This window comes from Pleurodeles waltl, chromosome 3_1, assembly GCF_031143425.1.
Source record: "Pleurodeles waltl isolate 20211129_DDA chromosome 3_1, aPleWal1.hap1.20221129, whole genome shotgun sequence".
In the NCBI taxonomy this organism is placed as follows: Eukaryota; Metazoa; Chordata; class Amphibia; order Caudata; family Salamandridae; genus Pleurodeles; species Pleurodeles waltl.
The window spans coordinates 1080804661-1080876749 of record NC_090440.1 but is presented as its reverse complement, the minus strand read 5'-3'; positions in this window follow the sequence as shown (position 1 = coordinate 1080876749).

The window sequence follows — 72089 nt, the reverse complement described above, 5'->3', positions numbered from 1 at the left end:
AGGTTTAAGTTTAGTTAACATTTGTATAACTTAAAAAGCATTTATTATAAAATTATATATGATGCAGTTTATATACACATCAATTTATTAACTTAAAAACATATAATTGATAGGAATATTTATAAGTTTAACTTAAAAAAATATATTTATATATATATATCCATTAAACAAATAAACAGGGCGGTAATTATAATAATAATAATAATAATAGTAATAATAATAAAACAATAATACCAATAATAATAATAATAATAATAATAACAACAACAACACTAATAATAATAATAATAATAATAATAATACTGACAAAAATAATAATAATATTGGGAATAATAATACTAATTAATATAATAATTGGTTTTGTATAATATTGCATCATATACAAATTGTAGTTGCTGTTATTTAAAAAAAAAAACTAGCTAATTATTCAACCATTTAAAAGCAATTATAAAAATAACTTTCTAAAACTAATATTTGTCAAAGCCTGGAACACACAAACCAAATGTACAATAATCCCTACAACCCAAAAATAATAAAAAATAAACAATGAGAATTATTTTAATCAACAACCGTAAATACAAACTTACAAATTGGGGAAAAACATATATTGCTTTGGGGGATCAAATTTACTATTCTAAGTCCAATCCAAAAGACATTGGAGAAAATGAATACATTGGGAAGTAGAATCTATTATTTTCATACCAGTCCAACAAAGAATGGGAAAAATGGATATATTAGATGGAAGTCAGATTTACAATTCTAACTGTAGCATAAGACATGTCGGGGAAAGTACATACAAATCCATGACATAATATTATGGAAACTAACATCAAGTCACTAAAACATCATCAAAACTACAGTGCTTGCACAAATATCACCATCCAATACTCAGGCCCTCATTATGAGGCTGGGGGTCATGAGACCCCTGGCCTCGCCGTGGCAGACTTACCGCCGCAGAGCCAGCAGTAAGGACTGCCACATTAAGAGTTGTGAGGCTTGGCAGACACCAAGCCTCCACAACCCTGCTTGTCCCGCCGGTGCGGTTGCACCACTGCGGCTGGCAGGGAGCACCTCCAACCTGGCAGCAAGCCTCAGCCTGCCGTCTGAATTACGAGGCTGCAAATCGGCAGGCTTTCCGTGGTGGTCAACCCGCTATGAAAACCCTGGCGGTCATGCACCGGGCGACAGGAATATCCATTGCTGTTGCCGGCACACGCATGCACACATATCCCCACACATGTACACATCCCCCCACCTGTCCACACTCACAAACACCCCTGACCCCTTCACCCACACAAGCATGCATTCACATACACACCCATTCAGCATACACATACATGCACTCAGACACCCCCACTCACTCACATTCATCCACACAGACACCCCCATACATGCGCACATAAACACACACACATTCACATTCACTCGCATACACGCTCACATTTACCACCCCCCTCCAGAGACATGAACACACGCACCCATACACACACAGGCACCCTCCCCCCTTTCGGGCGCCCACTTACCTTCTCCATCGAGGAGGATGTCCGGGAGGGGATGGGTCTTGGTGGTCTCGCATCACCAGCACCACCACGCCAGCAGGACTCCTCCAAGCCGTACTCTGGTTTGCAATACGGCGGGCGGAGTCCTGCTGTTGTAGCGGTGCTGGCGATGCACCCGCCTCTGCACCGCCAACCACCAGTATGAGTGCTGGTGGCTTTCCATCACAAACATGGCGGACGGCTGCCAGCGCCCACAGTATTGCGGTCTACAGACCACCAGCACTGGCTGTCGAGTGGCAGGTTTGGCGGTCAGGGAAATTGACAGCCAAAGTCATAATGAGGGCCTTAATTACCAAAAACAGAAATATCAATCACAAAAATATTGCCATTCAACAATATTGAAAACACTAATATGGAACATAAAAATATTTTCGAAGGTAAATAATTATGTAGAATAATAAGAAACATTGTAACACATAATATCCATTATAATATTATTACTAAAAATAAGCACAAAATAACAAATTAACCCACTAATTTTTAGTTAAACAGTAGAATAAATATAAATAAAGGTAAAAATAAATACAGATATTTATTTAACAAAACCTATTGTTATTTTTATATCAGTACATCAAAACTAACACTTAACACATTCAAACATATTTTCATTTAAACAAATATTCATTTAAATAACTAGAAACATAATGAATTTAATAGTATAAAAATGAGAACTTCAAAATGTGAAAGTCAAAATTAAAAAATAAATGTATAAAAAATAAAACAATGCACATTTCATAATAAGAAACACTGATTAGCGTCCACCAAAAAAGGTACTAACTGAAAAAAAACTTCCAGCTCAACACAAACTAACCAATACAAATATTCAGTTAATTAACAAAACATTATAACAAAAAAACTCACTACCTCTCACAGAAAAAAACAAAACCTGCATGTGAAAGGCACTCCTGGATGGCCAAAACAACAGCAAAGAGAAAAATTTAAAAAATACCAACTACCTTAAGAAGTAAGTTAAATAATTTAATAAAATAACTCAATGTAACCCAAATTTATTTAAATACGTAAATGGATAATAAATTAAGCATAGTCTCTGGTTTTATTTCTCTATCACTCTTTCCATACTAGTCTACAACTGATGCAAAATCAAAGCTCTGCACAACGATTAATTAAGGTCCACACTCTCTGGACAAAGACACATTAAAAGTAAGCAACATTTAGAAATGCATAAACATAAAGTAACTCTTATACGTAAAAAGTCAAAATAAAACCTCACAACCCCTACAAAAGATGCAAACCCAAGTGTCTAAAATGTTACTAATGCAAACTCCCCCCAACAGAAAACAAGACAACAGACCTACATCTCAACAGCTTCAACCAAAAACTAAAAAAAGACCTGCAATTTCAATCTGAAACACATTTATGAGTATAGAATGTAAATTGATTGAAATTATGTTCATACCACATTATTTAAGTATACTAATAAACTATTTTTACAGAAAATTGCAGAAAAAGCAAGATATATAACATCACAGAAAGGCAAATAATTGTTCTCCCAAAATAGGATACAATTAGGGCCTGATTATGAGTTTGATAGTCCGTTGACTTTACGTTTACAGTCTCGCCAACACCACCAGCAATCAGCCAGCCCCCTTGATGGCGGGTGGGGAAAAGCAGCTGTCACAGGGCAGTATGGACAAGGGTACTGTGCTGTAACACTGAGCTGACTGTGGGGAGAGAGACCGCCTGCTTTGAGCTGGCGGAATCAAAGGAAATGGAGTGCCAGCTCCTTCTTTTCCCTTCAGTCTCCAATGCGGGCCCCTTCATCCAGGACTCTTGGACTTGGTCCCCTTCCTGTGCAGATCCTCAGGTCCAGGAATCCGTCTTCAGTGCTTTGCAGTCAGTTGTTGCCATGGCAGAATCCCCTATCTCGACTTTACTGTCTTTCTGGGGTAGTGGGGCGGGGTATCTTGGACACCCTTAGTGTTTTCTTACACTTCCATTGACCCTCTACACACTACATTAGGCCTGGGGTCCATTTGTGGTTCACATTCCACTTTTGGAGTATATGGTTTGTGTTTCCCCTAGGCCTATTGTTTCCTATTGCATCCTATTGTATTCTACAGTGTTTGCACTACTTTTCTAACTGTTTACTTACCTGATTTTGGTTTGTGTGTATATTTTGTGTATTTTACTTACCTCCTAAGGGGGTATATCCTCTGAGATACTTGTAACATATTGTCACTAAAATAAAGTACTTTTATTTTAGTAACTCTGAGTATTGTGTTTCTTATGATATAGTGCTATATGATATAAGTGGTATAGTAGCTGCTCTGCTATTGCTACCTCTATCAGCCTAAGCTGCTAGAACACTACTAATCTAATAATAAGGGATAGCTGGACCTAGCACAAGGTGTAAGTACCATTAGGTACCCACTATAAGCCAGGCCAGCCTCCTACACTCCATGACTCCCTTAGGACAAGTTACACATGGTGAAGTGTGCATGTATGATATGTTTCCAGTGTGACATGAGAAATTCCATGTCACCTTCTTCAGGCCATTGTACGTCTGCCAGCAACATGCCAGGATTTTGGAGCATCATTTCTCATTGTTGTGTTATTGTGAATGTGACAAATAGATGTCAGCATGACCTTGTGTGGGATCTGTGGAATTGAACTTGGCATTGGCCTACTACTGAATGCAACAGGTAACTGAGGTGTGCTCCAGCTCCATGATGCAAAGCCTTGAAGGTGGTGTGGTCTTCTACTTGTTCAATGGTTACTATGATTGACATGCAATTGTAGTTGTCTGAGATCCTGATTTTCCTGTAGACAACTGTTGACAGTTCAGATTGTATGCATGCATATGGTGTGGTACATGTAGGAGGCACTTTGATGTAGTTTGTTGCTGCGGCCTACTTGATGTCATGGTAATGTTTGTTGATCAAAGCTGTTGTTCAACTGTGATAAACAAACATGTGGTGACCCTTTTCCTCTTTGACTTTGCAGCATCAGCCCAGGCAAGCAAGAGAGACAGGGCAAAATCAAGTGGGAAGCATCTGGCCTCGGTACCTCCAGTCATGACACCACCAACACGGAGGTACTCAGTGGCATGGAAGGTGAAGGAGTGCCATGGAGGAGACAGGATCCACATCATCATCATCAGATTCTACCTCCAATGGGTACTGCCTAGTGGTGGCAGACTCATCAGGACCTGCTCCTGCACTATCTTTGCTGCCACCCTCAGTTCTATCACCAACCTCCCTGTTGCTCCCCACCCACTTGGCCATGCCCACTCACTCAAGAGGGTCTGCATCTCCTTTCCTGCAGGGGTTACCCCTGCAGCCCTGAGTGAAGAGGCTATTGACCTCACCTGAGAACCCACCACCCCCACCGACCCATATGCCACATCCAGCATACCCACAGACACCACAACAGCCAGTGACACTTCCACCACACCCAGCATACACCCAGACAAGACCTCGCAGCCCACAGACCTGAACACCTCAGACACCATACCCCAGACACCAGCACAGCACTCACAGACACATCGACCACATCAGCCATTCCCGCAAACACCACCCTAACACACACAGACACACCCACCAAATCAGCCATCCCCGCAGACACCACCCCACCACACACAGACATATTCACTACATCTACCATACCCACACACACCACCTCAACACACACAAACACATCCACAACATCCAGCATACCCACAGTCACCATCCCAACAGACACACACATATCCACCACTCCCACATCAGCCACACAAACAGATGCATACATCACACTCGCACACACCCAAGGCATCTACACCCTAACACAAGATGACCACTCCCTCATCCTCCAAATCCCCAACTCTTTCCGATGACCCTACAAATTTTCTGAGAGTTTTCTTTTCAAGTTTGCCCTTTACCTTGTTGCTTCCAAACCCTCTCCCAAACCCAAGAGGTCCCCACCCATATCCCAATCCATCCCTTCCACATCCTAGTCCTCCCTGTCACCCCTGACCCCCACAAGCACCCATACTGCTCCCTACAAAGAAGAAGCCCATTCCTCCAAACACCTCTCAAACCCAAACCCACCCATACCAAATCTGACCCCACCCCACCCAAGGATGATCCCAGCTGTATCTGCCTGACCACTTGATGCCCCTTCCTGTGGAGGTTCTTTGGCAGTAATAGGAGTCAAGTGTGGAAGATTACTTCATACTTTAAAGACTTATGGACCGGTCAACAGCCTAGAACATTTTCCATTTTAAATAAAATAAATCCAAGCAGTTGGCTGAACATTTGTCCTCCAATTCCTTTTTTATCTTTATGTTGTTCCTGAGTAACTTGTGTTGTGTATGCCAACAGTTGTGTGTGTTTCACCCTGAATGCAGATCCATTTGCTGTTGTTTGCAATAGCTGACTTTGTGGACAGTGCTGGTGTCACCCAAGACAAAGGTAGATGTTTACTTTATGGATATGTGTGTAGTTATCCAATTGGGATATCACTGCATTGTGTTATGTTTGGTATGGTAAGTATTTCATCTTGTGGTGTGCAATGTCAGCATGTATGGTGTTAGACTTGTCCCCCTGATATGGATTGTACATTCACATGAAGTGTGAAAGCTCAAGTTTTGTTTGTCCACACTTGAAGGGTTTTCAATTGTGCTAGCTTCCTTTGTATATCACTGAGAATGATTACATTTTGATATGTATAACTTCAGGCTACTTCAGCTAGATGTATAGCTCATGCTGTTGCTGTTCTATGTGCTTTCTTGACATCCACTTACCCATTATGCAGATAGGCATGTCACTTGGCTCCACTATTGTTTTTCCCTGGGATACATAAAGTACCAGTTCCTGTGCAAATATTGTTTTAGGACCATGTGCAAAGTGTAATGTGTCCCAGGGCAGCATCCTTCTAGGAGTGCTCCTGATGCCCCTATCCCTATTGTGCAGGTATTGTTTGCATTGTGAGCTTTAGATATTTGTCTCTCAAACTACAGAGCATCCAATTGACCTTCCATCAATGTGGGTGATGTGTGGGACCATTGCAAGGCTGTTTGATTAAAGGGGTGTTTGTGTTAAATGACATGTCCTTACATATGTGTCTTCCATCTGATGACACAATGTTCTGTACACTTCACTGTCCCTGTGCCTGAGATGGGCAGACTATTGTTAGTGTAGTGTGGTGGCACAGTGTCAGTGACCTGCCAACAGGGGGGTGTTTGATGGCTGTGAATGTGTCATTCTTTGTGAATGACTCATGACACGTGTACTTGGTGCCTGTAGTGTGAACCCCATATCATGTGGATGACGGTATAACAATCTGTTATTGAGCTTAATGACACAGGTAGGCGTGTGTTCTCACTGTTGGTTGTGCCCAGAGCGGTGTGGATTTCAGGCACCTTCGATGAGCAGCTGCAGTAGCAGGACATGTTTGATGGGCTACAGGGTAGCACAGGATGTTTAAAGCTGCCTGAGGGTAAGTTGCTCCCTTTATACTCTCCCTTTCTGCCTGCTGGAACATGGTCGCATTGGCAGTGTGCAACATCTTAATGTGTCCAGTGGAAGCATTGGCTCCGTAGTCCTGTTCGTTCTGCCTCGTCACTGCAGCGGTCTGCGCTGCCTCCCGGTGCCGGTGGGACTGTGTCAGTTTTTGCTCCATGGGACCACCAACATTTTAATACAGTGATCCGACTACCAAGCCAATGGCGGTTTGACCGCTGGGTCACCATGGCAGTGCACAGACTGCCAAACTCTTAATCAGGCCCTTAGTCTATTTGGGACAGTAATACATGTTTTTTATGTGGTTAACATCATTCAAAGGGCAAATTCACACACTAAATTAGACACAAAGGAACCTGAAAGGCCCTGGAAATCAGAAATAGAGGACACAACAAGGTTTCTCATGGCATACTACTAGAATATTGTGACCTTACTACAGATATATTGTAGCAAGAACATTACTTTCCACAGTAGCTTGAAGATAGGTGTATTTAGGTAATATTAGATTTCCTATCCCACACTCCATATACTTGTAGTTTGGTGATATTTAAATCACCATGCAACGTAGACATGGAGAAAACACATATCTATATATATATTCACCTATTTGACATTATTGGAGTTTATATTGTGGCTATGATAACTTTTATGTAGAGATACAGTTGTGCTCGAGATCCTGACATACACCCATTCCTCGTTCCTGTTTTCATCACACGGTGTATTTGTTTTAAAAGCAATGTGTACAACAAAGACATTCTCCTTGCCCTTGACCTGGTTCTTGATTTAATTTTAAAAAGTGTCCTACATTTGAAATCAGCATTTAAACCAAAGTGGTGGATAAATATCATTCACAAAGGTTAAATGATGTTCCAGTTGGCACATGCATAACCAACACATGAAACAAATGGTTGATAACCAAGTTATATCATACACTAATCAAACCAATATAATCCGCAAAACAGGCTTGAGGTTGTTCTTTGGAGACCACCAAAATAAGCCTTCCCAAATGGTGAATAATAATCCTAGAGAGCCATTTCTGCATCCTATGACCCAAAAATGTGATAACTCATTATAGCCAGTGTGGATGATGTCAGATTTTCATAAGTCTCTAGTCTTATCAGTATAAGTCTCGAGAACATCTAGTGCAGCTCTGCATTACCTAGCGTCAAAACGGTGCCCTGTGGGTGGTACATGGGCATCCCATGCAACCGCCCATGGTCTTTGGCACAAACCTCTATGTTGCATCAAAAAATAACGCGTTTTCACACTGCAATTATCAAGGAGAAATGCTTTTATTTCTCCAATCTTTTCCAGCCTTGTAACTACGCTTAACTGTACAGCACACATACAAAATAATACAACTTTAACATTTAGTCTAGGCATAGTATTTTGAACAAGAAAGGAATCCATCCAGTCAAAAACATATGCTATTATGGTGTAAATATGTGTTCATGGTGCTGGCAGCTGTGGTCCAGCACTGGAAGAGAGCCGGACAACGCCATATCGCAGTAAATATAGAAATATAGCGCTCTGCTGCTGTCTCAGGCAATGCAGAGCAACTCTGGCTGCTGCGCTGCGTTTGGACACATTTTAGTAAGCATACTGCCTGATGTCTCTGGGTCTGCAATAATTATATCCGGAGATTTCGGTCCCGATAATTCCAGGCCCTGAAACATTCGTAATTGCGAATGTCGTTATTTTATCCAGAGATACCACGCCAGGTGACATAACGAAACGCATAATGAGGACCTAAGTATGCCTCAGAAACCAGACTTTATTTCTCAAGATACATTTTATTTTCCTGGTAGTGAAAAGGCCCCTGTCCAGATAAATGCAAAAGCAGTTATTATTTTTCCATTTGACTGTGCCAGAACGAGAAAGACGTTGTTGCGCAGTAGTAAATTTAATTTCCCGTAGGAAGTAAATAAATGTCACGTGCGCTTTCAGTTTAAAATGACCTTTTCAATGCCATACTTACTGTAAGTTGTTGATTTTGAATGCTAAATGGCTTCCATCCGGTTCATACCCCCCTTGAAGCCTTCTGACATCATAAATAGGATGCTTCTCATGTCCTGCTGCTCCTACAATCCTTGCAGGAGCAATCTCAGAGCCATTTAGAGCCGGAAAAGACATTAAACTGCGAGGGTTTGCTTCGAAAACTGAACAAAATCATTGAAAAGCCTTCATTTGAAAAGTTGTTTTTGAAATGTATTTATTATATATACTATTGACATGAGCACAAAGAACTGGTAAGAGGTTGAACGTAACTGTTTGTACCCAGCAAGTGTACAGCGCAGTGGAATGTAAGTGGGAATGTTTCATAGCTCTAGGTAGCCACAAGACCAGAGAAAACTTAAGGATTTTGGAGCCCCTGAGCCATCTGTCTTTGTGGATCCCTATTTGAAACGCCTTTAAATGTATGAGCCAATTTCAACACTTTCATGCCCACCTTAGCCAGATCACTAACAGTGCCCAATAACTCTCGTCCAGGTTCTAAATGTGTTCGTCAGGGACAGTGACGTGTTTTCAATATTGTAACATGGCATCAGTTTACTAATACAGCAAATAATCTTCGTGACGCCCTCACCTTTCTCACACTCCTGTTTTGATCCAAAATAAACGTTTTTATGGATTCCTCATGAGACAGAAACACAGTTCTCTGCAAAATGTCTGTAATACACTCTCTCACCTACATTTAACATAAATTAAAGGAAATCAGTGTTTATTACAATGTGTTTCAGAATTATTCAAGATCATCAGGGAAAAATTCTCTACAGAAAAGAGATGGCTCTATCGGGGCCCCTGCAAGGTTGCGGTCCTGGGCTAGAGCCCCCTTTGCCTGTGTCTTAAAATGTATCTGCACAAGACCAATATATATTTGTTGTTCATAGCCAAGTCAGAAAACCGAAGGTGAGTTAAGTCAAGTTTTATAGGAAAGAGTTAAGTTAGTCAGTGAGTTGTTTCAATAAGGTGAACAGTGGGATTTTAGTGTTTTCTTGAACTTTTGGAGGAGTCAGAGTTTACTAAATGAAACTGTTCACTTTAGAGTCTCAAGTATACGTAGGGTAGATTTTTTTCCTGATCTTCAGTATCATAAGACTTGTGGGGTAGAATTTGCAAGATGTGCGTATAGTCAGAGATATGGAGCCTACCTGCGAAATAGTCTCTTTTCTCTGGTTGGCTTTTACTTTTAGATTTTAAATTGAGATGACAGGAATTGTTTTTCTTTTGTTTAGTGATCAGACCGGCTAAGCTTGCGGTACACCCTGAGGCAATAGAAAGAAAGGCCTATTCAAAGTGGAAAAGGAGAGGGGTCTTAATGGTGAAGCTGAACTATTTTTGGGGTGGATATGAAGAGTTTGATTCCGAGTTTGATTCCGGGTATTAGGCACACTTACTACTAAGGTTTTAAAGCAGAAGATGAACTTTAGACCAAAACACGTTGATTTTAATGTCGAATACTTGTGAATTAATCTTTCTTCCTGTCCGACAAACTCGTTATCAGATCCTAAATATATGAAAACCATGCACACAAACAGAGAGCACTGTTGAAAATAGTAAAGAAAACGCATCAAACCTTCCTGTCCATACTACCCCAAAATTGAATATAAAATTTCAACCACATCGTACACAATATCACAGACAAGATATTATCATCAGGAAAAATGTAGAACTGGAACCGAGAAGCTCAGAACCAACATATCTAGTCACACCTGGTCTCGTTTTTCACAAATAACAGAGGTTGAATTGAAAATAAAATGTATTCACTGATGCGTACTACTTATTTCGAGTTGAGAAAGAGGATTGAGGAGCAAATCATCCTTCCTACTTGAAATTAAGTAATTCAAATCATATTCAGCCTTCTATACACCCTTTGAAGGTGTAGCACCTACTCTTGGGGATTCTCTATGGGCCAGATGTATCAAGAATGCATTTTGCGAATCGGAAATAGCGATTTTTAAGAAATCGCTATTTCTGATTCGCAAAATGCAATGTATCACATTTGCGATACGGTAATAGCGATTTCTTAAAAATCGCAAATGCTATTACCGAATCGCAAATTGCAATACAGCCCCCATTCGCATCAATGGGCTTGTCGGCCCATATTTGCGCATAATTTGCTTGTCCCAAATTGCATATTCCTAACTGGAATTCTCAATTTTGGGAAATGCAAAGACCAGGGTGCTGGGGGCCTAAGGCCCCGTCTGCTGCACCCCAAAACATTTTTTTACAACATGTAAGGTGCACACATGCCAAAAGGGCATGTGTGCTTTACATGTAAATTTTAAAAATGCATTTTAAATGCATTTTAAAAATTTGCACATGGTTACCACCAAGTTCAACTTGGTGGTAATAGCGATTCCTTAATGCCCAATTCGCATTAAGGAATTGCTTCTTAGATGTGCTTTAGAAATCGCAAATAAGGAATCCTTATTTGCGATTTCTTATTTAGAGAGTCGCAATTTGCGACTCTCTAAACAGGGTCGCAATTTTAAGGAATCGCTATTTTAGCAATTCCTTAAAATTGCATTCAGAATGCCTTTGATACATTCTGAAATGACTTTTTGCATTCACAAACGGGCACAACACATTTAACCAATTTATTACCCCCAACATTTAAGAAATATTGCTGTAAATGGTGGCACTCTTTCTTCTGACAGAATATTAACCAGAAAAAAATTGTACAACAACATAGCTGAAACAAATATTGAGATTCAAAATATCAACTTTACATGCATGTAATATAAATAACATTGATATTATTCGGAGTAGTATAGAGGTTTAAGTTTAGTTAACATTTGTATAACTTAAAAAGCATTTATTATAAAATTATATATGATGCAGTTTATATACACATCAATTTATTAACTTAAAAACATATAATTGATAGGAATATTTATAAGTTTAACTTAAAAAAATATATTTATATATATATATCCATTAAACAAATAAACAGGGCGGTAATTATAATAATAATAATAATAATAGTAATAATAATAAAACAATAATACCAATAATAATAATAATAATAATAATAACAACAACAACACTAATAATAATAATAATAATAATAATAATACTGACAAAAATAATAATAATATTGGGAATAATAATACTAATTAATATAATAATTGGTTTTGTATAATATTGCATCATATACAAATTGTAGTTGCTGTTATTTAAAAAAAAAAACTAGCTAATTATTCAACCATTTAAAAGCAATTATAAAAATAACTTTCTAAAACTAATATTTGTCAAAGCCTGGAACACACAAACCAAATGTACAATAATCCCTACAACCCAAAAATAATAAAAAATAAACAATGAGAATTATTTTAATCAACAACCGTAAATACAAACTTACAAATTGGGGAAAAACATATATTGCTTTGGGGGATCAAATTTACTATTCTAAGTCCAATCCAAAAGACATTGGAGAAAATGAATACATTGGGAAGTAGAATCTATTATTTTCATACCAGTCCAACAAAGAATGGGAAAAATGGATATATTAGATGGAAGTCAGATTTACAATTCTAACTGTAGCATAAGACATGTCGGGGAAAGTACATACAAATCCATGACATAATATTATGGAAACTAACATCAAGTCACTAAAACATCATCAAAACTACAGTGCTTGCACAAATATCACCATCCAATACTCAGGCCCTCATTATGAGGCTGGCGGTCATGAGACCCCTGGCCTCGCCGTGGCAGACTTACCGCCGCAGAGCCAGCAGTAAGGACTGCCACATTAAGAGTTGTGAGGCTTGGCAGACACCAAGCCTCCACAACCCTGCTTGTCCCGCCGGTGCGGTCGCACCACTGCGGCTGGCAGGGAGCACCTCCAACCTGGCAGCAAGCCTCAGCCTGCCGTCTGAATTACGAGGCTGCAAATCGGCAGGCTTTTCGTGGTGGTCAACCCGCTACGAAAACCCTGGCGGTCATGCACCGGGCGACAGGAATATCCATTGCTGTTGCCGGCACACGCATGCACACATATCCCCACACATGTACACATCCCCCCACCTGTCCACACTCACAAACACCCCTGACCCCTTCACCCACACAAGCATGCATTCACATACACACCCATTCAGCATACACATACATGCACTCAGACACCCCCACTCACTCACATTCATCCACACAGACACCCCCATACACGCGCACATAAACACACACACATTCACATTCACTCGCATACACGCTCACATTTACCACCCCCCTCCAGAGACATGAACACATGCACCCATACACACACAGGCACCCTCCCCCCTTTCGGGTGCCCACTTACCTTCTCCATCGAGGAGGATGTCCGGGAGGGGATGGGTCTTGGTGGTCTCGCATCGCCAGCACCACCACGCCAGCAGGACTCCTCCAAGCCGTACTCTGGTTTGCAATATGGCGGGCGGAGTCCTGCTGTTGTAGCGGTGCTGGCGATGCACCCGCCTCTGCACCGCCAACCACCAGTATGAGTGCAGGTGGCTTTCCATCACAAACATGGCGGACGGCTGCCAGCGCCCACAGTATTGCGGTCTACAGACCACCAGCACTGGCTGTCGAGTGGCAGGTTTGGCGGTCAGGGAAATTGACAGCCAAAGTCATAATGAGGGCCTTAATTACCAAAAACAGAAATATCAATCACAAAAATATTGCCATTCAACAATATTGAAAACACTAATATGGAACATAAAAATATTTTCGAAGGTAAATAATTATGTAGAATAATAAGAAACATTGTAACACATAATATCCATTATAATATTATTACTAAAAATAAGCAAAAAATAACTAATTAACCCACAAATTTTTTGTTAAACAGTAGAATAAATATAAATAAAGGTAAAAATAAATACAGATATTTATTTAACAAAACCTATTGTTATTTTTATATCAGTACATCAAAACTAACACTTAACACATTCAAACATATTTTCATTTAACAAATATTCATTTAAATAACTAGAAACATAATGAATTTAATAGTATAAAAATGAGAACTTCAAAATGTGAAAGTCAAAATTAAAAAATAAATGTATAAAAAATAAAACAATGCACATTTCATAATAAGAAACACTGATTAGCGTCCACCAAAAAAGGTACTAACTGAAAAAAAACTTCCAGCTCAACACAAACTAACCAATACAAATATTCAGTTAATTAACAAAACATTATAACAAAAAAACTCACTACCTCTCACAGAAAAAAACAAAACCTGCATCTGAAAGGCACTCCTGGATGGCCAAAACAACAGCAAAGAGAAAAATTCAAAAAATACCAACTACCTTAAGAAGTAAGTTAAATAATTTAATAAAATAACTCAATGTAACCTAAATTTATTTAAATACGTAAATGGATAATAAATTAAGCATAGTCTCTGGTTTTATTTCTCTATCACTCTTTCCATACTAGTCTACAACTGATGCAAAATCAAAGCTCTGCACAACGATTAATTAAGGTCCACACTCTCTGGACAAAGACACATTAAAAGTAAGCAACATTTAGAAATGCATAAACATAAAGTAACTCTTATACGTAAAAAGTCAAAATAAAACCTCACAACCCCTACAAAAGATGCAAACCCAAGTGTCTAAAATGTTACTAATGCAAACTCCCCCCAACAGAAAACAAGACAACAGACCTACATCTCAACAGCTTCAACCAAAAACTGAAAAAAGACCTGCAATTTCAATCTGAAACACATTTATGAGTATAGAATGTAAATTGATTGAAATTATGTTCATACCACATTATTTAAGTATATTAATAAACTATTTTTTACAGAAAATTGCAGAAAAAGCAAGATATATAACATCACAGAAAGGCAAATAATTGTTCTCCCAAAATAGGATACAATTAGGGCCTGATTATGAGTTTGACAGTCCGTTGACTTTACGTTTACAGTCTCGCCAACACCACCAGCAATCAGCCAACCCCCTTGATGGCGGGTGGGGAAAAGCAGCTGTCACAGGGCAGTATGGACAAGGGTACTGTGCTGTAACACTGAGCTGACTGTGGGGAGAGAAACCGCCTGCTTTGAGCTGGCGGAATCAAAGGAAATGGAGTGCCAGCTCCTTCTTTTCCCTTCAGTCTCCAATGAGGGCCCCTTCATCCAGGGCCCCCACTTCACGGCAGCAACTTCACCCCTGAAAGAACATAATTATACAGGTAAGCACAATCTGCATTTGTCTGCCATTGAATGGACTGAGCATATGGCCCAGTCTCCAGCAATTGAATGGTACATGCACAAAGTATTTTTACACATGTGTCATGAATATGTGTACCTTTTGGTCAAAATGTACACACCTTTATTCGCTGACTGCGTCCCCCTGTGGTTCACTGCCGTCAAGGACACCACCGCTGGGCTAGAGGTATTATTTTATTATGACGGGCAGGAGACCGTTGAATCTGTGGTCTTTTGGGGACCACCATCTTGGCAGTCTGGTGGTCTGACCGGTAAACTCGTAATCAGGCCCTTTCTGCCAGGAAAGCACAAGCATTGAGAATGTAAAAACTAAAAATGTACAAAATACTATTCTAATGAGTCTTACGGGAGGCTACAACAAAACCCATGGTGTGTTAGTGTGAGAGATCACAACAACCCCTTAAATGTAATCAAAATAGAAGAAAGGCATGTACATTAAAATTACTACTGAGATACTGAAAGATGTAATACATAAAGTATATGAACACACCACATGTCAGCTACCAGTGATGCCCACTTTAAAATACCTAATAGCACATGTTAAGAAAGCCACCAGTGAAACTGCTGCTGCCCCTAGAAGATGCAAATACATTGACATTCCTAAACACTTTACCACTACACATAAAGATGAACCTTTTCGCCTACACAACAAATACACTAATGACAAACAAATAGTCATATCTGCTATTGCATATAGGCCCTCATTACAACATTGGCCATAAATGCCGCCTACCGCCACGCTGCCGGACGCCAACATACCCTGACCGCGGCGGTATACCGCTACAGGTATTATAATCCACACAGAGAAATCCGTCATTATACAGACACCCACACAAGTCTGCCAGAGCAAAGGTCAGAGATAAACTGGTGGTACCAAAACCCACACCATTATGCCAACAGGAATACGCTCACAGTATCAGGACCCATGAATCACAGTGGCGGTCTTTTATTCGCGGTAAACCACTGGCGGTACACACCACCGCGCTCTTAATACACACATATTTAGAAAACTCCACCACATTGGACAATTCAAACTATACACACCTGACACACATACACCCACCACAACCACACACCCACACCACTATAAAACACACACCCACATTACCCACAACCCTTTCAATGAAAAAAGAACAGCTAAGAGAGAGACAAGCCAGGAGCACCCACTCAATCTGAGCCACAGAACACCATCACCCATTCACCATCCACGCACCTCACAGCACACACCCCAACACATCACCCCACACATCCTCATACATACCACTCACACTATATCCATGACACCCCAAAGACACCCCAGGTTTTCAGAGGAGGAGCTAAGGGTCATGGTGGAGGATATCATCCGGGTAGAGCTACAGCTATTCGGATCACAGGTGCAGCAGATGTCCATTGCAAGGAAGATGGAGCTATGGCGGAGAATCGTGGACAAGGTCAACGCCGTGGGACAGCACCCCAGAACAAGGGATAGCATCAGGAAGAGGTGAAACGACGTATGGGGTAAGGTGCGATCTGTGGTTGCAAGAAACCAGGTAGCCGTATAGAGGACTGGCAGGGGACCCCCACCTCCTCCCCCACAACTAACAAGATGGGAGGAGCAAGTCTTGGCAATAATGCATTCTGAGGGCCTCGCAGGAGTAGCAGGAGGACTGGACTCTGGTAAGTCAAATCTTTACTACTATATCCCCCACCCTACCTGCATGCCATCACAAACGCTACCCTCACCCCCATCACTCCACCACCTCACATATACCCCACTATCACAACCCACCCATCCCAATACCAAGCCCTGCATGCAACACCTATGCATGGACACCCATCACAGACCTGCATGGACACCCATCACAAAAGCATGCCCATTAGAGAGAATTACCTAGCCCACAAAATCACCACGCAAAGGGCTATCACAACCATACACAAGATGGCACACTCAGATACGATAACACTGCATTTACAACCCACAGGACCCCCACTCAACGTCACCGGAGAGGAGGTGCCACTAACATCCAGTCCCCCCACAGAAGAGGCCCACAGTAATGACAGCAGCTCTGCACGCCTGGATCACAATGACCAACCTGGCCCATCAGAGACCTCTGGACAGTCGGGTACCCAGGCACAGTCCCATACCACCACAGACCCTCCCCCCTCAGTAAATACCAGCACAGCAGTGGGCCCATACCACTGTCCCCAGGACACATCAATCAGCAGTGTGTCCACCACTACAGGGACCACAGGCAACCCCACAAACCCAAGACAATCAGGGACCTGGAGTCAGTGGGCAAATGGTTCTGGGGACAGAGGCACAGGACAATAGGGAAGCTGGGAGGACTGCTGTGCGACAGGGGGAGGACAGGCCCAGGGAACCCACTCTCCACGAGGCACTTGCAGGGATCCTGGAAGCATACCAACATTCCCAGGAGACCTTGGGCCATATTCTGGCCAAGTTGCAGGAGACTCAGAGGCTGCAGGACGGACAGTACCCCTGACACTATTCACACCGAAGAACAGCCCTCCACCTCTGCCGGTGCTAGTGGACAGGAGGCCCTTTTACTAGAACAACAGGCCACCAGCACCCCCCCCTGCAGAAGGAGAACCACCCTGCAAATGGTCCCTGCGATCCAGGCAGAAGCCAGAGAACATTGCCAAGACCCCCGCGAGGAAATAGCACTCTCCTGATTGTCACCCTTGTGTCCTACTCTGTTACCCTGTCCACCTTGCACTGCCATTGCCCCCCTTCCTATGCCCCATTGGGCAATGCACCTGTGATACAAGGAGACTGGACTCTAACTGGACATTCCTCCACCATCACCCAAGCCCATTGCACATCCCCCTCAACCTCTTAGCACTTAAATAAACACCCTTGGAACAAATACAAGTCTGGAGGCTGTCAATGGATTGAAATATGTATTAGTTCAACAATCTGTAAACATTGCAATTCATATGTACAGTTATTTATACATTGGTATGACCTGTAGTGGGCAGCAGTAAACACATAAGGAGCCAGGGTGGGGCACAGAGATCTGAAAATAGAGATGCCAAAGGGTACATTAAGTGGCCATCGACATAGGGAAATCATGCAGCCTTGTCCAATGTCCAACACAAAACTGCAATGTAAAGTGAAGTTACATTGTCTTACATGTGTGTCACTGGAAGTACTGCTGTGTGAGAGAATGTCTGTTGTCCACATCTTCATCCTCTGCCTCCCCTTCCTCACTGTCCACAGGCTCCACCGCTGCCACAAGACCATCTCCAGGCTCATCCTCCTGCAGAAAAGGCACCTGGTGTCTCAAGGCCAGGTTGTGCAACATGCACCATGCTACGATGTCTGGTACACTTTCTTGGGTGAGTAGTACAGGGATCCACCAGTCAGGTGGAGGCACCTGAATCTCGCCTTCAGGAGGCCGAAGGTTCTTTCAATTATCTGCCTTGTTTGCCCATGTGCCTCATTGTAACATTCCTCTGCCCTTGTACTGGCATTCCTCACTGGGGTCAGTAGCCATGAGAGGTTGGGGTAACTAGAGTCACCTGCAAATATCGAGGTAAACCTGTTAGCCACACACTCACCCTTAGGGACCCCATACCCGTACACCAATATATACTTGGTGGGGACCTTGGGCTCACCTATTAGCCACACCCGGTGCCTCTTGAGTTGAGCCATCACATTTGGGATGTTGCTATTCCTCAAGCTAAAGGCGTCATGCACAGAGCTAGGATACTTGGCATTCACATGGGAGATGTACTGGTCCGCCAAACACACCATCTGCACATTCAGAGAGTGATAGCTTTTTCTATCGCTAAACACTTCTTCATTTCTCCGGGAGGGGGGGACAAATGCTCCATGTGTATCATCAATGGCACCAATGATGTTGGAGATATGTCCCAGGGCATAAAAGTCAGCCTTCACTGTGACCCAATCCTCCACCTGGGGGAATACGATATAGCTGCACATGCACATGTGTTTCAGCAGGGCAGATAACACTCTGGTCAACACGTTGTAGAACATTGGCTGAGACATCCCTGATGCCATGGCCACTGTTGTTTAGAAGGAACCACTTGCCAGGAAATGGAGCACTGACAGGACCTGCACTAGAGGGGGGATACCTGTGGGCTGGCGGATAGCTGAAATTAGGTCTGGCTCCGATTGGGCACATAGGGGGTCATTCTGACCCCGGCGGTCATGGACCGCCGGGGCCAGGGTTGGAGGGAGCACCGCCAACAGGCTGGCGGTGCTCCACAGGGTATTCTGACCGCGGCGGTTCAGCCGCGGCCAGAAAGGGAAAACCGGCGGTCTCCCGACGGTTTTCCGCTGCCCTGTAGAATCCTCCATGGCAGCGCAGCTCGCTGCGCCGCCATGGGGATTCTGACACCCCATACCGCCATCCTGTTCCTGGCGACTCTGCCGCCAGGAACAGGATGGCGGTATGGGGTGTTGTGGGGCCCCTGGGGGCCCCTGCAGTGCCCATGCCAATGGCATGGGCACTGCAGGGGCCCCCGTAAGAGGGCCCCACTTTGTATTTCAGTGTCTGCTTTGCAGACACTGAAATACGCGACGGGTGCCACTGCACCCGTCGCACCTTCCCACTCCGCCGGCTCAATTCTGAGCCGGCGTCCTCGTGGGAAGGCTGTTTTGCACTGGGCTGGCGGGCGGCCTTTTGGCGGTCGCCCGCCAGCCCAGTGCAAAACCCAAAATACCCTCAGCGGTCTTTCGACCGCGGAGCGGTATTTTGGAGGGGGGAACTCTGGCGGGCGGCCTCCGCCGCCCGCCAGGGTGAGAATCACCCCCATAGTTCTTGGATTGTGGCCCGATCAAGTCTGTAAGTTAGTACAATGTGTCTGTACTCCATTATCACCAGGTCCACCAGGGGTCTGTACACTGGAGGATGTCTCCATCTCATATTCATCCTCAGTGGTTGAAGTCTAGGGAGGAAAACGGTGAGCAGAGGGTCATATTCACACATCTATTGTAATAATGATGCATATCCTCATTTACAGAACCAGTATGTGAATCTGAGAGTCAGTTGATGTGCCAATGTGTGCTGTGACACAGTTAGGTGTCATGGCCTGTGCCCCCCTGAAATGGCGGCTGCCTGACCTGTGAGGAGGGACAAGTGGAAATCAGGTCATTCCGCTGGCATTGTGCGTAGTTGCATTTGGCGGTCGATGACCGCTGCGCAACTTCGCATTGGTTAACATTAGGCCCGATGGGTTCCAGGAGAAAATGGCGATGTACGCTTGCAGTGACAGTACGCACCGCCGCGGATGTGACCGCCATTTTCTATCTGTTCACTCACTTGCTACCTGACCTTCAAAAGGAGAGGACCTACACTGCAAGGGCTGCTGTAACCTGGGTCTGGAAGCGACAATGGCTCATGTGTCTGAGGAAAGGGCCCCTGCCTTTACTTCAGAGGACTTGGAGAGACTGGTGGATGGGGTCCTACCCCAGTACACTTTACTCTATGGTACTTCAGACAAACAGGTGAGTACACTGTGAGCATGATGAGCGGGCCATGAATGTATGGAGTGCTGTGTGTGTAAGCCACATGTATGGTGGTCAATGTATGTGCGGAAGGGGATGGGGGGATATGGTGGGCCAAAAGTATAACAGTCCGGACGGTATGACTAATCCCTTTTCTGGTGTCTTTTTCCTGCAGGTCAGCGCCCATCAGAAAAAGGGCATTTGGCGTCCCATCGCCAAGGAGGCACGGACCCAGGGCGTCTTTGACTGGCAGAGCACCCATTGCTGCAAACAGTGAGAGGACCAGCGCCACTGGGCAAGGAAGACGGGTGAGGCCCAGCTGGGGCTGGTCTCCCAACGAGGAAGGGGTGCCCCTTGTACCCTGTCCCCCCTGATGTTCTGCATCCTGGCGGTGGCCTATCCGGAGTTGGATGGGCGCTTGAGGGCATCACAAGGGGGGTGAGTACAAATTCAGAATCATGACTTTGCGAGTGTTAAGGTATTACCTGGGTGGGGATAGGCCAGGGCAAACATGGCATGGTAGGTCCCTTTTTGGGTAGGCTCTGAAGAACTCCAACCCCAATGGTGTTAGTGGGCATCTCCTAATGGTCAGGATCCTGTTTGTTTCAGGTGTGCAGCTGATGGCGTTATGCTAGGTTCCCCATGGGCTGGTCACTATCTTTGTAACTGGTAGTGCATGGCCTAGTGCATAGGGCTGCTCCCTGTGTTTTGTGTACGCCAATTGTAGTGTTGTTGCTGGCATTGACCAAGTGTATCCTCTGTCTTCCCCCCCTTTTTGTTTTGTCACCCTGTCTTTGTGTGCATTAGCATCATCTGGTGGAGGATCAGAGGCACCGGTGACGGAGTGAGCTACATCACACATGGGCCTGGAGGCTGAATCCACCGAGGGTGAGGGCACCAGTGGGACGGAGGGCGAGGGGAGCAACATGACGGAGACAGGAGGGGAAACTACAGACAGCGACTCCTCCTCCTATGGAAGATCCCTGGTGGTGGCGGACACCTCTGTGCCCACCCCAACAACAGTTACAGCCGCCACTCCCTACCAGCAGCCCCTCAGCATCTTTCCCGTGCCCGCTCACCCAGGAGGGTGGGCATCTCCTTCACCCCAGGCACCTCAGGCCCTGCCCCAGTCAGCCCGGCTGCCCTCAGTGAGGAGGCTATTGACCTCCTGAGATCCCTCACTGTTGGCAGTCAACCATACTGAATGCCATCCAGGGTGTCGAGATGCATTTGCAACAAACAAATACATACCTGGAGAGCATTCACTCTGGCGGCCCAACAGAGAGCATTTCAGGCTCTAGCCTCCGCACTGATGGCAGCCATTGTCCCTGTATCCAGCCTCATCCCTCCAGCTTCCTCTACCCAGTCCCAATCCCCTCAACCCCAGCCTATCCCAAGCACACCTTCAGACCAGCATTCACCCAAATCAACACACAGAAGTGGCTCAGGCAAACACAAGCACCACACTTCGTCTCACAGGCACTCACACAAGCACCATCCCCATGCAGACAAACCAACATCCACTGCCTCCACTGTGTCCCCCTCCTCCACCTCTTCCACCTCCCTCCCATTAGCATCTCCACTCACATCTGCATGCACTACATCCCAATCCACTACCTTCATCACCAGCACGCCCATCTCTACACACCCCTCACTGGCAGTCACCACCCCCACATCCATGCACACGTCCCCTGTGTCCTCTCCAACTGTGTCTGTGACCCCTCCTTCCAAAGTTCACAAACGCAAGCACCCACCCACCCAACAGCCATCCACCTCACAACAGCATCCAGCTCCTAAACCTGCACCCAAACACAACAGACTGACACCTCCTACAAACACTCCCTCTTCCTCCACTCCCAAACCTTCACCCTCTTCCCGCCCCAATGTCCCTAAGAAGCTCTTCCTAGCAAACATTGACCTCTTCCCTACCTCTCCCCCCGTCCTTCACCTTCGGGCCAGGGTGGCCAAAACCCGGCCCATCACCTCAGCCACCAAATCCACATCCGCTGTGGTGTCTGCAGCTGTCAGAGGCTCAAAGGGGGCACCTGTCAGCCCAGCCAGTGTGCCACCAACCCCTGCCAAGAGCAAAAACATTCTTCCACCTGGCAAGGTGAAGAAGGGGACAGCATCCAGCAAGGGTAAGGAGCCACAACCACCCAGCAAGGCCACCTCAAAGACTCAAGCTGCCAGACCCAAGGTGACACCACCCTCTGACAAGGGCAGGAAGGGGCACAAAACACCAGCCAAGCCACGTCAGCTGTCCGAGCCTGCAGCTGAAGGCCTGGTGGCTACCAGCAAAACCGCCAGCACCGGCACCTGCAACGCGACCAGCACCGCCACCTGCACCACGGCAAGCACCGCCACCTGCACCACACTTTCAGCAGCCGCAGCCCCAGTGGGCACCCACCCAATGCTGCAGGAGAAGGGCTGGAGCCTCCCCCCACCACTGGCAGCACCGGCAACTGCACCACGGCCAGCCCCGCCACCTGCACCCTGGCAGCACCGGCACCTGCACCACGGCCAGCACCACCACAAATTATTCTGTTAAAATGCAAACCAGACTGCAAACATCCATCCGGCGTGGGACATCTTCTGCACCAACCTGAACCCGCATCTGTCTTCTTGGGTGCATAACTGACTTTTTGCCTTTTAACCAGTGGTTCTTCTTTTGTTTTGGACCTTCATTCAGGTTAGCAGGGGCTTCTATTCTCCCTGGACTCTTCAGTGCTTCTTGGACTTGGTCCCCTTCTTCCACAGGTCTTCAGGTCTAGGAATCCATTGTAGGCGTCTTGCTGTCTCTTCTAGTTCTTGTATAATCTTCTATCACATCTTCTTGTATGTTTCAAGAAACTTACTGTGATTTACTGTTTTCCTGGGCTCTGGGGTTGGGTCTATTACTTACTTTTGGTGTGTTCTTACACTCCCAGTGCCCCTCTCCACCCTTCACTTGCCTAGGTGGGAAACCGACTTTCGCATTCCACTATTTTAGTATGTGGTTTGTGTTCCCCCTAGGCCCATTGCAATCAATTGTGATTTTCACTATTTGCACTGGTTTCTAACTTTTTACTTACCTGTTTTTGGATACTAGTGTATATATTCTGTATATATATATATATATATACACTGAGTATTTTCTTTCATGTGTGTGAGTACTGTGTGATTACAGTGGTATCGCAAGAGCTTTGCATGTCTCCTAGTTCAGCCTTGGCTGCTCAGCTAAAGCTACCCCTAAACAGCCTGGCTTCTAGACACTGACTACATTTCACTAATAAGGGATAACTGGACATGGTATAACCTTTGGTAACTACGACAAACCAGGCCATCCTCCTACAACATGCTACTGCAGGCATATTGGAATTAACTCTAGGCATACAGAAGGGCACTAGTGGCAAAGTGCAGGCCATGATATTTTTAGAGTCCCCTGTGGAAAATGCAGGCACTTGCATACTGGAAGAAATTCTTAGCTTAGGGGCACGCATGCAAATTGTTGGTGCAGGGAAGTTGCAAGTAAGTCTTGGGATAATGGACAGCATCCAAAGCGCGACCCTGAAATACTGGAAATATTACTTGACACAAGGCGACTCCGAAGGCAAAATGCTAGTGCTAGCTTTTTTGCCTCAGAGAGGGAGAATATGCCATATTGGGGTTGAGGGGATGGGTTGGGTGAAGCAAACCATGATAAAATGCTGGCTTTGAAATACTAGAATTAATTTTTGACATACAGGCCACCCATGGTATATGGACTGTTTCACTGGCAAAAATGTGGTAATGGAATATTGTATGTAATTCTTGTCATAAAGGAGTACCGATGACAAAATGATGATGTTGGCACAACAAAGGTAATTAGGGGACTCTCAAGGCAAATGTTGTTAAAAAAAAGGGGTGAACTCCTCGCTTGTATTACAGTCCACCACTTTCAAAAATCACCAACCAATACTGGTCATTACATTCCGGGGCATAAGTATTACATGTCATGGAAAACAACAACGCTCTGTATGCTGCTCACACAGAGCATGAACTAAGTATGCTACCTTCAGGGGCACAGAGTATAGAAACGTGAACTGGAAAAATGCATACCCTTCCACCATGCTATCTACACACCACATGCTATGGCATAAGACTCATCATGCATAATTAGGGGGATACTTATACTCTGTGTGCACCGCATTAGCATCATTTTATTTTACTCTAATTCAGTGCAAAACTAACTCCATATTTATACTTTGGTGTTAGACCCGTCTAGCGCCAAATTTATGGAGTTATAGTCATTTTTTGGAAGTGGAAACCTACCCATGCAAAAAATGACTCTATGGCCTTAACGCCATATATATACTCCGGTGCAAAAATGGTGCACGGGAGGTAGAAGGGGTAAAAAATGGTGCAAAGCTTTCTTTGCCCCGTCTTTTCACTCCTGGGTCAGGGCAGGCGTTAGGGGACCTGTGGGCTTATTTCCATGGTGGAACACCATGGAATAAGCTCACAGGTGCCCTCCCCAGGCCCCAGGGCACCCCCACCCACACCAGAGGAACTGCAGAGGGTGTGGGACCCCATCCCAGGTAAGTACAGGTATGTACAGGTAAGTATTGCATTTTATTTTTTTAAGTGTCATGGCGGCCCTGAAATGGGCCCCATAAATGGCACAGGGTGCAATGGCCATGTCCAGGGGACCCTTGTCCCCTGTGCTGGCCATTGGGGTGGTGGGCATGACTCCTTCCTTTTCTAAGGCAGGAGTCATGTGGCATGGTAGGTTTAGCACCATAAAATCTAGTTAGTGTCATTTTTGGTGCTAAACCCCCTTCTTCTGTACCGCCAGCCCCTCCGACTAAAGTGATTTGTTTTACTCTAGCCTACCCTTGCTTGCACCATTCCATAAATATGGTGCGTAGCTGGTGCACAGAAATGGTGCAAGCCGGTACTAAACCTTTTGGTGCAAAACTGCCATAGTGCAGTTTTGCACCAAAAAATATAAATAAGGGCCTGATTATGACCCTGGCGGACGGCGGAGGCCGTCCGCCAAGGTACCGCCGTTGAATGACCGCACCGCGGTCAAAAGACCGCGGCGGCCATTTAAACATTTCCTCTGGGCCGGCGGGCGCTCTCCAAAAGAGCGCCCGCCGGCCCAGAGGAAATGCCCCTGCAACGAGGACGCCGGCTCAGAATTGAGCCGGCGGAGTTGCAGGGGTGCGACGGGTGCAGTTGCACCCGTCGCGTATTTCAGTGTCTGCTTAGCAGACACTGAAATACTTTGCGGGGCCCTCTTACGGGGGCCCCTGCCGTGCCCATGCCATTGGCATGGGCACGGCAGGGGCCGCCAGGGGCCCCGCGGCACCCCCTACCGCCATCCTGTTCCTGGCGGGCGAACCGCCAGGAACAGGATGGCGGTAGGGGGTGTCAGAATCCCCCATGGTGGCGCAGCAAGCTGTGCCGCCATGGGGGATTCTAAGGGCAGCGGTAAACCGGCGGGAGACCGCCGGTTTGCCTCTTCTGACGGCGGCCGAACCGCCGCGGTCAGAATGCCCTGCGGGGCACCGCCGGCCTGTCGGCGGTGCTCCCGCCGACCCTGGCCCCGGCGGTCTTAGACCGCCGGGGTCAGAATGACCCCCTTAGTGTTGTGGATAATATGCTCTGCAATGCCAAATTGGCCCACTGTTTCAAACCTTGTTGAGACTATAGCTAAATAAACCTTTACATAAACAATGAGACTTTCATGTCAGTTAGATATGCAAATTATGCTGTTAAAATGCAGTATGAAACATTTAATGAAATGAAACTATAAATGAATATCATTGCTTTAGCCGGAGCCTGTCATGTGGAAAATCCACAAAATCAATCAACTCACGCATTTTTTTTTATAAGTGAAAGAGAAGCAGTTTAATCAGTTCCTCCAGAGTCCAATATCCTGGGGAAATGAATAAAGTGTTCAAGTGCATCAGCCCTCGCGTGTTGGTAATATATCTGGCACATTTCAAAGCATATTTAGCTTAGTACCACTATCCCATGGTTATTCCTTTTACTGTTTGTAGATTCTTAACGACTGATCATGGACAGCATTCAAAATAAACTAAGGCACACAATAGGTCTTTAGACTGGACTGTATAGGCCTTTTATTCCAAAAGGCACTTCCTCAGATGACTGGAACCCATTGAGCCGGTTTTGAAAGTCCAGAGCCGTTCCTCGCGTCTCTGTCACTTTCTCCAGCTCCCCGAGGTTAATTGCCAGTACTTCTTTTGGTTCTCCTGTCCGTTTTTGCCTTTAAACCAATGTAGGGAGATTCAGAATCAAACAGCTTTATGTGATCACCTTGTGATCTCAACTGGAATGTGAACCACGATGTTAGGTGAGCGGCCTGCACTACTGTATTGTACAGTTTTCACCTCAGGTGTGCTCCCTAATCTCTATTGGAGCTGACACAAGGCCCCCATTTTTCCTTCAAAGTAAGATTCCAATGTGTGGACTGCTTTTGCTATAGCAAGGCCTGCAATTTGCAAAACCACAGGTTTTGCAGTAGCAAAATCACAAGTAACAATTTACTGAAGGTATTCTCCTGCTAGCAAAATGTATTTTCTGACTAGCTTTTTTTGCATGTTTAGGTATTGTCAGTTTATAGATATAAGGTATACGATTTGCAGTATACAATAATAATATTCTCATTCTAAGGCATAACTTCAATGAGAACAAATGTAAACAATGTTACCATCATCCACAGGTATTAATGCAAGAGACATCAAGGAAGCTTGAGTATATTGTGATCTCTTCCTAGGCCATACAATTGAAATGGAACCAAGGGCTTAAAGTGCTTTGTGCAAAGGATTATAAGCTAAATAAAGTGTATTTTCAACTTGAAGAAAGCGCTCTTAAAAGGTGATGTTAGAAATGGGGTCTCTGGTTGGCAGTCAATTTGCACTCTGTCCAAACAGGAACTCTCACTTTAGTCAGGGTAAAGGAGATACCAAGCTCAGAAAACCTCTGCTCGCCCCCTTGGTAGCTTGGCACATGCAGTCAGGCTCATCTCAAAGGCAATGTGTAAAGTATTTGTCCCAGAACAATGAAATCACTACAAACGGAACACAATCCTAGTGTAGAAAAATAACCAATATTTATCTGATTAAAACAAGACCAAAATGATAAAAATCCAAAATACACAAGCATAGTTATGAATTTTTAAATTAAAAGAGTCTTAATACGTAGTGATCAATGGATGCATTGTTTTTACACAAAGTACGTGGTTTGCGTAAAAAATAAAGCCGCACAGACGATGGTGCATCCGAAAAGTCTGCGCTGCATCAATTCCTTACTCGCAAGTGAGGCCATGCGTTGTTTCTTCTCCAGTCGGGTAGATGATGCGTCAGTTTTCTTGCCCGCAGAAGAGCGGAGTGCCCATATCCGGATGGCCAAACTCAGGTCTGCGCAGATTCACTGTGGTTTTGACACCCAGCGATAATGCATGTGAAATTCCGGTGGTGAAGTGTCGCACTGCGTCGGTGATGCGTCAATTTTGGCAGTCATACACAGCTGTTGCGTCGATTTCCCAGCTGTGATGAATGCTGCAAAGTAGGTGCTGCGTTGATTTTTCTCTTGCAGGCTCATGTGCATGGATTTCAGTCTTGGTCCCACCAGCTTCTCCTTTCAAGGGCCCAGGGACTGGGTTGGGAACCACTTGTCAGGGCAGGAGTCTCAGCAAGAGAGTCCAGGTGCTGGCAAAGGAAGTCTTTTATGGCCATGAGACTTCAAAACAGGGGGAAAGCTCAGTCCAAGCCCTTGGACACACATCACAAACTGGTAAACACAGCAAAGTCCAATTTTTCCCCTCGCAAAGGCCGAAGCAGCAACTGCAGGCCCACCCAGCAAGCACACTCACAGGCAAAGGGAAAGTACTCCTCTTCCAGATCTTCAGCTCTTCCCTTGACAGAGGTTCCCCTTGAAGTAGTCCAAAAGTGCGGGGTTTTGGGTCTACTACTTATACTCATTCCTGCCTTTGAAGTAGGCAAACTTCAAAGGAAAGTCTATTGTTGACAGGATCCTGCCTTGCCCAGAGACCCCAAACTCCACATCTCTTTCTCCTACCAATGGGAAACTGCACTTAAACCATATTTAAAGGCAGTCCCGTGTTAACCTACGAAAGAGATAGGCCTTGCAATAGTGAAAAACGAATTTTGCAGTATTTCACTATCAGGACATGTAAACACACCAGTACATGTCCTACCTTTATCATACACTGCACCCTGCCCAGGGGGCTACCTAGCGCCTACCTTAGGGGTGTCTTACATGTACAAAAGGGGAAGGTTTGTGCCTAGCAGGTTTGTACACTTGCCTCGTTGAATTGGCAATTTAAAACAGCACACACAGACAATGCAGTGGCATGTCTGACCCAGTTTTACAGCGCTACTCATGTGGGTGGCACAATCATTGCTGCAGACCCACCAGTAGCATTTGATTTACAGGCCCTGGGTATCTCTAGTGCACTTTACTAAATACTTACCAGTTAATCAAATATGCCAATCATGGAAAAGCCAATTACACATACAGTTTACACAGAGAGCACTTGCACTTTAGCACTTGTCAGCAATAGTAAAGTGCCCAGAGTATCAAGACCAGCAGATACAAAGTCCAGCACACAGTAAAAAACAAATGAAGCAGAAGCAAAAAGACAGAAGAAACCACGGCAAGGATGCCAGGTCTAACAAGTGATATGACAACATTGTTACTCACAATTTAAGACACTTTGGGCCACATTTACTAGGAAATGGTGCAGCTCAGTGCCGCAAGCAATTTTGCTGCACTGAGCTGCATCATTTCCAGAACACAGAGATGCGCTGTATTTACAAGAATACGATGCATCCCTGGTATCTCCCCTGTGTCAACACTAAATTAGCTGCCTAGCGCCAATGCAGGCACCCTATAGTGCCAGGGTGCGTGTTTTGCAGGGAATATTTGTTTATGTGTTGGAAGATGTCCCTTCTGCACATAAACATTAGTGGTGTTTTGTTCTTCCAATATGTGTACAGAATGCAGCGCACATAGAAAAAGTAAAAACGAGAATACATTTTAAAAACATTCTCGCTGCGCCACTCTAACGCCACCCCTGTGTGGCATAAGATTTTAGCATTGCCTTAGATTTACAATTTCTCGTAAATCTGGTGCAGTGTCAAAAGTAATAGGCGTTGCATGGAAACACCCACAGCAACACCCATTGCATGCCCCTCTGTCGCAGAAAACTGCGTCGGGACCCATATTTATAAGGCAGAGTTAAGCCTTGCAAAGTGGCTTAGCGCTACCATGTAAATGTGGAAGAGGGCACAGCACCACCGGAAAGTTTCTGAAAGTGACTCTCGGGTGGTGCTAGGGGCCTGTAAATAAGCCCCTTCAGGACTCAAGGGTTGAACTAACTAGTACAGTAGTTCAATAAGAATAAAATAGACAATAAGTTGATTTTATACATAAATACAAGAAACAACGATGCAGCTTAAGAATAATGTCAGCTCTTCCTAGGCCATCCAATTAAAATAATATCTGTGGGACCAGGTAAAGTGCTTTGGGCAAGAGATTGCAAGTTAGTTAAAGTGCATTTTCAACTTGAAGACAGCACAATCAAAAGTGATGTGACAATCAATTGCTAACAAGATACTTCAGAACACAAAAATTGTATTGGTTAGTATACTGCATCAATACATGTAGGCTTGGGTTCAAAATAGAAATGGGGTCCACTCTCAAACATAAGAGCATGGTGGTATTACAATGTCTGATAATGTACCATTAAAAAAGAGGTCGAATAAATCTACTCCTTGCTGGCAAAGATGAGAAGCATAGCAGCATTAAGTGCCCGAGTGTCACATTGACATCTTGCAAGCGGGGACAGGTGGATCCACCACTTGAGACCGACCAGTGTAGTGTAAAAGATTTAGCAAAGAGACATCCTAGCCTGAATTTTCTAAATAGTGCTTTCTTTATCATTAAAAGGTTATGGTCTGTATAGTTCTCAAAACCAAATTCAGGTTTGATTCCCTGCAGGGTAAGCAACAATATTCCATGGGTCTGATCACAGATCCACAACAGAGAGGACACTTTTAGTCTAGCTGTAGTTAAAGGATTTATTGACTCGAGATTAGCCCAATATTCAAAGCAGCAATTATTTTTCAAACTGTTTGCAATGTGTTTAAGCCATGGTAATGTGTAAAAATGATTACTATTACAAAGTTCAGGGATTGGTTAAAGGTAGGTTTGTAAGTTCAGTTTAGACTAGATTTGGTGCCAAAACAACAGTCGTTTTAGAGCTACAATAACTTTGATATTATTCACGCCCAACTCATCTCTAAGTGCCGAAGTCTGTCCCACATCAAATACCTTTAAGGTATAAGTACTGCACCCCAAACTCCTGCAAATCAGATCTCTGTTGGAACCAAGTACACTCTGTCAGGTAGGACTGCTGTTCTGCCAGGAGGGACTACCACTCAGCAACTGCATTGCTCAGTTGACCAACTGCTGCTGTGTGCTGTGCTGTAGGAGGGACTGCTACGTTGCTGATTGCTTGCTGTGTTTGCCTGCTGCCTGCTGCTTCTGTCCTGCAGTGAAATGGATTGGACTTGTTCTCTACATCCTTGCACCCAATAATCTCCAATGGCTTGCTGACTTGCCCCCTGTTCTCTCCCGTCTCAGGGACATGAAAGACTGTTTGCAATTCTCCTGATGCTGTTGGACTCTGTCCTTTGAGCCCTACCCTTGCCTATGGTGCTCCTCCCCTGAGCTGGGCCTCTGAAATGGGTTTACAGCTGCACACTTCAAAAAGTTATGCATTTCCCGATGCAGAAGAAAAAAGATGCCTCATATCTCCGACAGCGATGCAGCAGCTGCCCATGACAACGGGTCACAGACTGAGTTAACTGATGAAGATGCTGTGTGTGGCTCGTCATGACGCATCACATCCACTTACATGGACCCCGATGATAATGCATCGTGTCCTAGCCATCAACACATTGCTCCATTAAAGGGACTGTTTCAGCGGACGATGCATGGGTTTTGAAGCCTTCCTACCCTCCATCACAGTAAGCCTGGATATTGACTTTTTACCAGGCCCTCACAAACACAAATAACCTTTTGACTGCTAGTGACTTCTAAGCACTGTTTTCACATTTAATCTTGAAAAATTCATATCTCGACTTACTGGAATTTTGTCATTTTTGTCTTGTTGAGTCTTTTTTTTAAAGTTTTTCACTTCCCTACTGTAATTAAGTGTTGCACAAATACTTTACACCTTGCCTCTTAAGTTAAGCCTGCCTGCTCTGTACCAAGCTACCATGGGTTGAGCACAGGTTAATTTAGGGTGTGTAACTGACTTATCCTGACTACGATTGTGGTCCCTACTTGGATAGGTTACATAGCTCTGCCAACTAGAGACCCAATTTCAACATCATGAAATTATCAAGTTTAAAAGGATCACTTTGGTCTCGCTGCATTTGGAGGTCATCATTTTCGCTTCCAATGATTAATTATGGCATAGTTTGTTGGATTATTGAGAGAGTGACTGGCTTGCCGTATGATATCTTTCCTACTTGTCTTCATTATTAAGATAGTGGAACTGTAGATTTTGGCCTCTTCTGGCCCCTGCTTGCGCTTCAGGCACAAATTTAAAGTAGTCAGTAAGGAGTCATGATCACTTTCTAGCCACCTAATGATGGTCATGTCAGTAATAATGTGCCAGGATTCCATGCCCATTTCTATGTAATTGAAGAAGCTGGCTCATTTGCTTTCTCTGAACGACTACTGTCTAGGACAGTCCGGTGTAGTGCGCCCATTCAGGGACCGTAGTTTAGCCCTTTTCAGGAAGTCGCTTAGAATTCTGCCTCACTTAAAAGATCTTATTTTGAGGACGCCTAATTGGGGAAGTCCCCATATGTACTCTGCCTGCTCATCTCCTCATCTATCATTATTAAGTCCGGGTTGGTGTTGAGGTCTCCATCTGCAATTAAGGTCTAATATCTGATGCTTTTCCTGCAAGGGGACTTAGCACTGAGAAGCTAATTTTTTAAGTTAGTAATGTACACCGCCAGATTGTTGATGTTAGCAAGCTAGTTCTTGATTGCTCCATAGATGGTGATAATTTCAATTGTACACAGATCATTGTCAATCCTTACATGCAGGATGTTTGAATTAACTTCTTGTTGCTCTAATCTGTTTCTACAGGTGTTTGTTGAAACCCAGATTTCCAGGCCACCCTTCGGTCTACATTTACCTTTTTCTGTGGTAACTGTACAAAAAGTTTAATATCCATCGACGACCAAGTCACTCAGAAGCATATTTATGAGCCCCATGCACCACTACAGCATTACTTTTTTGACACTCTGGCAGCACAAACTAAAAAATCATATGTACGAGGCCACGTAAAGCCACTTTGCGTGGCTTGGAATGGCATCATAGAAATGGAACAAGGCAAGGCAGCGCAAATTGCTGCTTTGCCTTACTCTGCGCTTAGGAGGCATTCCATGGACATTGCGGTGGGTGTTCACATGCAGTACCCATGGATTATGACTCTTCCCCAGATTTACAAAACCATGTAAACCTGGGGGTTGCATCAAAACCTTTCACCTCCGAGATAAGGTGCAACAAGCAGAATTAACTTAATTTCTCCTTGTTTCTTTCCTCTTACCATGTGTGCTGCATTCTGCAACATAGAAAGAGGAAAATGCTTCTCAGGTTTGTGTTGTGTTGGAAGGTGCGCCTTCCTGCTACCCTTGCTCCATGGTGTTGGCACTCAGCTGCTGAAAGTAGCCCTCTGCCAAAAGAAAAGGGCAGCAATGCACAGATTTATGCAGTACTCTGCATTCCTGTCCTTTCCCCCTGGCCTGTCACCTTTTCAGCATCCTAGCACCAATGCAGGCACCCTTTCACCATTATGTGTTGTCTGAAGGATTGTTTTTGTGCAGGAAGGAGCACCTTAATGCACAAAAACAGTCCTGTGGGGCCTTTATTCTATTCCCATATGTGCTGCAGAATGCAGCTCACATGGAAAGAGGAAAAAATAAGGAGAGATAAAGTTAACTCTCCTCATTACACCTCACCTCAGGAGGCATGAGGTTTTGCTGCACCCCCAAGTTTCCTGAAAACAACAAATGTGGCGTGCTTGAATAAAAGAGAACCAGCCCATATCTTCCAGTTTCGACCTTAGCCCTGCGATGTTCTAGCTGAGTATGTGACCTTGCTACCTCGGCTTCTGAGGAGAACTTAACTCCTATGCTTTTAGTGGTTGTATTTGTATTTGTGCATATAGTTGTAATTGTAGTAGTGGTTGAGGTCCAAGTCCATGAAAATATTGAAGTAGAGAGGCATGGGACCTTGATTGGCCATGTGTGAATGCAGAGGACGCAAGTTGATTTGTGACTGGCTCTAAACTGCAAGGAAAAGGAGAGGATGTGAAATTGGGCACATGTTACTACATTGCAAGCTGCAATTAAATGTCCTAATGCTTTGAGTTGGCTACTGTAGATGAAAAATATTGACAGGTTTTCAAAAACCTGCTTGGGTTGGTAACCAACTTACAAAGTGGAATGTGTCTGTTTGAGGCATCTGTTTCTTGCAAATTGTGTGGAAGGCAGACTCAGTGGAGCAGACAGTGTTCCAGCTGATGGCTTCAGCCTCTCTTGATGTTATTCCTTGCTTAATACATTTTTGTGATTAGCAACGTCTACCCCTTAAAGGGGTAGGAGCTGTATTTTCTAAAAAATATTCTGTTGACAAGCAGGTGAGTAGAGATTTTAGGCATTTTGTTCATCAGGGGCTTCCATTCCTGCAGTTGCAGTTATTAACAGCAGGTTGCAAAATGCCTCCCGCCTCACACATACAGATGAAGAAGTAAGCAGGAGGTTTTTGCTCTTCAGTGAATGTGCTTTTTGTGAAGTGACTTTAGTAGATTGGTTGCATCACAAAATGAAGAGCAGCTTGCAAACAGGTGCACTGAAAGCATCAACTGGCTTGTTATCTCCCCTTTGTACATTGGGCTGTAGATTCGCAAACCTCAATCCATAAGTGCAATTGTTAAAGTGACACGCGGACCAACATGTTCAATTCTGCTTGCGGATGGCTATCTCCTATTCAAACTTCAGTTCACAACACAGCTCCAAGTTCAAAACTGCTGCCAGATTCACACCAGATAAAACCGATATTTTGGGATGGACAAGCTGTGGCCTTCTGGTACATTTTTGTTGTCAATCTATTTGGCATCTATTGCTGCTCGCCTGAGACAAAATTCCCCACAGTTTATGAGTGGGTAATCCAAGTTACCCCCAAATACAATTTTCTCTTCTTGGCCACTCTATATGAAACTTTTCAGGGTAAAATCTGTGGATACGAGTATGTCTTGGGAAGTTGTCATATAGATTCCTCAAGCCTGGACAGTTACATAGCATAGAAGGACGTATCTGCTGACACCAAGACCATCCACTACGAGTAGCCCATGTAGGATGTGTAAATTATAACTTTTTTTGTAAAATTAGACACCACAAGGAATCAAAATGTAAAAAGTACTATAAGTATCTCCTATTACACGTTTTACTGATTAAACTGAGGTTTATCATGCAAGTATTTATATTTTGAGTACCAGTGCTTGTACCAGTATTTACTGAGTCGTTTCTCCTTGTAAAATTCAGCAGGTTTTACTTACTGAAATTTACCTCAAGAAATTGAAGGAAAATAGTGATTCAGTGTGGGTACTGGCATGGACTTCAGGAATGTTTTCAAACTTGCAATGATAGTAATAACATCTTAATACAGAATGTAAAGCCACACGTGTGTCGTTAATAAGCACTTTGCGTAGCAGTTGTTATCATGAAACAAATGAAGGGTACATAGTCAAAGTATTGACATAGGAAGTGATAAGGACTGAGTTGGCCTCTTCGGACAGAATCTCATTACCTGATAACCTCCTGGATATGTTACCAGTGGATGTTTAATCCAATGAGCAACCTTGAATTCAGTATACTGTTATAGAATAAAACAGAGTGTACTGACAATAAAAAAACTGTGTGGTCACAGTACTAAGGGGCATATTTATACTCCGTTTGCGCCGAAATTGCGTCGTTTTTTTTGACGCAATTTCGACGCAAAACTAACTCCATATTTATACTTTGGCGTTAGACCCGTCTAGCGCCAAAGTCCATGGAGTTAGCGTAATTTTTTTGCGTGGACACCTACTTTGCGTTAATTATATGCAAGGTAGGCGTTCCCGTCTAAAAAATCGACTCCGAGGCATGTGCGTCGAATTTATACTCCCGGGCAAAAATCACGCCCGGGAGTGGGCGGGTCAAAAAAAATGACATACGGCTGCTTTTGCACCGTTTTTTAGCGCCTGCAAAAGGCAGGCGTTAAGGGACCTGTGGGCTCTGAAGGAGCCCAGAGGTGCCCTCCCATGCCCCCAGGGACACCCCCTGTCACCCTTGCCCACCCCAGGAGGACACCCAAGGCTGGAGGGACCCATCCCAGAGACATTTAGGTAAGTTCAGGTAAGTGATTTATTTAAAAAAAAATTGTGGCATAGGGGGGCCTGATTTGTGCCCCCCTACATGCCACTATGCCCAATGACCATGCCCAGGGGACAGAAGTCCCCTGGGCATGGCCATTGGGCAAGGGGGCATGACTCCTGTCTTTGCTAAGACAGGAGTCATTTCTATGGGGGTTGGGAGTGAAAAAAAATGGCGCAAATCGGGTTGAGGCGAATAAATTCCCTCAACCTGACTTGCCCCATTTCTTGATGCCCAAGCCCCATATCCCCCTACGCCGGCGCTGCCTGGTGTACGTCGTTTTTTTTAACGCACACCAGACGGCGCTGGCGGCTAACGCCGGCTAACGTCATTCAATAAATACGGCGCCCGCATGGCGCTTCAGAATGGCGTTAGCCGGCGCTAATTGTTTTGACGCAAAACTGCGTTGGCGCAGTTTTGCGTCAAAAAGTATAAATATGGGCCTAAATGCTAACAAATTAATTTTGATACGCTTGTCTAAAATTACATTGATGGTTCTAGTCGATTAGAAATAAAGTCAAAATCATGTTTTTCATACAGTAGGCGGCAGTAATGTTCTTTACTGAACAGATTTTAGTGTCAGATCACACAGGTGTATTCGCTTCAATCTAAACGGAGGAATGGAAAATATCTAAAGCTGAAAATCATGAATAAAATATCACAACCTCTACTGCAGATCTTGCAGACAATTTTGCTGTCACTGTTAAAAACAGCTTGTTGGCAAAAGACACTTCTTCATTCATTACCTCGCAATGCTGTCACTTTAAAAGCCACGTGCAGGCTCTGGAGGAGGTGAAAAGTTGCTTTAAATGTTTTCCTCAGCAAACTTCCACACGATTGAAACATTGTCTAAGGAGCGAATGAGAACACAAACTTTGTTTCAGAATACTTTTCAGGGGAATTAAAGGGAAGAAACCGCTCACAAGTAAAGAAAACATTTTTACCTACTACAGATTTTTTTTTTCAGAGGATGAGCAAATAATTTCTTTAATAATTTTCAAGTCTTTTTCGCTGTGCATGGTGGCTGGCAAAGCCAAACAGTGGCTACAGCATTCGTGGCTTGAAGTTCCTTGAATGGAGTTTGAAGTGCGAGGGTGTGCTAAGTGAGGAAAAGCTGAGATAAGATTTACTAAAGTGCCAGGCACATCAGCGTAGCAGCCAAAAATGCTGCACTGCGCTGTGTGACAGCGAGGGAGCAGGAGAGCGCCATGTCTACAGAGATATGGCTCTCTCCTCTTCCTAGCGCCAGTGCAGAGTTTTGCTCCCATGTGCGCTGCACACCTTTACACCATAGTAGATGGGTGTATGCCTGAGTCAAGCATAGGTTTTGTCCTGGAAGGATTCCCTTCCAGTCCAAAATACTATGCCTAGACAAGATTTACAACTTTTCCAACTTTGTATGTGGGCTGCAAAGTGCAGCACGGAAGGAAAAGAAAGGAGAAATGACAACATTTTTTAAAAATGTTAACACATTTTTTTATGGAAATCCTTGTCTCTCATTTTTGTAGATAGTGTTTTTCGTCAAAAAGGATGGGTACTTGCATGGAAATGACCATGTAACACCCCCTTGGCGCTAAGTAATGCAAAGCACTGCTTTGCGCTGATTTACGTTACTTTTAGTGAATTTCCAGCACAAAACAAGTTTTCCGCTAGAAATTAAATAATAAAAAACATTATGCACTGGTTTGCATCACTTTTACGATGCAAAGCAAGTGCAAATTGTTAGTTAATCACCCACTTTATGTTTTTGCTCTAAAAGATTGTACTATTGAATAGCAACACTAACAGCATCATGAACAGGCATATTGAGGACAGAATATTGAGATGCAGAGTAACGAAATGTAAGTATGTAGGGAATTTGCTATTAATACTTCACATATATGTACCAAGGAGATATATGTAAAGTAGAGGTACATATATATGTGCAGTTTAGTATCAAAAATAGACTTACTTCCCTGTTGATATGTTATTCTCGATAGTCTGTCCTCTATATTGTAACCCATCGACACTTTTTTTATTTTTACGATGCACATCATTCTCCAGTGACCGCAAGGACAGGAGGACTAAGTGGCAGTTTCAGAGACATTTTTAGCAGAGAAATGAATTCCAGAAGGAGTGAATTCCAGAGAGAAGAGCGTGGCTCATACAGAACTCTACTCAATAATGTATTTTCAGTTATACACATATGTTTACAAGCTTCCGCCAAATAATTCCTCACCGCTGTAAAAGGGATTAACAAGTGCAGATTTGTCTGACATAAGTATGGAGGAATTAGAGATCGTAAATGCTAATCAAGGGGTAGAAATAGGGAGTTCCAAGGTTGGTTTTGCCCTGGAAGTTTGATAAGACGATAAACATTTACATTTGCGGACATTCTCAACGTATGATCCTACCCCGGAAATGTTTATATAGTTACTCTAGCCATTAGAGAGGGTTGGAAAGGAAAAGCATCACAAACATTTTTAGGCAGGGGGATAAGGTTTTGTAAGGGTTTTCTCCATGGGGTAAAATATTTTGCCCACAGAGAAAAAAGGGAAAACAATGTGCGCACTGGAGACTCCTTTACCCCAGTGCGGAATCTGACACTAGACCTCAAGAACTGAAGAATTACAAACAAATGGAATAGAACTGCATGATGGAAATGTCACATAACATTCCCAGACCGAAATATGCTCGAAAATCTGCACCTGAGGCAGTGTTCTAGGAGATGTTTTTGGATTGAGTGTTAGTAGAAAGAAACAGAAAATCATTCAGCCGGAGATTTTTTTTAAACATTTTTATGAAGCATGATTTATAGCCTTGGCATGATAACGAGGTGCACGGAATTCCGCGTGGACATTGCCATCAGCTGAAATTAACATTACCAGCTTCTATCTCCGCATGAAAGTCTGACGTTTTCCAATTTACATCCCTCAAAATGGGGAATAACTGTGCACCCAGAACTACCAGGCAGAAATCGACAGAGTACTCCCTATTATAAGGGTTTTAATGTTTGCTCCCATTTACTATCTGCCCAGAGAAGGTAATTAATTGGAGCAACTGCACATTGAGGACATTGTTTTGCAACTTTCCTTTGGGACTGTAGGTCTCAGGGAGCCAGGAGGTGCCAACATCTAGAGGCTGGGAGCTACCTGCCTGTGAGCTATAAAGTACTATTAATACCTCCGCTGCATGGGACTCATGCGGGTTGTGCCCGGATGAAGCACAGCCCAACAGTGGGCCCGTCTTGTGCCCATCATCGCTCGGTGAAGCTGGGCTGGGCCACCCTTTTTTCGTCACCCATAAGGTAGGGCCCGACATCCACTTTTTCATAATTTTCTTTTCGTTTTTTATTGTGATTTTTTTACAGCATTTCTTGACCTCTCAAATGGGGAAGCAAAAGGTGCCCAAGGCTCTTACAAAATCTGTGAATTCCATACCTAGAACACCTAGTTACAGAGAGTGGTTGTGTCATTAACTTTGAGAGCCAAGAGACAGAAGGCTGCAAGTATGTTTCTTCACTGCCCTCTCTCTTGCCTCGGTGGCTGGAGGGTACTAAGGATGCATCTATCACTGACTTGGGATCTGATGTGGTCTGACAAGTTGGAGACGAAGGGCTTATAGACTATTCACTAAGGGCCCAGGTACTAGCCCCGGAATAAACCCCGATTCGGATATTACAGGAGCATCGACAGGGACTTAAAATGAGGGGTAACACATACAAAAGAAAGAGAGCTGTAGGAGGGGCACATTCAAAGCGGCTGTGCCTGTCAACTTCCCTTATTTTGCTAATGGTTGGTACTGAAGAAAGGGGTAAACCCACAGGCATATGTAATAAAGTTTTGGAGTTCCTGAATATCCAGGTCAACCCCATTTTGGATTGTTTCGTGAAGATAGAGCGTGAAATAGCCAAAATTTAGTTCATCCTTTTTTGTTCAGTGGACAGTGGCTGTACCATCTGTGGACTCATCCGTTCAGGTTGTGATGGCCAATTAATTGCCCCCAACCAGAGCCACCAATCCTCACGAGCTTGCCAATACCAATTAGGAATAGGTGCCATAGTGACCAAGGGGCAAAAGTATTAAGGTCACAGGAAACTCCTGAATGAAGAGTAGGGGGAGAGAGGTACTGGAGAGTGAACAGTGCAGTGAACAGTGCTCCCACTCTTATGGAACACTTTTTCTTCCAGGTTCTACTGGGGTGTATTCCAAATGTGGTGGTCTTGAAGAATATTCCGACCCTTAAACCTTTTCCAAGAGAAGACCGCTTGACATTGAAAAATTAAGTAACCCATTGGCTAGGGAAAAGTACCAGGTGGTTGTTTGATTTTCCCAGTGAGGGTATAATGGTTAGAGTTCTCCTTGCATTGATCCTGGTGCAAAGGAATTGACCTGGGACTGTGTAAAAGTTAACTTTTGTTAATAGTTAACTTTGTCACTTCACACAGTCAGATCTTTATTGAAGTTCTTTCATAATCAGCACAAAGCACCCAGATCTATTTAGCTTTTGCCTTTCGGCTATTTTTATAGGCCAGAGGTTCTCCCATTGGCTGCTATAACCACACCTGCACATTGGCTCATAAGAGGCTGAAATTAGCCCTCTCCACCAAACTGCATTTAACAAGCGATGTAGTGAGTGCTAGAAGAAATTATAAATCCACTTTGGAGGCTAGGAGATCTGTGTTAAGGGAGGAAGCTTGGGAGGAGTTGTCAAGAGCCTCCGCTTTGAAAGACTCCATGTGAACCTGAAAGGTTGTTAATCTTACTTACTTTACAGGGTATGAGAAACCATCACTGGATACTGTTATTACAGTGGATGCATGGATTGCCCACTATAATAGCATTTTTATGCAGATAGTAGGGATCATAACCCAGATGATGAAGAGGTAGTTTATGGCAATTCAGAGTCGTACTCAGGCCTCCGTGATTCTATTGTAGTTAACAATTTAATTACAGCCCTTAGGCACAATCCTTTGGGAAAAGCCCTTGGACCCGATGGAGTTCCATTAGATTTTTTTAAAGACTACTCTGCATTCTGGGCCCCGATTTCATTTATTCATTTTTTTAAATTGATGCTTTTCAATCAGTCCATAACTATGGCCCTCATTATGACATTGGCGGTAAATCCCACTTACCGCCACGCTAACTACCGCCAACATACTGCCGCGGACATCCGCTCACCATACTATGACACACACACACCAATCCGTCACTATTCAGCCACATAAACAATTCCGCCACACCAAAGGTCAGTGATAAACTGGCGGTATCAAAACCCACACTGTTACGCCAACAGAACTACGCCCACCACATTATGACCTATGAATTACCACGACGGACATTCAGTGGCGGTAAACCATTGGTGGTAAACACACCGCCGCGCTCAAAGTACACACACACATACAAAACAACACCACATTGGACAATTCAAACTACACACACCTGACACCCATACACACACCACACCCACACAACTATAAAACACACACCCACAGTACCCACAACCCTTTACAACTACAAACCATTGGCACAAGACAGACACCACGACCACAGACAAGACCAGAGCCACACACCACCTACACCTATACACCACCCAGGCACTCCACATCCCACTCCCCAACACATCACCCTACACACCCTCACCCACACTACTCACACAACACCCATGGCACCACAAAGACACCTCCGATTGTCAGAGGAGGAGCTGAGGGTCATGGTGGAGGAAATCATCCAGGTAGAGCCACAGCTATTTGGAGCACAGGTAAAGCAAATATCCATTGCTAGGAAGATGGAGCTATGGAGGAGGATCGTGGATAAGGTCAACGCTGTAGGACAACACCCAAGAACCAGGGATGACATCAGGAAGAGGTGGAACAACCTATGGGGGAAGGTACGTTCCATTGCAGCAAGGCACCAACTCGCTGTACAGAGGACTGGCAGTGGACCACCACCTCCTCCCCAACAACTAACAACATGGGAGGAACAAGTTTAGCCAATCACGCATCCTGAGGGCCTGGCAGGAGTAGCAGGAGGACTGGACTCTGGTAAGTCAACTCTATACTACTATCACCCCCACCTACTTGCATGCCATCACATACCCCCATCATCATTCAAATCACTCCACCATCTTCCACACACCCCATCATTACATCTCACTCATCCCAATGCCAGGCCCTGCATGCACCACCAAAGCATTGACACCACTCACAACCCTGTATAAACTAAAGCATGCACACTAGAGAGAATCAGCTAGCCCTCCACATACCAACTCACACAAGTGAAAGCTGCCAGGGCGAATACAACTAAAGAGGGCAACCCACTGATGCACAATATGTCACACACATAAACAATAACACTGCATTTACATCCCCACAGGTACCCCAACCAATGTCAGCGGAGAAGAGGTGCCAGCAATATCCAGTCCTCCCACAGAAAAGAACCACAGTGATGACAGCAACTCTGGTCATCTTGATCTGGATGACCAACCTGGCCCATCAGTGACCTCTGTACAGTCAGTAACCCAGCCACAGTCACACACCACCACAGAGTCTCCCCCCTCAGGAAACACCACCACAGCACCCACCCAGTGTACCTGTACCTCTGTCCCCAGTACATGTCAATCAGCAGTGTGTCCACCACTACAGGGACCCCAAGGCACAATTTGCCCCCAAGACAATCAGGGACCTGGGGTCAGTGGCAGTGGGCACAAACTGGGAGGAGTGCTGTGCACCAGGGGGAGGACACGCCCAGGGAACTGACTCCCCAGGAGGCACTCACCAAGATCCTGGGAGCATGCCAACATTCTCAGGATATGCTGGGCCAGATCCTGTCCAACGTGCAGGAGAACAGACGGCTGCAGGAGGGACAGTACCAAGGGGTCAGGGAGGACTTGCAGGCCATTAACACCACACTGGTCTTCATTGCAGGGGTGCTGGCAGGCATGGCCAAAATTATGAGGGAGGCAGCCTCACAACAGCGGGCCTTTGACACTAGCCAGACATCTGAACTGCCTTCCACCTTCGCTGCTGCTAGTGGACAGGAGGCCCCGCCACAGGACCAACAGGCCACCAGCACCCCTCCCCCTGCAGAAGGTGAACCACCCCGCAAACGTTCCCTGTGATCCAGGCAGAAGCTATAGACTATTGGCAAGACCCCCACCAGGAAATGAGACTCTCCTGATTGTCACCCTTGTGTTTCACTCTGTCAACCTAGCTACCTTGAACTGCCATTTCTCCCCTTCCTATATCCCATTGGACAATGCATCTGTGCTACCAATAGACTGTAACTATACCCTGGAATTCCCTCTATCATCACCCCAGCCCAATGCACTTGCCCCTCTACTTCTTAGCACTTAAATAAACACCCTTGCAAAAAAATACAAGTATGCAGTATGTCAAATGATTTAGGTATGTCTTCGTTTAACCAGGTTCAAACATTGCAATTCAACTGTACAGTGATGTTCACATTGGAAAGACCTGTAGTTGGCTGCAGTGATCACACCAGGAGCAATAGTGGGGCACCAACATCTGCAAAATGAGTTACCAAAAGGTACAGTGAGTGGGCATGAAAGTGGGAAATAACAGCATGCCAGTGACAAAGATAAATCAGAAAATGTCAATGAAAGATGAAGTAACACTGTCCTACCTGTGTGTCATTGGAAGTATTGTCTGATCACTGCAGTTCTGTTGTCCTCATCCTCATCCTCTGCCTCCTCATCCTCACTGTCCACAGGGTCCACTGCTGCCACACAGCCATCTCCAGCATCCTCCTCCTGCAGAAAAGGCACATGGCATCTCAAGGTAAGGTTGTGCAACATACAGTTTGCCACAATTATCTGCAGACCTTCTTGGGTGAGTAGCACCAGTTAGATGGAGGCACCAAAACCTGGTCTTCAGGAGGCCAAAGGTACGTTCTATTATCCTTCTTGTACGCCCATGTGCCTCACTATAACGTTCTTCTTCTCTGGTCCTGGGATTCCTCACAGGGGTCAGTAGCCATGATAGGTTGGGGTAACCTGAGTCACCAGCAAATATGGAAGGACAACATTTAGCCATACACTATCCCATATAGCCTACACCATACCCATACACCAACATCCACTGGGTGGGAACCATGCCCACCTATCAGCCACACCCTATGCCTCTGTAGTTGGACCATCACATTTGGGATGCTGCTATTCCTCAGGATAAAGGCATCATGCACAGACCCAGGATACTTAGCATTGACATGGGAGATGTACTGGTCTGCCAGGCACACCATCTGGACATTCATGGAATGAAAACTCTTTCAATTTCAGAATACCTGTTCATTTTGCGGGGGGGCAAATACAATATGTGTTCCATCAATTGTGCCAATTATGCTGGGTATATGTCCCACTGCAAAAAGTCAGTGTTCACTGTGGCCAAATCCTCCAACTGGGGGAAAGCAATGTACCTGCACATGTGTTTAATCAAGGCAGACAACACTCTTGTCAGCACTATTGAGAACATTGGCTGTGACATTCCTGCTGCCAAGCCCACTGTCACTTGAAAATAACCAGTTGCCAGGAAATGGAGCACTGATAGAACTTGCACAAGAGGGGGGATCCCAGTGGGGTGATGGATAGCAGATATCAGGTCAGGCTCCTGTTGGGCACACAGCTCTTGGATTGTGGCCCTGTCAAGTCTATAGGTGAGGATAATTTGCCTGTCCTCCATTGTTGCCATGTCCACCAGGGGTCTGTACATGGGGGTATGTCTCCATCTCTTATTCATCCGTAGCTGTAGCAATCTATGGGGCAAAGAAGTAAGGAGCCGGTCACAAACAGAACATTGGAGCCACAAAAGTACAATGCATGATGGTAATTTGAAATGTATAAGTGGCATTTGTCCTGTATGTCCAATTGTGAACTGTGACGCAGTTATAATCCAGGGCCTGCCCCACCTGAAATGGTGTCTGCCTGTCCTGCGTGGAGAGACAGGTGGAAGTGAAGTAATTCCGCTGATGTTGTGTCCCGTTGCGGGAGGGAGTCGGGGACCGCTGTGCAACGCCTCATTGGATAATATTGGCCCCTATGGGGTGCAGTGGCCAATGGTGATGTACGCCTGTGGTGACTGTATGCACCGCTGTGGACGTCACCAGCATTTTCTATCTGTTCACTCACTTGCTACCTGACCTTCAACAGGAGAGGACCTACACGGCATGTGCTTCTGTGACCTGTGTCTGGAACCTACCATGGCGCGTGTAACTGGCTAAAGGGCCCCTGCCTTCACCTCGGTGGAGTTGGAGAGACTGGTGGATGGGATCCTACCCCAGTACGGACTGCTGTATGGGCCTCCAGACCAACAGGTGAGTACACTATGAGCATGATGCATGGGGCAGGAATGCATGAAGTGGTGTGTGTGAAGGCCTCATGTAGGGGGGATTGGTGGATATCCCCTGGGCGGTGTGCAGCTTGTGTGCTGGGCCCTGTGTGTGCAAATGGTGATGTGAAGAGGTATGGTGGGCCATAAGTGTAAGAGGCAGGACAGTCTGACTAATACCTTTCCCTGTGTGTATTTCTCTGCAGGTCAGCGTCCATCAAAAGAAGGGTATGTGGCTTGCCATCGCCAGGGACGTGCGGACCCTGGGGGTCTACGGCAGGTGGAGCACCCACTATCGGAAACGGTGGTAGCACCTGAGACTCTGGGCACGGAAGATCGCAGAGGACCAGCTGGGGGTTGCCTCCCAACAAGGAAGGGGTGCCTGTCGAATATTGACCTACCTGATGGCCTGCATACTGGCGGTGGCCTATCTGGAGCTGGATGGGCACTTGAGGGCATCACAGCAGCCACAAGGGGGTGAGTACAGTGCCCATCATTACAACTTACGACTGGTGAGGTGGTATCCTGGTGGTGGATGTGTGTCTGTGGGTGCCCCTAGGCCAGGCCTGACATTGCAGAGTAGGTCCAATGTTGGGCAGGAATCTGATGTGATATTCCTCCTACCTAGCTTGTAGTCATCCACTAGTGGGCAGGGCTGTGTGGGTCCCAGGTATGCTGCAGTTGGCGGTATGTGTCCCTCCCCATGTCCTGGTGGCTGGCATTGTTACTAGTAGTGTGTAGGCCTGTTCCCTATGTGTGAGTGTGGTATGTATGCCAACAGTGGTGTTAGTACAGCCATTGACCCAGTGTATCCTTTGTCTCTCCCCCCTTTTTGTTTTGTCATCCTGTCCTTATGTGCATTAGCATAATCTGGCGGAGGAGCAGAGGCACTGGTGACGGAGGGCACTGCATCCTACACGACCCAGGAGCAGAGACAACAGATGCTGAGGGCACCAGTAGGAGGGAGGGCGAGGGGAGCACCACGGCGGAGACTGGATGGGACAGCTTGGACACAGATACCTCCTCCGATAAAAGCTCCTTGGTGGTGGCAGACACTTCTTTGACCACCCAAGCTACAGGTACAGCCGCCACCACCCATACCAGCACTGCCCTCCCAGCAGCCCCTCATCAAGTTGCCTGTGCCCGCTCACCCAGGAGGGTGGGCATCTCCTTTGCCCCAGGAACCTCAGGCCCTGCCCCAGTTAGCCCCGCTGCCCTGAGTGAGGAGGCTATGGACCTTCTGCAATCCATCTCTGTTGGGGAGCCTGCCCCAAGTGCTGCCAAGAAGAGCAAGGAGCCATCCCCAGCTGCTGCCAGGAAGGGCAAGGGGCCTGCACCAGCAGGCAGAAAGGACAAGGGGCCTGGTGCTGGGACTCAGTCGGAGCCCCCAACAACAACCATGGTTGTGCAGCCATCTGAGGCTGCAGAGGATGGGCAGGAGCTTCCCCCCACAACCACCAGCAGCAGCAGCACCACCTCCACCAGCATGTGGGCAAGTCACACACTTGAAAGACTGTGGCCTTGTACTCCCTTGGCCCAAGCACAGGGCATGTTGCCCCCTCCAGGACCAGTGGTGTTGTTCCATCTGCCGGCTGAGGTGCCCCCGTTCCCAGTCCCCCTGAGGTGCCTGCCTATTTTCGAACTGATGCCCCTGCAGTGTTCTTTCGGTGTTGTTGCAGGAGACAAGTGGGGCCTTGGACTTTGTGATGTGGCCCTGTGGAACACACAGGTTGAGGACTGGACAGTGTCCCTTGATTTGTACAAATGTACATACTTTTAGATTGGATATACGTATTTTTGATGTATTTATTTTTTACAATCACTTTCATCTATTCATATTGTCCTTGCATTATTCCTGAGGGGTACGGGGTATATCTGTTTTATTATTGCATCTGATTGTGTTCATGTTGTTGGGAGCAGGGGGGGTATTGTGCAAGTGTGTGTCACTCTCTTTTTCCTCCCTTACTCAGCAGCTGTACTCAACATGGTCGTCTTTGCCATCGTTGGTGTTCATGGTGGAGCAGGACGTAGGAGATCATAGGAAATATCTGCAGCTTGGGCTGCTTGCAGCGTAGTTGTTCCCTGTGTCTCCAAAGGTAAGTAGTTTCCCTTCTGAGCTCTGTTTCTGCCAGGCTTTTGCTGTCGTTGGTACCACCCAAGAAAAGGTGGCGGGTTTCCAGGGTCTTAATATGGTGGGAGGAACATTGACTTCCACCTGGCTGTAGGCGGCTACTGCTGTGGTGCCTGTTGTTTCCTCCCTGATGGTCGGTGTGGTAAAGTGGCTGTCTAGCTGAGATCTTTCCGCCATGGTTATAATTTGGCGGTAGTTACAACCAGACTGTTGACGGTATTACCGCCACTTTATCACCGACCGCCAGGGTTGTAATGAGGGCTTATATCATCACAAAATGACACAAGACAATAAAAACAGACACAGCAAGGGCAAATTATACTATGAACAAATCAGCAATAAATACCCACATCAGCAGCGGGGATCCAGCCAACACAATTAAATTAATATGTAATGGCTAGATAATCCGTTTAAAAGAGGAAAAGCAAGTACTAATGCCTATATGTCTAATACACACATGACTAAACCTCACAATACGATAGACATGTTTCAAAATTGTGACAGTCTTTAAGTGTTAGATATGTGTATTTGCCTGGCTATTGACATGCTAGGAGGAACTTGCAACAAATGATAGATTATACCTGACCTGGTAGACCAATTTAATTTTGATGCAGTGCTACCAGGGGTCCAGTTTAAGGCTTCCATATCTTAAAGTGTTTTGACTGATTAAAGTGCTTAAGGTGCCTAAGGTGATTTGAGCATACCTTCACCTGAACCATTATAGTGTTTAACAATAACAAAAAGATGAACCACCTTTCTGACAATATCTTTAAAAGGCTGCATGAATAGGCATAGGTCATCCATTATGGGACCCTCCAGTCTATTGGCGAGATTTTATCCAGTGTACAAGCGATCCCCATATTGTCTTCCCCTTCCACCTAGCCTTCCATCCCTTGCACTCATAGAGTGCAATCTCCATATTAAAGACTGAAAAGAAGTGCGTTTGCCATTTATGGAAGGATGGGGATTGTGGATCCTGCCTTGATGCAGTGATACAGATACAACACAATCATCACAATAAATAATAGAAACTCCTCATCTGTAGCATCTGTTGCCTTCAGTACCCCCAGGAGCATGGCTTTTGGAATCAATGCTAGATTGGTATTTAGCACGTCCCCCAAAAATTTAGAGATCTCTAATTTAAAAAACTCAAACTTAGACCAGATAGAAAATATCTATACCAAATATGCTTCCAAAGCCGGACAAAGTAGATAGCATATCACCTCCACCTCCCCTTTACCTACAAATCTTTGCAGGGGTGTATATAAATCAAAAAGTGTTTTATAATGCTGTACCTGCAGCCCCAAGGAGCAGAGTATAGTATGGCTGAGGTCAAAGGTCTCATAAAAACTGAGTTTGTCGGATTCAATTGGCAGTATTTAAGAGCCCCTAGTACCATTCTAACAACACATTAGCATCATTTTTTTTACGCTAATGTGCATTAGAAGGCTAAAAACGGCACACCATATTTTAAAAGTGGTGCAATGCATGCATTAGGCAACTTTGTAATTCTTTGCGCTACATTATGCCTGTGCCAGGCATAACGTATGCAAAGGGGGCGTTCTCCTATTAGGGGGGCCAAAAAAAGGCAAAAAGAAATCTAAGATATTTCTTTGCATGCTCAGAGCAGGCATTAAAAAGAGGCACACCATTGATTACAATGGGCCTCAGTGGGCTTTGGAGGATTAGCGTCAAAATATTTGATGCTAATCCTGCAAAGCTCCAGACTAGTTAAAAAAATTCTGATGCTAGTCCCCCAACTACCATTGTAGTGCACTGTATTTTAAATACAGCGTACACATGGTGGCATTGTTATTATGTTTCTCCAAATCTTAAAGTAGAGCTGAGGATTGAGTACCTCAGATTGATCAAACACTCCTCAGTCACTAGCAGCACCTCCAAGAGAAGGACCCTAGAGAACCCTGCAAAACCACTAGTTTTACTGAACAAGAAATCTCAGATTTGCTATTATTTAAAGAAGTGTCTGTGATTTAGATCAAATCTACCCTGAAGCTCCTCAAATGATGTCTAACTGGCTCCTTGAAACTAATTTTAGGAACCCCTGCTTTGTCATCTATACTGACAAGCATCCTGGAATATTTCTGGTAGAAGGTGATTCTTGAGGACTGGGGAATACCAATTAATTCTGCCTAAACGCACTTTTTTTCATCCTAGGCTGCCTTCAGCACTTTAAACTGGACCTCTTCATTATAACTAGGTTCCACCAGCTTTAACAAGCTGCCATTCACCTCTGGCCCGATTAACCACTTACAGATACATGGTGTATCGTCTTTGAACCCTTTCACCACATCCTTACTTCCATTAAGAGGTTTCATACATTGAAGGGTGGTGGCCAGCTGATACAAACTTAGGTTCAGAAAGGCCCATCTGCCCCTCTCCCTTGATTGCGACAAATACCTATATCACCCTCCTTGTGTTGCCATATGACCAAATACATCTGGAGATCATCACATCCTAAGCGTTAGAACTCTAATGGAGTTGCCCAAGACAGATAAAGAACTTTCAACAGGAATAACATTTTTACTGTATTGCACTGACCCATTATGGACAGATGTAAATTGTTCCATCTCCCAAAGGCCTGCTTTGCTTTCCCAATTATCTGAGCCATATTTAGCGTAACCATCTGATCAACCTTAGCACTGATGCAGACCCCAAGGTAAACCACCTGCTCAACCACCCGTGCATCTTGTGTAGAAATCTGGCTACTCACCACCAACAGTGTTTTATTGCTGTTAAGAGAACAACCTGAAAACTCTCAGAACTTGAAAGCTTCCTCCTCTATTGCCCGCAGTGCGCCATCTGGGTTGGCAGTTACAGGTGTAGCACAAATAGAAGAGGGGAGCAAGGGCACCCCTGTCTAGTTCCTCTTTCAAAATATATAGGCCCAGACTGACCACCCATCAACTGTATGTGGGCCACATGTTTATAATGCATTGCCTTCACTGCCTTGACATAACACCTTCCCAGTCCAAATGAGCCCATGACTTTCCACAGATATCCCCAATTGACCCTGTTGAATGCTTTTTCAGCATCCAACAGGGCCAAAGCCATGGGCTCGCCCACAACAATGGCTGCGTCAGAAAGTGTTATGACTCTGTGGATGAGATCAGTGGTGTCACTCCCAGGGATGAAGTCATGTTGATTGACAGAGACTAGTATAGCAATAATACAGCACAGCCGGTTGGCCAAAACTTTAGAATTAATCTTTACATCACTATTTGTTAGGGTTATGGGTCGGTATGATCATAGGTCACAAGGAGCCTTCCCTTCCATTAATTAAATGACAATATTAGCAGTCAACCAAGATTCTGGATGCATTTGACCCTGTTGCACTTGTAAAAAAAGCTACAATATAACAGGGAGGAGTACTGTACAAAAAGATTTGAATTGGATTTGATCATACCCACAGCCTTCCCTGATTGTTATTCTTGAAGGGCTGCTTGTATATCCTCAATAGTGAAATTCACCCCAAGCAGTCCTGCTCCTCCTAAGTGATTCTGCCAGGAGCCACACTGTCCAAAAATTGCTCCATATTCTGCTATCAGTTTGTTCTCAGTAAAGTCATTCATAATAGCTCCTAAAAACTTCTCTAATGCCTACAAGGTCAGAAATGAGGACACCCCGAAAATCTCTTGCTTCATTGATAAAGCCAGCTGCCACTTACTAGGAGATGTAGCAACCATTCATTATACTCATAGCATTCCTGCTGTCTGGAAAGAAATTCTCTGCTGCTGTTTTAGTTGTGATTTCATTTATCACAGCCAATAAAATGTCTATGTGCTACTGGGCTACGGCAGGATCTTACCCATCAATTATTGCTGAGACTAGGAGGGCTTCTGCCGTATGAAGATTCTGGTATAGTTCCTTGGTAAGAGATTGACTGTTTCTTGCTATTTAGATTAAACCTGATGGTTTCCCCCAGACACCTGCTTTAAAGGCATCCCAAACAACTCCTTTTGGGGCACTAACTAAATTTAGTCTCAGAAACTCAGGGATCCATTTATTCATGTGTTAAACATAAACTGGGTTTTACAGAAGACCTCTCTCAAAGGCTCAACTCCAACCATTCCTTGTGAGCCCTTCTAGGGGTAGTTCAATTACCAGAGGATAATGCTCAGACACAAATCAGATGAATAGCTCTATCTGAGCACCCATTAATACATCTGGTGTCAGAAGGAAGTTGTCCAAATTAGCTAAATAGCAGTGAGGAGCTGAATAATATGTGAAAACAGGATCTGGCTCTTTAAAGTTGGGCCAAGCAACCACTAGGCCGATATATTTTTCGAAGCTATGAAGAGCTCTATAAACTTGTATTTTAAAACCAGAATAAAGACTGGGATAGGAGCTGGTTGCATGCCTGAGAAGTAGCCCACGAATAATTAAAATTCACATCGCCACACAATATAGGAAGCACACCAGGCTGCAAGTTCTACTAGTAGAAAATCTAAGAAATTCAGCTCATCTAATACTGAACCATACAGTGAGCATAAGGTGAAATAACCTGTGTGATACCAACGTTTTATTATAGCTCATCTCCAATATTTGTTTGCAGAACACAAATAATATTACTTACCTTGCCACAGGCAAGAATTACAATCCCTCTAGTCCTTGTCCCCTCTGTGGTGCTTACCACTAGTGTCAAACCTAAAGTTTCCAATAGATTCCTATTAGATTGATCTATATGGGTGTCCTGGAGGCAGTAATTATCTGCCTGCAGAACGTTCAGATCTCATCAATCTCTCTTCTCTCTAGCACTGTTCTCAACTCCCTGATACTAATGCTGTGTGCGCATCCTCACCTCCTTGCACCACTTTCCTGTGTGCTCCCTATGCCCCCACAAACCTCAACCCCCCTACCATACTCCCCCTCACTCTACCTCATCTACTATCCCAATCCAAGCTCCTACCCTGCCCTAGCCCTCCTCCACCCTACCCTCACCTACCACATGAGGCGATCTGCTCACCCATGACCTGAGTGATGGCTCCCATTTTCACTGCCATAGGCTCCCCCCCAGCTCCTGTGCCTTATGTCTAACTCTCAAGCAGTCAAAAATTATAGAATTAATAGAGGGAGAATGAATCCCCCAGGAGAAAACAGGGCAAAAGCCCACCATGTGGAAGACATTTAGCTCTCCCACAAATCTGATTGGTACAAATGGTCCAATATGTAATCATACCTCAGCAGGATAAGTGCCTGAGCAATATTGAGAATGGAAGTCCCCCCTCCCACCGAGACATATACAGACATATACAGATTTATACCTAGTGTGATCAGACAAGAACCAAAGAAGCCCAAAGAAAACAACTATGCTTAATGCTGTAGAACCAATTAATTCAAATACTCCTTGGTTAAGGTCTCAGAAGCTCAGAGGTAAAAGTTTTATTTTTGCCCTTGAAGATAGTTTTCAGTCGGGCTGCCCCTTCTGCCTGGCTTCTAGGAAGGGTTTAATCAGGTGTCTTAGGTTCCACCAGCGTTCCACTATGACCTGGCAGAAGTTGGGGCACACAAAGTACGAGTGGCCATTAAAGCATCGCTGAGCATCAGGGTAGGCATTTTTTAAGATATCTTGTGTTAGAAATTGGGTCTTTAGTTGGCAGAGGTATACACCCTTTTCTAAGAAGGGACACCCCAAATTATCCTGTGCTCATTCTCTGGTAGTTTGGCACAGAGCAGGCAGGCTTAACTTGCAAGGCAATGAGTAAAGTATTTATGCAATAACTTATACAGTAACACACTGAAAACACCACAAAAATACACCACACCAGATCAGAAAAAATTTAGAATATGTATCTGAATAACATATGGGGGCATTACAACATTGGCGGTAAAAGCCGTTTACCGCTGTGCAGAAGACCGCTAACACACCGCTGCGGCAGCGGAATTCCGCCACGGTCATTATGACCCACAGCTCGGAATCCGCCAAAATTCAGACACCCACACAAGTCCGCCACACCAAGGGTCAGTGATAAACCGGTGAAAACAAAACCTCCACCGTCACGCCAACAGAAATACACCCACACTATCACAACATACGAATCCACGCAGCAGTCTTTTAACCACGGTATTCCATTGGCGGTACACACTGCCGCGCTCAAAATACACACACTCTAACAAAACACTGCCACATTGGACAATTCGAAATAGACACACCTGATACACATACACACACCACTCCCACACACCCATTACAATATACAACACACACCCACATCACCCACAAACCCTTACGACCAGAATTACCGCGAGAAGGCCAGAGAGAGACACCACAAACAACTACCAAGCATCCACAGGCACACAATACCATCACCCACAGAACTTCCACGCACCTCACACAACACACCACTAAATATCACCCCACCTATCACTACATACACCACCCCACACATCACCCACACCACCCCATGGCACGGCAAAGACACCCCAGGTTCTCGGAGGAGGAGCTCAGGGTCATGGTGGAGGAAGTCGTCCGGGTAGAGCCACAGCTATTCGGATCACAGGTGTAGCACACCTCCATAGCTAGGAAGATGGAGCTATGGCAAAGAATGGTGGACAGGGTCAACGCAGTGGGACAGCACCCAAGAAATAGAGATGACATCAGGAAGAAGTGGAACGACCTACGGGGGAAGGTGCGTTCTGTGATCTCAAGACACCACCTGGCGGTTCAGCCGACTGGCAGCGGACCCCCACCTACTCCCCCACAACTAACAACATGGGAGGAGCAGGTCTTGGCGATTCTGATTCCTGAGGGCCTCGCAGGAGTAGATGGAGGAATGGACTCTGGTAAGTCAAAGCTTTACTATTACACCCCTCACCCTACCTGCATGCCATCACATACCCCCACCCTCACCCTCACCCCCATCACTCCTACTCCTCACAAATGTCCCACTATCACAACCCACCCATCCTAACACCAAGCCCTGCATGCAACAACAAAGCATGGACACCCATCACCAAAGCATGGCCACTGCACATACCCATCCCCCCCTAAACCACCATCACACAAGGTCCCACACAGGAATGCAAGCACTGGGGTACACGGTCACCCACCTATTGCACACCATGGCACACACAGATGTAATAAACATCCTTTTATACCCTTGCAGGACCCCTACCCAACGTCACTGGACAGGAGGATCCACGCATGTCCACACCACCAACAGAAGCAGCCCACAGTGATGACAGCAGCTCTGTCCAACTGGATCTAGATAACCAGCCCGGCCCATCGGGGACCTCGGGACAGTTGGTACCCCTCACACAGTCACAGGCCACTACAGACCTTCCCCCCTCTGAAAACACCAGCACAGCACCCACCCAGCGGGCCTATACCTCTGTCCCCAAGACACGTCAAGCAGCAGTGTGTCCACCACTACAGGGAACCCAGGATAACCCACCACCCCAACAAGGACAGGGACCTGGGGGCAGTGGTAGTGGGCACACGGTCCAGGGGACGAAGGCCCAGGAACACAGGGGAACTCGGAGGGCTGCTGTGCGACAGGGGGAGGACAGGCCAAGGGAACCCACTCTCCACAAGGCCCTCTCCTCCATCATGGGAGCCTACCACCACTCCCAGGAGACGATGGCAACAGTACTGGCCAAGTTTCAGGAGACCCAGCGCCTGCAGGAGGAACAGTCTTTGGGCTTCAGGGAGGAAATCAGAGCCATCAATTCCACCCTGGGCACCATCATAGGGGTGCCGAAGAAGATACTCAACACCAGGAGGGACACTGGCACAACAAGGGACCCCTGACACTAGCATGGACGATGAACTGCCTATCACCTCCGCCGGCGCTAGTGGACAGGAGGCACCGCCATAGGACCACCACACCAGCACCCCACCCCCTGCAGATGGAGAATCACCACACAAACGGTCCCTGAGATCCAGGACAAAGACAGAGAACGATGCCAAGACCCCCGCCAAGAAATGAGACCACCCTGAATGTCATCTTTCTGTCCCACTTTGTCACCCTGTCCATCCTCAAACTGCCCCATCTCCACTTCCTATGCCCATTTGGGCAATGCACCTGTGAGACTAATAGACTGGACTCTGCCATTGACATTCCTCCACCATTACCCCTCACCAATTTCCAACCCCCTCCAATATTGAGCACTTAAATAAACACCGTTGAAGCACAAAACAATCTGGAGTCAGTCTGTGTTTTTGAAATAGTGTATTAGCAATTACAGTGGCAAAATGCTCTTTCAATTGTAATGTCAACATACCTATGTCGCACAGCTCTAGTCCACGAGGAAACAAAGCAGATGTCACACTGTGGGCACACAGCTGTGAAATCGTAAGGAAAAGTGCCAACTCAGTGACCATACACTGGGTGAAAACGACAGACAGTACAGAGGTAGTAGTGTTAAAGTACATGTTGTAGGCAGGTTTGTATTCTTACCTGTGTCTCACTGGAAATATTGCAGGATCTCCGAGTTCCTGTTGTCCATGTCCTCTTCTTCTGCTTCCTCGTCTTCACTGTCCACAGGCTCCACAGCTGCAACAACACCGCCATCTGGACCATCCTCCTGCAGAAAAGGCACCTGTCGTCGCAAAGCTAAGTTGTGAAGCATACAGCAGGCCACGATGATCTGGCACACCTTCTTTGGTGAGTTGAATAGGGATCCACCTGTCATACGGAGGCACCTGAACCTGGCCTTCAGGAGGCCGAAGGTCCGCTCTATTATCCGCCGAGTTCGCCCATGGCCTTCATTGTAGTGTTCCTCTGCCCTTGTCCTGGGATTCCTCACTGGGGTCAGCAGCCATGACAGTTTGGGGTAACCAGAGTCACCTGCAAATGGCGGGGGACAACTGTTAGACACACACTAACTTGTAGGGATATCCCCAGACCCAGACAACCATTCTCATTGACTTGCTTCCAGGTGCTCACCTATTAGCCACACACGGTGCCTCTGGAGTTGACCCATCACATAAGGGATGCTGCTATTCCACAGGATGTAGGCATCATGCACTGAGCCAGGGAACTTGGCATTAACATGGGAGATGTACTGGTCTGCCAAACACACCATCTGCACATTCATGGAATGATATCTCTTCCAGTTTCTGTACACCTGTTCACTCCTGCGGGGGGTACCAAAGCCACATGGATCCCATCAATGGCACCTATGATGTTGGGGATATGTCCCAGGGCATAGAAGTCTCCTTTCACTGTAGGCAAATCCTCCACCTGAGGGAAAACGAAGTAGCTGCACATGTGTTTCAGCAGGGCAGACAACACTCTTGAGAACACTTTGGAAAACATAGGCTGGGACATCCCTGATGCTATGGCCACTGTTGTTTGAAATGACCAACTTGCAACGAAATGGAGTACTGACAGCACCTGCACTTGAGGGGGGATTCCTGTGGGATGGCGGATAGCTGACATCAGGTCTGGCTCCAGCTGGGCACACAGTTCCTGGATTGTGGCACGGTCAAGCCTGTAGGTGATAATCACATGTCTTTCCTCCATTGTCAACAGGTCCACCAGCGGTCCGTACACCGGAGGATACTGCCATCTCCTCACATGTTCCAGCGGACGGTGCCTATGAAGGACAACAGCGAGCACAGAGTCAACCAACTCAGAGGTAGGTACCCACAGATTACACAGAACACAAATCAAAATCCCAAAATTCGCCTGTATGTGTGTTGAGGCTAGGCCTAGGTATGTGTGACGCAGTTAAAAATTAAGCCATGTGGGGGCATTACAGCAGCCACAAGGGGGTGAGTACACTCTCATTCTGCTGATTTTGCGCGCAGTTGAGGTGTCTGGGTGGGGGAGGTGGGCTGTGGGTTTCCCTAGGCCAGGGTGAGTTTAGTAGGCAAGGTCCCCTTGTTCTGGCAGACCCTGGGCACCCCACCCCACCTGTGTACAGTGCCAAGTACACCTAGTCAGGCTCCTGTGTCATCCATGTGTGCAGATGTCGTCCATAGCCTTCTAAGCCATGTCCCAGGGATTGAACAGTGGAGCCCAAGTGCGCGGCGTAGTGCAGGGGGCTTCTGTGTCTGTCGTGTCCGCCAATGGTAGCGGTAATGCATGCACTCAACATGTCTTTCTCCTGTCATCCCCCCCTTTTTGTGGTCTCTCTGTTCTTGTGTGCATTAGCAGAATCAGGCGGAGGAGCAGGAGGGAGCTGCATCCCACATGTCCCTGGAGGGTGACACAACGGGTTTGGACTTCACCAGTAGGACGGAGGGCGAGGGGAGCTCCACGGCAGGGACAGGAGCTGACACCAGTGACACGGACTCGTTCTCTGATGGGAGCTCCCTTGTGGTGGCGGAAACATCTGTGCCCCCGCATCTACAGGTACACCCGCCACCCCCCCTACCAGAACCGCCCTCCCAGCAGCCCCTCAGCCTTTGCCCCGTGCCCGCTCACCCAGGAGGGTGGGCATCACCTTTGCCCCAGGCACCTCAGCCCCTGCCCCAGTCACCCCCGTTGCCCTCAGTGAGGAGGCCATTGACCTCCTCAGGTCCCTCACTGTTGGGCAGTCTACCATTTTGAATGCCATCCAGGGTGTAGAAAGGCAGTTGCAACAAACAAATGCATTCATGGAGGGCATTCATTCTGGTCAGACGGCCCTTCAGCAAGCTTTTCAGACTCTGGCCTCAGCACTGATGGCAGCCATTGTCCCTGTGTCTAGCCTCCCCCCTCCAACTTCCTCCACCCAGACCCAATCCCCTCTACCTCAGCCTATCCCAAGCACACCTTCAGACCAGCATGCACACACGTCAACACACAAGGGAAGTTCAGGCAAACATAAGCACCACACATCCCACAGGCACACACGCAAGCATCACACAGGTGCAGACACACCAACATCCACTGCCTCCACTGTGTCCCCTTCCTCCTCGTCTCCCTCCTCCCTCCCAGTCTCGTCTACACTCACACCTGCATGCACTACATCTACAGCCACTACTGCCATCACCAGCACACCCACCAGCACACCCCGCACACGTGCAGTCACCACCCCCACTGCCATTCACACATCCCCTGTGTCCTCTCCCAGTTGGTCTGTGACACCCCCTCCCAAGATACACAAACGCAGGCACACACCCACCCAACAGCCATGCACCTCACGACATCCTCCAGCGCATGCACCTTGACCCAAAGTCACCAAACGAACACCTCCTACAACCACTACCTCTTCCTCCACTCCCAAACCCCCTCCAGCTACCCGTCCCAGTGTTTCCAGAAAACTTTTCCTGTCCAACCTTGACCTCTTTCCCACACCTCCCCCACCCCGTCCGTCTCCTAGGGCCCGACTCTCCAGGTCCCAATCTAGCACCTCAGCCACAACATCTCAGGGACCAGTGGTGCCTGTAGTCACCGGAATCTGGAGTGCACCGGCCACCCGGGCAGCCAGTGTGGCACGGAGCCACAGCACGGACAGTCCCCCACCTGTGAAGCATCAAAGGTTGGCCAGTGCCTGGCGGGAAAGGGGGAAGACTCCAGCCACCAAAGGCGCTCCCATGGGTACAGGTGGGAGTGTGGAGTCAGCTGTGACACCTTCCAAGGTGGGGAAGGGCCACAAGAAAGTCAGCAGGTCTGGGAAGAGCAGCACGGCGGAGAAGACCGCCATCATTCCCGCTTCCCAGGAGGCCACCGCCATCATCCCCGCTGCCCAGGAGGCCACAGCCAGCACCTGTCCTGCTGCCCAAGAGGCCACCACCATCATCCCCGCTGCCCAGGAGGCCACCACCATCATCCCCGCTGCCCAGGAGGCCACTGGCAGGAATATGTGACAGAACAACAAGGTCCTAAACAACTATAGCCTAAACCACTACTGCTAAACAACTAAAAAGTCTCTACAACTAAGTACTGAATAACTACTGTCTAAACAACAATTGTGCCTGAATAACAATTGCCTGAACAACTAATTTTAATATATATTTTAAAAAACGAATAAACCATAAAAACCAAAAAGAAAACCTTACCTTAAAATTAATTGTTCAGGCAATTGTTATTCAGGCACAATTGTTGTTTAGACAGTAGTTGTTCAGTACTTTGTTGTAGAGACTTTTTAGTTGTTTAGCAGTAGTGGTTCAGTCAAGTAGTGGTATAGACCTAGTTGTTCAGGATGCTTCCCCACTGGCAGCACCTGCCCTACTGCCCAAGAGGCCACCACCATCATCCCCACAGCCCTGGAGGCCACCACCATCATCCCCGCTGCCCAGGAGGCCACCGCCAGCACCTGCCCTGCTGCCCAGGAGGCCACCGCCATCATCCCCGCTGCCCAGGAGGCCACCGCCAGCACCTGCCCTGCTGCCCAAGAGGCCACTGGCATCACCCCCGCTGCCCAGGACGCCACCGCCACCAGCCCCGCTAGGCCAGAGAGGACCGCCAGCACCAGCACCGCTGGGCCAGACAGGACCGCCAGCACCAGCCCCGCTGGGCCAGAGAGGACCGCCAGCACCAGCCCCGCTGGCCCAGACAGGACCGCCAGCACCAGACCCCCTGGGCCAGACAGGACCGCCAGCAACTGAGTCACTGCAAAGGACCCCGCTGCCACAAGCACTGCTGAACAGGGCACCGCCGCCATAAGCACTGCTGAACAGGTCCTAAACAACTATAGCCTAAACCACTACTGCTAAACAACTAAAAAGTCTCTACAACTAAGTACTGAATAACTACTGTCTAAACAACAATTGTGCCTGAATAACAATTGCCTGAACAACTCATTTTAATATATATTTAAAAAAACGAATAAACCATAAAAACCAAAAAGAAAACCTTACCTTAAAATTAATTGTTCAGGCAATTGTTATTCAGGCACAATTGTTGTTTAGACAGTAGTTGTTCAGTACTTTGTTGTAGAGACTTTTTAGTTGTTTAGCAGTAGTGGTTCAGTCAAGTAGTGGTATAGACCTAGTTGTTCAGGATGCTTCCCCACTGGCAGCACCTGCCCTACTGCCCAAGAGGCCACCACCATCATCCCCACTGCCCTGGAGGCCACCGCCATCATCCCCGCTGCCCAGGAGGCCACCGCCAGCACCTGCCCTGCTGCCCAGGAGGCCACCGCCATCATCCCCGCTGCCCAGGAGGCCACCGCCAGCACCTGCCCTGCTGCCCAAGAGGCCACTGGCATCACCCCCGCTGCCCAGGACGCCACCGCCACCAGCCCCGCTCGGCCAGAGAGGACCGCCAGCACCAGCACCGCTGGGCCAGACAGGACCGCCAGCACCAGCCCCGCTGGGCCAGAGAGGACCGCCAGCACCAGCCCCGCTGGCCCAGACAGGACCGCCAGCACCAGACCCCCTGGGCCAGACAGGACCGCCAGCAACTGAGTCACTGCAAAGGACCCCGCTGCCACAAGCACTGCTGAACAGGGCACCGCCGCCATAAGCACTGCTGAACAGGGCACCGCCACCACAAGCACCGCTGAACAGGGCACCGCTGCCACAAGCACCGCTGAACAGGGCACCTCCGCTACATGCACCGCTTAACAGGGCAATGCCACCACAAGCACCGCTGAACAGGGCACTGCCGCAACAAGCACCGCTGAACAGGGCTCAGCCGGCACATGCACCGCTGCCAAGGACACCGCCGCAACAAGCACCGCTGGCCTATGAGCGCCAAGGGCACTGACGCTACTGAGTCCGTCACGAGCAGGATGAAGCACTCTGGGCACCAAGCCCCCTCCAGAACCAGTGGAGAGATCCATCCACTACCTCAGTCCTTGGCAGGATGAAGCACTCTGGGCACCAAGCCCCCTCCAGAACCAGTGGAGAAAGACATCCTCTACCTCAGTCCTTGTCAGGATGAAGCACTCTGGGCACCAACCCCCTCCAGAACCAGTGGAGACTGTCATCCACTTGAGAGACTGTGACTTTGCACTCCCCAGGATAAAGCAGTGGGCAGTGAACCCACTTGTGAGACTTGAGAGACTGTGGCTTTGCACTCCCCAGGATTGAACAATGGGCAACCCACTCACTGTAGAGACTTGAGAGACTGTGGCTTTGCACTCCCCAGGATTGAACAGTGGGCAAACCACCCACTGTAGAGACTTGAGAGACTGTGGCTTTGCACTCCCCCAGGATTGAACAGTGGGCAACCCACCCACTGTAGAGACTTGTGAGACTGTGGCTTTGCACTCCCCAGGATATGGCAGTGGGCAACCCACCCACTGTAGAGACTTGAGAGACTGTGGCTTTGCACTCCCCAGGATTGAACAGTGGGCAAACCACCCACTGTAGAGACTTGAGAGATTTTGGCTTTGCACTCCCCAGGAATGAACAGTGGGCAACCCACCGACTGTAGAGACTTGAGAGACTGTGACTTTGCACTCCCCAGGATTGAACAATGGGCATGTGGCCCCCTCGTGGATTTTGCGTTGTGCACTCAACCGGCTGAGGTGTTCCCCTTTCCTTCCCCCTGAGGTGCCTATTTTATTGCTATCTGATGCCCCTGCATTGTTCTCTCCGTCATGGTCGGGGATCTTGTGTGGACCTCGCCCATTCCATGTGGGCCCAGTGTTCCAAGGACTTCAATGGAGCACTACTATTCTTGGTGTATATTTTGTTTATAGTGTGTATATGTATATTTTTGCGTAGTGCATTTTAATATATTACAATGGTTACACTAATTTTCTTTGGTCTTTGCATTCTTCGGTGGGGGTTGGGGGGGGAGTAACTGTAATGTATCATGCTGTATTAGTGTGTGTTGTCGTGGGTGAGGGTGGGGGTGTTGCGTATGTGTGTCTCTGTTTTTTCCCTCACCCCTCCCCTGTGTCGTAGGTGCAGTACTCACTGTGGTCTTCGCCGCCATCGTTCGTGCTCCTGGTAGAGGAGCAAGAAGATAAGTGCTGGCAGGATCTGCAGCTCTGGTTCCATGGCGTCCGGATTCCTCGTGGGGTGTGTAGAGGTGAGCGTTTTCCCTTTGAAGTCCTGTTTCTGCCATGTTTTTGTCCGCGGTGAATCTGCCCCGGAAAAGGTGGTGGATTGGTAGGTTGTGATACTGTGGGCGGTACTTTGTCCTCCGCCTGTCTGTTGGCGGTGACCGCCAAGCTGTTTGTTTGTTTCGCCGCGGCGGTCAGAGTGTTAAAGTGGCTGTCTTTGTTGGCGGTTTCCGCCACGGTCGTAATTCAATTTTGACCACCATAATGTTGAAACAATTAAAATCCAATGTACACAAGCAGGGTTATTAATTTTTTAATATTAATCCCATTAAAGTGCTTAGAAATACAATGGCCCTCATTATGACATTGGCGGTAAGTACCGCTTACCGCCATGCTGACTGCTGCCAACATACCGCTGCCGCAGTGGATTACCACTACACATATTATGACACACACATTTCAGTCCATCACTATACAGCCACACACACAAGTCCGCGAGGCCACAGGTCGGTGATAAACTGGTGATAGCAAAACCCACACCGTTACGCCAACAGAACTACGCCCACAGCATTATGACCCATGAATCACCGCAGCAGTCATTCAATGGCGCAAAACCATTGGCGGTACATGCTGCCGCACTCAAAATAGACACACACACATACAAAACAACACCACATTGGACAATTAAAAACAACACACACCTGACACACATACACACAACCACACCACTATAAAACATGCACCCACATCACCCACAACCCTTTACCAATAAAAACAAGTGCCACCAGAGAGAAAACAAGCCCACAGACAAGACCACAGACACACAACACCATCACCTATACACCATCCATCCACCTTGCATCACACACCCCAACACATCACCCTACACACCCTCACACACACCACTCACACTACACCCATGGCACCACAATGACACCCCTGGTTCTCCAAGGAGGAGCTAAGGGTCATGGTGGAGGAAATCATCCGGGTAGAGCCACAGCTATTCGAATCACAAGGCAGCAGACATCCATTGCTAGGAAGATGGAGCTATGGCGGAGGATCGTGGACAGAGTCAATGCCGTGGGACAGCACCCCAGAGCAAAGGATGACATCAGGAAGAGGTGGAACAACCTATGGGGGAAGGGGCGTTCCACAGCAGCAATACACCAAATAGCTGTACAGAGGACTGGCAGTGGACCCCCACATCCTCCCCAACAACTAACAACATAGGAGGAGCAAGTCTTGGCAATCATGCATCCTGCGGGCCTGGCAGAAGTAGGAGGAGGACTGGACTCTGGTAAGTCAACTATTTACTACTTTCACCCCCCCCTACCTGCATGCCATCAAATACCCCCACCCTTACCCTCACTCCCATCACTCCACCACCTAACACACACCCCACCATCACAACCCACCCCTCCCAATACCAAGCCCTGCATATAACACCAATGCACTGACCCCCATCACAGACCTGCATGGACACGCATCACTAAAGCATGCACACTAGAGAGAATCACCTATCCCACCAAATAACTACTCACACAAGGCAAAGCTGCAGGGGCAATAACAGCCAGGGAGGGCACACACCATGCACAAGATGTCACACACAGAAACAATAACACTGTATTTACATCCCCACAGGTCCCCCACCCAACGTCACTGGAGAGGAGGTGCCAGAAACATTCAGTCTACCCTCAGCAGAGGCCCACAGTGATGATAGCAGCTCTAGATGCCTGGATCTGGATGACCAACCTGGCCCATCAGGAATCTCCGTCCAGTCGGTTACCCAGGCACAGTCCCATACCACCACAGAACCTCCCCCTCAGGAACACCAGCACAGTACCCACCCAGCGGGCCCACACCTCTGTCCCCAGGACACGTCAATCAGCAGTGTGCCCACCACTACAGGGACCCCAGGCCACCCCACAAACACAGGACAATCAGGGACCTGGGGTCAGTGGCAGTGGGCACACGGTTCAGGGGACAGAGGCACAGGACAACAGGGAAGCTGGGAGGACTGCTGTGCAACAGGAAGGGGACAGGCCCAGGGAACCGACTCTCCAGGAGGCACTCTGCAGCATCCTGGGAGCATACCACCACTCCCAGGAGACGATGGGCCAGATACTGGACAAGTTGCAGGAGACCCAGCAGCTGCAGGAGGGACAGTACCTGGGGATCAGGGAGGACTTGAAGGACATCAACACCACCCTGGTCACCATTGCAGGGGGGCTGGCAGACATGAGGGAGGCAGTGGCACACCACTGGGCCACTGACACTAGCCAAACCGATGAATAGCCTTCCACCTCCACTGCCGCTAGTGGACAGGTGGCCCGCTACAGGAACAACAGGCCACCAGCACCCCTCCCCCTGCAGAAGGAGAACCCCCCACAAACTGTCCCTGCAATCCAGGCAGAAGCCAGAGACTATTGCCAAGACCCCCACCAGGAAATAAGACTCTCCTGATTGTCACCCTTGTGTCACACTCTGTCACCCTGTCCACCTTGAACTGGCATTGCTCCACTTCCTATGCCCCCTTGGACAATTCACCTGTGATACAAATAGACTGGACTCTATCCTTAACATTCCTCCACCATCACCCAGCCCATTGCAAAGCCCCCTTTACTTATTAGCACTTAAATAAACACCATTTGATTAAATCCAAGCATGGAGTCTGTTAATGACTGAACTATGTATTTGTTTAACAAGCTTTAAACACTGCAATACAACTGTACAGTAAGGTATACATAGGAATGACCTGTAGTTGGCTGCAGTTAACACACCAGGAGCGATAGTGGGGCACAAATATCTGAAAATAGAGATGTCAAAGGGTGCAGTAAGTGGCCATAGAAGTGGTAAAATCAGCCTGCCAGTGATAATGTCAAACACAAAACTGTCAATTTAAAGTGAATTTACAGTGTCTTACCTGTTTGTCATTGGAATTATTGTCATATTATTGCACTTCTGTTGTCCTCATTTTCATCCTCTGCCTCCTCATCTTCACTGTCCAAAGGGTCCACTGCTGCCATACGCCCATCTCCAGCCTCATCCTCCTGCAGAAAAGGCACCTGACGACGTGAGAGCAAGGTTGTGCAACATACAGCATGCCACGATGATCTGGCACACCTTCTTAGGTGAGTAGAACAGGGATCTACCTGGTAGATGGAGGCAAAGAAACCTTGCCTTCAGGAGGCCGATTGTCCTTTCTATGATTCTTCTTGTTCGCCCATGTACCACATTGTAACGTTCCTCTGCCCTTGTCCTGGGATTCCTCACAGGGGTCAGTAGCCATGAGAGGTTGGGGTACCCAGAGTCACCTGCAAATATCGAGGGACAACTGTTAGACACACACTAGCCCTTAGGGCCCACATTATACCTATACTCCAACATCCACTGGGTGGGAACCAAGGCTCACCTATTAGCCACACCCTGTGCCTCTGGAGTTGAGCCATCACATATGGGATGCTGCTATTCCTCAGGATAAAGGCATCATGCACAGACCCAGGATACTTTGCATTGACATGGGAGATTTACTGGTCCACCAAGCACACTATATGCACATTCATGGAGTGAAAGCTCTTTCGAATTCTGAACACATGTTCATTTTTCCGGGGGAACAAATGCAATATGTGTACCATCAATTGCCCCAATAATGTTGGGAATGTGTCCCATTGCATAGAAACCAACTTTAACTGTGGCCAAATCCTCCACCTGGGGGAAAACGATGTAGCTGCGCATGTGTTTAATCAGGGCAGACAACACTCTGGTCAGCACTATTGTGAACATTGGCTGAGATATTCCTGCTGCCAAGCCCACTGTCACTTGGAAGGAGCCAGTTGCCAGGAAATGGAGCACAGGTTCCAGGATGCTTGTTTCCGGTCCAGTGAGGACCTGGCTTGGCAGTTCGTGCTGGACTGTTCTCATTAGGAACAGGGTCAAGACTGATTTGCATATAGCTGGGTCCAAACTGGGGTGGCATGGTGAGCAAAAGAACGATTGATTAAACCCAGATCTGTGACTGGGGGCAAGTGTTTGCATTGTTCAGCACTCCGTCCATCATCCTTTTGTGTTGCTAAAGTTGCCCTAAGTGGGAAGGGTATGCCCAGGCGTGGGTCCCTTGCTCACTGTGCCCCTGGATTAAAGCTAGCCTGGCTGATGAGGGGTGAAACCCAGAAACCAGTCCCAGGATGCTTGTTTCTGCTCCAGTGAGGACCTGGCTTGGCATTTCAGGCTGGACTGTTCCCATGAGGAACAGGGTCAAGACTGATTTGTATATGGTTGGGTCCAAACTGGGGTGGCATGGTGAGCAAAAGAACGATGGATTAAACCCAGATCTGTGACTGGGGGTGAGTGTTTGCATTGTTCATCACTCTGTCCATCATCCTTTTGCGCGACTATGCCTGTCCTACAACTGTCATCCCAATCCTTCCGGCTGATTAGCAGCACCTCACCAAAAACAATGCCAATAGTAAAGTGTGATTTGTGGCAGCCTTTACGCATGGACTCAAGAACAAGACGTCTCAGGGAGTGTCGTGGTTAAACGAAGATTATCCCTTTCTCACAGATTCATTATGTCTCAACCAAACACAGGCAACAACGAAGATGTAGTAAAGTTTCAATAGTTTTTATTCAACACAACTACAATTTGCAATATGTTGCACGGGCTGCAATGATTAGGATAATGAACAGTGCAAGAAACAGAATTGTGAAGAAGAGAGTCATTATTACACAGACCCCCACCATCTTGCAATAGCATGTAATAGACATAAGAGGTGCAATATGCCCTAATACCCAACATGATAGGCCTAACCTCCTACCTAAAGGAGAGCTGGGTTTGTTAAACCTAATCTGCCAATGCGATGTCCATGAGAGGAGCCCCCAACCCTTGTTACCTTGGAATGAGGTCTCCATCTCAGACTCCGCAGGGACACAAAGACTGGGTCAGCATCAAGACAACATGCAGCATCGATATCAGCAATGGTGGCGATGCCCTGTGGTCGGAATCCCTCTAATTATCTGTCTAAATTGCAATGTATTTATACAGATCTACCAGGACCCCTGACGTAGGTGTGTTCCCAAATAATAGATAACAGACATGCTTGGGGCGGCAATTATTAAAAACAAATCACTCGGAAGTAAAGAGAGGGAAAGTCCCTAAGTGTGAACACCTACTATTTGTTTGTCTTTGTCACTTGATCTTGACGCCTTAGTGCAGTGGCACTGATAATGCAAAGCATAACAAGTGGCCTAACTATAAACAAGACAGCCATCTTAGACTAATTAAATTATTAAATGGGCTAAGACAGAGCAAGCTAAGTAGGTTAAAAGTCACTAGGTGACGGGGCACGAGTCTGCAAGCCAAAGACTAAGCTAACTCCTGTTATCCCATTAAAACAAACTAGGATTCACTACAGGACAACACACAGGAGTGGTTCAGGCAAACACAAGCACCACACATCATCCCACAGGCATTCACACAAACACCATCCAGATGCAAACATAGCAACATCCACTGCCTCCACTGTGTCTCCCTCCTCCTCGTCTTCCACCTCCCTCCCAGTAGCATCTACACTCACACCTGCATGCACTACATCCTCATCTATTACCACCATCACGCCTATCACTACACGCCCCTCACTGGCATTCACCACCCCTACATCCATGCACATGTCACCTGTGTCATCTCCCACAGTGTCTTTGCCTCCTCCTCCCAAAGTACACAAACGCAAGCACTCAGGCACCCAACAACCATCCACCTTACAACAGCATCCAGCCCATTACCTGCACTCAAACACAGCAGAGAGACACCTCCTACAACCACTTCCTCTTCCTCTACTCCCAAACCTTCACATTCATCCCACCCCAATGTCCCTAAGAAGGTTTTCCTCTCCACCCTTGACCTCTTCCCTACCACTCCCCCGTCCTTCATGCCAGGCCAGGGTGGTCAGAATCCAGGCGAGCACTTCAACCACCCAGTCCACGGCCACAGTAGTATCAACAGCTACTGCAGGTGGGAGAGGATCCCGGGCACCAGGCAGCAACAATGAAAGGGTGCCTGCACCAGGTGCATCAAGGAAGGGCAAGGAGGCACCACCAGCAGCGTCTAGGAAGGGCAAGGAGGCACCACTAGCAGCATCTAGGAAGGGCAAGGAGGCCCCACCAGCTGCAGGAGGGAAGAGAAAGGAGGCACCACCAGCTGCAGGAGGGAAGGGCAAGGGGCAATCCCCATCTGCTGCCAGGAAGGGCAAGGGGCCTGCACCAGCAGGCAGAAAGGACAGGAGGCCTGGTGCTGGGACTCATTTGGAGTGCCCACCACCAACCATGGTGGTTCATCCATCCGAGGCTGCAGGGGATGGGCTGGAGCCTCCCCCCACCACTGCCAGCACTGCCACCAGCACTGCCTCCAGCACCACCACCAGCACCACTGCCAGCAGCAGCAGCACCAGTGGGCAGCCATCTGAGGCTGCAGGGGATGGGCTGGAGCCTCCACCTACCACTGCCAGTACTGCCACCAGCACCACAAGCACCGCCACCAGTACTGCCACCAGCACTGCTACCAGCACCACTGCCAGCAGCAGCAGCCCCAGTGGGCAGCCATCTGAGGCTGCAGGGGATGTGCTGGAGCCTCCCCCACCACTGCCAGCACTACTGCCAGCAGCAGCAGCCCCAGTGGGCAGCCATCCAAGATGCAGGGGTTGGGGTGTAGCCTCGCCCCACCACTGCCAGCACTGACAACAGCCCCACCACTGCCACCACTGAGCAGCCGTCACCGCCGCCGGACAGTGTGTAGTCCTGCACCCATGGGCTGTTCTGCGTCCTGTCCCCTGCAAATCCTGTGGGTCTTACACCAAGGTGAGAGACTTTGACCTTGCACTCCCCAAGATCTACATCACAAGGCACAATGCCCCTTCCAGAACCAGTGGATGAAGCCATCCACTCACCCCACCCTTCCCAGGATGAAGCACACTGGGCACAAGGCGCCCTCCATAATCAGTGGAGAAGCCATCCACTTACCCCATCCTTCCCAGGATGAAGCACACTGGGAACAAGCCCCCCTCCAGAACCAGTAGAGAAGCCATCCACTCACCCCATCCTTGCCAGGATGAAGCACACTGGGCACCAGGCCTCCCCAGAACCAGTGGAAGAAGCCATCCACTCACCCCATCCTTCCCAGAATGAACCACATTGGGCACAAGGCCCCCTACAGAACCAGTGGAAGAAGCCATCCAGTAGAGAGACTGCGGCCTTGCACTCCCCAGGACGAAGCAGTAGGTAACCCACCAACTAGAGAGACTGTGGCCTTGCACTCCCCAGGACCAAGCAGTGGGCAACCCACCCTCTAGAGAGACTGTGGCCTTGCACTCCCCAGGACCAAGCAGTGGGCAAACAACCCATTTGAGAGACTGTGGCTTTGCACTCCACAGGACATTGCTGTAGGCATGTTGCCCCCTCCAGGACGAGTGGCATAGTACCTTCTTCCAGCTGAGGTGTCCCCCCCCTACCCTTCCCCCTGAGGTGCCTGTGTATTTTCGACCCGATGCCCCTGCAGTGTTCCCTCCATGTTGTTGCAGAAGGGAGGTGGGGCCTTGGCCTATGTGTTGTGGCCCTGTGGCCCATGGACATTGAGGACTGGACAGTGTCCCTACATTTGTAAATATGTATATATGTTTGTATTTTGATGCACTTATTCATGTTATTTTATCGTATTACACTCACTTTCTTCAAATCATTTTGTCCTTGCATTATTCCTGAGGAGTATGGGGTGAATATGTAATGTTTGTGCATCTGGCTGTGTGTTTGGTGTTGGGGATGGGGGAGTTGCATGTTGGGTGTGTGTGTCACTCGCCCCCCCACTTGTGTGCTAGGCGGCAGTGCTCACCGTGGTCGTCTTCGCTGGCATTGATGTTCATAATGCAGAAAAAGGTAGATGAGCATCGGAAATATGTGCAGCTTGGGCTCCATGGCATCGTGGTTGTTCCCTGAGTCTCCAGAGGTGAGTTGTTTCCCTTCTGTGCAGTTTTTCCGCCACGGTTTTGATGTTGTTGGTACCGCCCCGGAAAAGGTGGCGGATAGGCCTGTTGTAATAGTGTGGGCGGTACATTGTCTTCCGCCTGTCTGTTGGCGGTTACTGCCATGCTGCTTGTTGATGCCGCCGTAGCAGTCGGTGTCTTAAAGTGGCTGTCTGTATGAGCGGTTTCCGCTGTGGTCATAATTCCATTTTTGTTACTGCCGGCCTGTTGGCGGCATTACCGCTGCTTTATCACCAACTGTCAGGGTTGTAATGAGGGTCAATATCTCCAACTGGGATTATCATGGCATCGTTGATGGAGTCATTCCCATAGTCTGATACCACAGGACCCGGTCACGGAGTCACACAGACCCCAGCTACAGTACCTTTGAAAATGAGGAATCAAAGATGTCACACAGAGTCATGCAGGTAAGACGTCACTGGGGCCAGTGTGGCGTCAGTCCTTTACGGTGTCCGGGAAGATTAGGCATCGGATCCGTCTGGTTGCAGGGGGAGCTGGTGTGGCATTAGTAGTGAGGTTTCGGTTCTGGGTGACCTGAGGGTGTCGATGAATCTAGTTGGTCAAGATGTGATGTGTCGACTTTACATTGTCTCAATAACACTGCGGGGCATCAGCTGCATCACAGCAACATCAGACTGCGTCATTGTGTGCAGTGAGGGAGCAAGAGTAGCTGCAGAGTCGGTGCTGGAACCGCTGAAGTCGTTCCTATCATCGTTGAAGTTGTGAAGTAGCTAAACGCTAGTAGATTAAGACCCTCATTTCTTTAAAAAAGACCGCCGAGGTACCGCCGTGATGAAGACCGCCAGTGCAGGTGGTTTTCTGCACAGCGTATTGTGACTCCTGGCAGCTCCCCGTCCTTTCTCGGATGGAGAGCCATCAGCAGCCATACTAGTGGTCGGCGGGGAAGTGGAGGCTGCTCCACCTCCACCGCCCCGTCATCAGAACACCACCCACTGAATCACGTCCCATGATTCGGTGTGGCGGTATTCTGGTGACAGGGAGCTGGCGGCGGAGCAGCCCCCATGGATCCCGTCCCCTCCCAGAGGATCAACGGATAAGGTAAGTTGATCGTACATTGGGGAGGGGGGTGGGGAGGTGTTGTGTTGTGTGCGTGCATGGGGTGTGCGTGTGAGTATGTAGAGGAGGTGTGTGAGTGCATGTATGCATTCGGGGGGTGTCTTGTGTGTATGGGAAATGTGTGCGGGTCGGTCTGTGTGCATGTCTGTTTGTATGTGTGCGGGTATGTGTTGTAGTGTATGTGTGCGTGTAGGGGTGTGTGTATGTGCATGTTAGGGGTGGGGAGGGTGTGTGTGTATGTGCATGTTGGGGGTGGGGAGGGGGGTCCTGCCACTTTTGGAGGGTGGCAGGGGGTGGGAGTTTGGGGGGAGAACTTGGGGGTGGGGGAGGGAGGCAGGGGAGACCCCTATCAGTGCCAAGGAAGGAATTCCCTGGCACTGATAGTGCCTACCGCCATGCATTTCGTGGCGGTTCCAAACCACCTGAAATCCATGGCGGTATGCAGGGTTGTGATACCACCAGCGGTCTGGTGA